Genomic DNA, 72,089 nt, shown 5'->3' with positions numbered 1-72,089 from the left:
TCTGAGGTCAATTTGGGTAGGATTTTGGTGATTATTATCTTCTTGTTCATCATCAGTGCACCTTGGACTAGGAATCGATCCCTGCTGTATGAGGTCTTCCACCATGGGGAGCATGGGGTCTCTGCTATTAGTTCCTCCCATTTTTTCTTTGGATTTTAAAACGATGTTTAGATCCCCAGCAAGGATGATATTACTTGGGGAGTGCTGCTCTAGGAATTCAAAAAGGGAGTTCCAATAGTTTCTCTTTTCAGAATATAGGACAGGTACATGAAGATTGAAGAGGGAGATGATTAACTTACTTGTACAATGCATTAGTTCCATGAAGATCCAGTGCTGGGTCTCATGGTATTTGTTCAGCTAGAAGAGATCTTTTGTCCAAAGAGTTGCAAGCCCTCCAGATGAGCCTCTTGAGCTAATTGCTCTTCCTATGCTTTTCTTCCATTTCTTCTTGTTGATGTCTAGGAGGGCTTTCCCCTCTATCTTAGTCTCTTGGAGCATGAGAATGTCTGAGGGTTCTATTTTGAGAAGATCCTTGACCGCTTCTACTTTTGAGGGGTTACCCAGACCTCTACAGTTCCAAGAGACGAGGCGCATTATTTACTAGGAGTGGGGTGGGAGCCTCCCTTAGGGGGCCTGTTCCTGGAGTTTCTCCCAATAGACATCTCTATTGTGGGCTAGCTTCCTTGGGTTTTGAGCCTTTCCACCTCCTCTTCCCTTGCTTCTCTGCGGGATTTCCTGCCAACCTTTCTTGTGGGCTGCTCATAGGTTTCCTCCTCTGAGGAGTCAGAGCTATTAGTTGGTTTTTTCCTTGCTACATCTGCATATGAGGGATTGGAAGGGCTTCCTTGGGAGGCTTCCAGATGAGACATTTCTTCATCTTCTTTGTTAGTGATAGGAGGAACAGTCTGATCCAAATTTTCTGGGACTATTGTGGCTGGCTTGCTCTGACTGTTTTCTTTGCCGTTTGAGTTCTTTTCTTGGGTGGGGTTGGAGCTGCTTGGTGTCTGGCTGTTCTTCCGCCTTTTTCTTGCAATGTTTGGCGAAGTGCCCGTAGCCATGGCAGTGTCTGCATTTAAATGGAAGTTGTTCATAATCCAACTCTTGGACATGTGTCCATCCTGCGACTATAAGTTTAATGGCTTCCGGTAAACCCTCCTCCAGGTCAACTTCGACACAGATGCGTGCACATGAATATTGATCTTTTCTTGCAGCTTGATCTATGTATTTTCCTAAGCCGTTGCCGATGATCTGAAGAGACTTCTGATTCCAGCAGTGGAGGGGGAGATGGGGAAGCCGCACCCACACCGGTACAGCAGATGGGACATCCTGAGCTGGATCGAAATCTGGCGACCATTTGTTGAGATATAGACCTTGGGGGCCCATAAAATAAGGTCCGTTTCTGAAGATTAAGCTTCTATCCTCTGCACTTTCAAAGACGAAGATGAAAAAACCTTTGCCTACGAAGTAGCTTTTTATTCCTTCTTTGATTAACGGCTTCCAATTCCTTTGTGTCCAGTCCTCTACCGACTTGGGAGAGGGCCAGAGGCCCGTGAACTGGCCTATGAGACCTCTCTCAGCAAGATTCAGAGCTGCTTTGCAGGTTTCTTCTTCGGGAAGGGCTACCGTGGGGATGGATTCCATCTTCTTGATGAACTTCTGTTGATTGGCTGAGGGCAGGCGCTTGTAGCTCGAGGCAATCATTGCTTTGAAAGCAATCACCTCCTAGGGGAGGGGGCAGGGGAGGGTCCAATGGATCCGGGCCCCCAGAGGGCGGCATGGCTGGGCGCAGCAGGTCTGGAGCCTGATCCAACGCTGGCACAAGCGCTCAGCAGGGAGATCGCTTCGCACAGCAAGAGAGGGATGCCGAGAGGGTGGAGGTGGCCCAGATCAAGGGGATCAAGAGCAAGCAGGCCCAGCAACAGGAGGCTGCCAGGTGAGGGGGCCGCAGGAGGCAGCACAGGGGAGCTGGTCGGGCCGGCTAGGTCAAGCCAGTGCTGAGACATGATAAAGGAGCATAGGATTGATGTGTTCACAGGGACTTTAAAGGATATCATAAAAAATGAGGTTCGCCTTTGGGAACCTAATTCATTGGAGAAGGCATTCAGGTTGGCAAGAAAAATTGAAAGAAAAATTATGGCAACAAGGAAGTCTACCAATTACAACTACAAAGATGGAAGTGTTGTTTCCCTTATCCTTCCAGAACCTACAAGGTTGACACCACAAAAATTGGAAGAAAAAAGAGCAAAAGGGATTCGTTACAGTTGTGATAGCAAATACACTAAAGGTCATAAGTGTGTTGAGAAGAAATTATTTTACATATATTGTGAAGAGGAAGAAGAAAAAGAACAAGAAACACCAAAAGAAGAGGATACACATCAGGAACAAACCCTAGAGAAAGAAGAAATGAATCTGACCATATCTTGTAATGCATTGGCTGGAATTACCACTCCTCAAACTATCAATATAGAAGGACATATCAAGAAGAAAAAGGTAATAATGTTGATTGATTCAGAGAATATCCATAATTTTATTCATTGTAAGATAGCGAAGGAATTGAATTGCTTCCTATATCCAACACCAGAGTTTCAAGTGATGGTTGCAAATGGAGGAACCATAAATTTCTCTGGAAAGTGCCATAATATCAAGCTATCCATGGGAGAATATGTGTTGAATAGTCCAATGCTTTCCATTCCAATGGGTGGTGATGGTGTTGTACTAGGAGTCCAATGGCTATAATCTTTGGGTATGATAGCTTTTAATTTTCAAGAACTTTTATTGAATTTTTTTTCAGAAGGAAAGGAAGTTGAATTAATGGGTATCGCAGGGAAACCGAGAAAGATAATCATCTCTAACGGCATGACAAAGCTTCTAAAGAAAGAACAATGTGGTGTAATTGCACAATTATGTTCGCTAGAGGCTCCCACATTGAAATCATCTATTTCTCCAGATCTCCAAAAAGTCTTAGACAATCATTCCAAGGTATTTGAGACTCCCAAACGCCTCCCGCCTATTTGTGATCATGATCATGCTATTCATTTGATTCTAGGAAGCGTTCCTCCAAACATTAGGCCTTACAGATATCCCTATGCCCAAAAGAGTGAAATTGAATGTATGGTTGTAGAAATGCTAGAGGTTGGTATAATTCAACCTAGTCAAAGTTCTTTCTTTGCTCCAGTAGTATTGGTGCACAAGAAGGATGGACCATGGCGCATGTGTCCATATTATAGGGAGCTCAACAAGTTCACTATTAAAGATAACTTTCCCATTCCTGTCATTGATGAATTATTGGATGAATTGCATGGAGAAATTTACTTCACCAAGTTGGACCTTCGTTCAGGATATCATCAAATCAGAATGAAGACTGAAGATATTCCAAAAACAACATTTAGAACTCATGAGGGTCATTATGAATTTTTGGTGATTCCTTTCGGCCTTACCAATGCACCTTCTACATTTCAAGGTTTGATGAATTCCATTTTCAAACCCTTCCTTAGAAAATTTGTGTTATTATTTTTTGATGATATACTAATCTACAACAAGTCTTGGAATGATCTGATTGTTGGGAAAACTTGTTAATGCTATGAAAGCTCCCTCATCAGTTGATCCAGGTGGATGTTGGTGGCCACCCACCTATCACACTTGGACCCGCACAACTGTCTCTTTCAGTTTTTCAGTTTCCTTAATTGTAGCACAATTTACTATTTTTAGTAGTTTTTCGAGTCCTAAACTTTCAGAGCCGTTTTGAGGCCCTAAACGACATTTTTTGGGAAAACTAGGAGCAACATGGATCTATGGATCTATGGACCATGTTTCTCATCCCAAAGTTGTAATCCTCAGATAGATCTTTCTAACGAGGTATTGTGTGCATCAAACGAAGATCGTATGCCAAAGTTACGACCCCGGGAAGTTGATGTACCAATTTACCCAAAACGGGGCCCATAGTTTGGCGCTTCATCTCCTAGGGTTAGGTTTTTGGATGTTTAGGGTTTTCCATTGTTTCTCAACAATAAATAGGCCTTCAAGCCTCATTATAACTGAGTTCAGAGGCATGTAGCTGCCACAACTCTTCTCAGGGATAAGCTACCATCGCCCTAGCTGGTTTATTTCCATTTCTATTTGTAAGCATATTTCAGTATTTTACATTATTGAAATGAAGTATTATTTCTGCTGCATCTTTGGATTTATGGTTATATCTATAATTTGTTGTGTTCCTGTTTAAATCTAGATCAGTGGTTTCAGAGCGGTCTGCTCTTTCTCTGTTTTTCTTTGCATGTCCCCAACGAGGTCAGTATATAAGGAGTTAGGGCTTGAACTTGTCGAACCCTTGCAAGACCAGCCTCACAAATCCCGACGGCCTCCCATGGCAGATGAAAAGAAAGACGAGGGGGCAGGTGATCCTATCAAAATCTTGCTTGAAGAAGCCCTCGAGCGACAAAGGAATGCGATGATAGACAACTTTGCCCAGATCCTTCAGCGACTACCCATGGGTGACACATCGACTTCCAACAACTAATCTGGAAACGCCACACCCTTTAAGGTACAAGTTAACTTTGAAATCCCTATATTTGAGGGTCAGATAGATGCAAATGTCGTAGATAAATGGTTAAATTTTCTAGATGGTTATTTTTATATTCATGATTTTTCCAGTCGGGAAAAGATCACTTTTGCACTTCTCAAAGCAGCCCCCCATGTCAGGGACTGGTGGGAAACCTATTATGAGCAGAAGGATGAAAGTACGAGCTCACTATTTTCAGCCGCACCCACTTGGAATTCATTTCGGGATGCCATCAAGGAGCAGTACTACCTTGTCAAAAGATACGAGGACAAATACATAAAGTGGACCACGTTGTGGTAGGGAAGGGACCAAGATGTGCTGAAGTTCACAAATATTTTTCATACCCTTCACACAAAGTTGGGTATCAAGGATTCTGAGCTACATTTGGTACTCAAATACTACCGTTGCCTACACAGGTACATCCAGGACGAGATGGAGTTCTTGGACATCTCCTCGCTTAGCAAGGCGTACTGATATGCTGTCAAGATCAAGTAGAAGTTTAAACAAAAGAAGAAAGACTTTGGATCTGCAAATTCGAAGAACAAAGGACAAAGCCAAGGTGGGGTGACCCAAGACAACTTGTCGAAGTTGCAAGAAAATAAAAACACCACGAAGTCAAAGAAGGACACAGGAAAGTGGTGTGAGTTCCATAAGAGCCCCACTCATAACACAAGTGAGTGTTAGACCGAGTAGTCATTGGTGGCTGAGTTGAAGGCTTCATAATCAGATGCATGTTCGGACCTGAGTCAGAACCCGACAAGGGGAATGACAAAGGGAAGAAAATCATTGATGTGGAGCCCAGCGCCACTATTGCTACCGCCAAGGTCTAGAAGAATGAGCCCGAAGATCGAGAGGAGGGGGAGCGTCTTTTCCACTCACAGATGTGCATGAAGGGTTCACCGCTGCAATTCATTGTTGACAGTGGGAGCCAAAAGAACCTCATTTCAGCAGAGGTTGTGAACTGGCTGGGACTATCAACCATACCACACCCGCAACTGTACAACATCGAGTGGCTTCACCAAGGATGAGATCTTCGAGTCTGCCAATAGTGTGCCTTCCCTACAACATCAAGCCCTTCACAAATGGGGTATTGTGTGATGTTGCACCGCTTGATGTTTGTGATGTATTATTAGGCCAACCATACTTGTGGAAATGACATGATGTGTATGAGTCAAGGCCTCACGTTGTTATTATTTCTTTGTATAATACATTATACAGGATATTGGAGGTAGCCCCACCTACTGCCACTTCTTTGATCTCTGCTAAGAAAGGCAGTAAGATCATCTCCCAGACTAGGAAATTTATTTTCTGTCTGGTTCATCCTCAAAGTAGGGGGAAGATCATAGCCACATCCATGGCCCCCAGGAAGGGTTCCTCCACGCAATAGAAGTAGGTGGATACGGTCATGGAAGAAGACAGGGACATCTTCTGCTCACCCAGAGGGGTACCGTTGCACTGTTAGGTCAAGCATTCATCCGATTTGACTTCCAAAGGGCCGATCTATTGCCACTCCATTCTGGAAAATGCCAAGTACAAGCAGTGACATGATCAACATCAGGTACCACACAAGTTTCAAGTGGGTGACAAAGTCTGGTTGCATCTACAGAAAGAACGCCTTACAAGAGCCCATCAGAAGCTCAGACCACTCCGATATGGTCCTTACACCATTACCAAGGTTGTGGGAAATAATTATTTGGAGCACAACATTCCCCCATTCCTTTGCTTGCACTAAGTGTTCAATGTGGACCGCCCTCGACCATGCTTCCCACCATTACTGGACACATCAGAGGTTGCAGAATAGCTCACTAGGGACCAAGTTCAGCAGAAGTTTCCTCATCTCATGGAGGAACTCAATGCAATGGGGACCATTGCTTCCTAAGGGGGGAGGAATGATCCACATGGATGTTGGTGGCCATCCACTTATCCCACTTGGACACCCACAATTGTCTCTTTCAGTTTTTTAGTTTTCTTAATTTTAGCACAATTTACTATTTTTAGCAGTTTTTCGGGTCCTAAACTTCCGGAGCCGTTTCGAGGCCCTAAATGACGTTTTTTGGGAAAAATGGGAGCAACACGAGTTTTTCAACCAATGTTTCCCATCCCAAAGTTGTAGTCCTCAGATACATCTTTCTAACGAGGTATTGTGCACGTCAAACGAAGATTGTATGCCAAAGTTACGACCCCAGGAAGGTGATGTACCAATTTGCCCAAAACGGGGCCATAGTTTGGCGTTTCATCTCCTAGGGTTAGGTTTTTAGATGTTTAGGGTTTTCCATTATTTTTGAACAATAAATAGGCCTTCGAGCCTTGTTGTAACTAAGTTCAGAGGCATGTAGCCGCCATATCTCTTCTCAGGGATAAGCTACCATCGCCCTAGCTAGTTTATTTCCATTTATGTTTGTAAGTATATTTTAGTATTTTACATTAATGAAATGAAGTATTATTTTTGATGCATCACTGTACTTATGGTTATATCTGTAATTTGTTGTGTTCCTGTTTAAATCCGGATCATCAGTATTAAAAAAATGCGTTTAGGATCGTCTCATATTAACCAAAATGTGAAGGGTTATGTGTCAAGTATTTAGTGTATTTTATGAGCAATTTATGAGATAAATTAATTGTTTAAAGAAAATATACAGTAATTAAATTTAAGAGAAGTAAAACACAGCAAACTCATAACACAAAGCTGATAAAGGAGTTCACCCTTCTCGGGATACATCTCCTTGGACTTGTTTCAATGGTTAGACCCTCATTGGATTAATGGTCAATTCTTTGATTACATTCACCTGCAGTGATACAATGGCTTTGAAACCTACTCCATTGGATTTAGAAGACCCAAAAACCCAAAAAATGATTGTCCAAGATCTACAATTGGACTTCAGCTGATCTAGGCTTGACCTCCTCCCCTGGTGGCCCTATGCTTCCTAAAACTTCAACGTTGCAAAATCACGTACATAAGTGCCTTTTTTCCTCTAAAACCTATTCCATTGTGTTCAAAGCATCCAAATCATCTAGGAATGACTATTTCTGATCCAAAATTGGTCGAATAATGAAGAAGTTATGGTCTCTTTAGTTTTCCCTAGGAAAGCTCCACCAAATCTGGAGAAACTCCAATTAACCCCACCAAAAATGGAGCAAATACTGAATTTATCGGACCCGTCAAACTTCTGCCAAGTTAAACCGCCATTAATTAATGGATAAATATGGATTAATTAATGTTAATCCCACTTAATTCACGTGGTTAAACTAAATGTTAGTGGTTAAGGGGTTAGCGTTCACATGCAGCGGTTAAGGTTAGCCTTACCTCCCAATCTGCCACATTTAATCAATTTAAATAAAAAGTGTGCCTTATGTTTATTAAGGAACATGTGTGTGGCATAGAGGTGGAGCATAGGGCTTGTGTGGGGGAGGTCATGGGTTCAATTCCCCGACCTACCAAAACATTTTACATGACCTTTGAGAGGGCACGTGGCAGCTTTCGGGCTTGCCAAGTGTCAACCTCTCATTGATCCACCCAAAATGCTCTAGACCAATAATATGCCAACATTTTTCAAATACTGACTGAGCCACATGTGGGAATATTCCTTGGAATATTATTTTTGTTGATTGCGCTATACGCATGCCTAGTCAGCATCCCAGTCAGCCCGTACCCAAAATTTTGCATGTTTGCCCAAACGGATGGAAGTCTCTATCTTTCTCATATGCAATCCATTTTGAGTGAAATGAGTTGCATTTGGATCGTATCGCTAAGACAGATGCATTTGTTTAAGTTTTGAGCGATTCTGAGCACTTTGATTTTTGAGTAAATTTTTGCCCCTATTCCAGATTCTGATCATGGAAGGATCATGTTCAACATGTTGATAGAGTGCTCAAACTATTGGAGGAGAAAAAATTATATGCAAAAACCTCCAAATGTTTCTTTGGAGTACAAGAGGTGGAATATTTGGGTCATATTTTATCTCAGGAAGGTGTTAAGGTAGACCTTAGCAAAATTAAAGCCATTAAGGAATGGAAAATCCCCACATCCATAAAGCTATCTGCGAGGATTTCTCGGGTTGACAAGGTATTATCACAAGTTTGTTAATAATTATGGGAGAATAACAACACCTCTAACAACATTACTGAAGAAAGACACATTTTCTTGGACTCTAGAAGCAACAAAAGCCTTTGAACATCTTAAAGAGGAAATGCGCCAAGCACCGGTCTTAGCTACGCCATACTTCACAAAAACCTTTGTTGTGGAATGTGATGCCTCATGAAATGGAATTGGTGTTGTTTTAATGCAAGAATAAAGACCCAATGCTTTTGAAAGTCGTCCAATCAAAGGAAAGTATTTACACAAAGATATTTATGAGAAGGAAATGTTGGCAATACTACATGCACTTAAGAAATGGTGACCTTACCTAATGGGAAGACACTTCAAGGTAAAAATGGATCATGATAGTCTTAAATAATTTTTAGAACAAAGAATATCTTAAAAAGTGCAGTAACAATGGGTCACAAAGATGTTGGGTTATGACTTTGAAATCATCTACAAAAAAGGGAAGCAAAATGTTGTTGCAGGTGCACTCTCAAGAAAGGATGAGGATGTGCAAGCATTGCTTTGTGCCATTTCTATTATCCAACCAAATTGGATAAACGAAGAAAGGGATGAATGGAAGAATGGAAAAGAAGTGTGGGAACTCATTCAAAAATTGCAGCAAGATCCCAGTACATATGACACATTTAGCTGGAAAAATGATTCATTATGGTACAAAGGTCGCTTATACCTATGTAAGAATTCCCAACTCAAACAAAAGATTGTTTTGGAATTGCACACCTGTCCCTTAGGAGGGCATTTAGGATTTTTAAAAACTTACCATGGGGTTAAGAAGGATTTTTTTTTGGATGGCCTTAAATATGATATTTAAAAGTTTGTGGTGGAATGTTTGGTTTGTCAACAAAATAAAGTTGAGACAATTAAGACCCCATGTCTATTACAACCTATATCCATTCCAAGTCAACTTTGGGAGGAGGTTTCAATGGATTTTATCACAGGTTTACCGAAGTCCAAAGGAAAGAGTGTCATCATGGTGGTAGTTGATAGACTTACCAAGTATGCACACTTCTGTGCATTATCTCCTCCATTTAAAGGCAATACAATTGCTATTGCATTTATGGAAACAATTCAACAACTACATGGAAACCCAAAGATTATTGTAAGTGACAAAGATCCTATTTTCACTGGAAATTTTTGGACATAATTATTTTCTTGTCTTGGTACTCAGTTAGCTTATATCTCATCTTATCATCCTCAATCTAATGGGAAAACTGAGATAGTGAACAAATGTTTGGAAGGATATCTTCGTTGCTTTGTATCTGATAAAAATACACAATGTGTCAAATGGTTTCCTTTGGCTGAATGGTGGTATAACACTTCCTTCCATACTGCAACAAAAATGACCCCATTTATGGCACTTTATGGATATCATCCAACGTCCATCACATCATATTTAAAAGAAAATTCTAAGGTTCAAGTAGTGGAAGATCACATCGAGCATCAACAAAAAGTTCTCCAACTCTTAAAGGATAACTTGACTTTGGCGCATAATAGAATGAAACAATAGGTATCACAACGAAAGAAGTTTTGATGTAGGTGACTGGGTATTTCTATGACTATAACCATACAAACAAATGTCCCTCAAGCAAGCTAAGAAGGATAATTAATTATCACCAAAGTATTATGGTCTGTACAAGGTGTTGAAAAAGATTGGTCCTATGGCATACAAATTGGAACTTCCTGCATTTTCCCGAGTGCACCCAGTTTTCCATGTTTCATGCTTAAAGAAGCTTATAGGTGACAAGCTCCCAGTTAAAACAATATTGCCAGAATTTGACGAGGAAGGAAAAATCATATTGGAACCTCGAGCAGTCACTGAAGCAAGAACTCAATAGCTACGAAATCGATCAATTTTAGAGTATCTCATCAAGTGGAAGAACTTACCTGCTGAAGGTTCCACATGGGAAGATGAGAATTTTATACAAAAGCATCTAGAACTACTCAAGTGTTGAGGACAACACTTTTTTTAAAGGAGAGGGGCATGTTAGGTCGCTATAATACTAGTGTATTCCCTTATTATTATTGTCATTGTAGCCCTTTATTGTTATTGTTGTGCCCATGTTGTCCCCATATTGTTATTATTGTGCCCAATAGAAGCCCACTATTGTTATTGTTGTGCCCTTACAATATTATTGATATGTCGGCTCTGATTATATTGTGACCCCTTAGACTCCTATATATAGAAAGGATGCCTTGTCATTTGTATCATCAAAGAATTGTTCATTTGTGTAACGTAAAGGAGGTCGCCCCCTCAAAGAGGCTAATTTTGAAGTCGTTGATCTATGTTTTCTTCTATTTTGTGAGATGGTTGCATAAAATTATTATGCATGAACACCAAATTATTATGAGCTTATGATGTGAACATGTTAGTTAGTTACTATTATGGATATCATGATTTATGTTTGAGTTGATATGTTTCGAAGTTGTATCGTGCTAACCTGGATTGATTGTGCAAACAAGATCACCTCCCCTGAGATACATTAAGGTATGGGTTTGCTTATGTCGTATATTTGGTACTTAAATATTTGATTGTGTTATCTAGTTGATTTATTTAACATGGTATGGTTGCAAGTTGGTTGAATGTTTGATGAATTGCATAATATGAGTATGTGTTCAAATGATCTTGTTTTAATATGGTTGTACTTATACATATGTGTTGAGACAATTGATATGTACTTGAGTGTAAGTTGGTGATAGTTGTAGCATTAGGTCTAATCACTATGATTTGACTATGGATTATGACATAATTGTTAGTCATGGTAAATGTTTATTTCTAATTGATAGATATTATTGTCTCGATATATGGAACATATGGTTGACATGTGTGAGCAGTTGCAGGAAACACGCTAGGTAATAGCGTGGTAAGGTAACACTTGATTTGTTTACATAACTAACAGTTGGGTGATGTGATAGCGCATAGTAAGCCTCAAGTGAAAAAAGGTAAAAAGGAAAAAGAAAGGAATTGGGAAAGAATTCATTTGGCTATGTTTAGAAACCCTAATTCCAAACGAATGAGTGCTTTGCATACAGGAAGTCTTCTTAACCTTGATTTTGTCTGACATTATGTGGATATGTGCTATATTCATGGACATGTAATTGACAGGTATATTAGCTAGTCTCTAATTACAGGTGGATTTGTCAAAGGAATTGGAATCCCTTGAGAGATGGCGTGGATGTGATCATATACAAGGTAGCGTGCTTGGCATAATAAGATAAGGTATCTGGTGCATTGTTATTTTTATTTATACACTAACAATGATGTGTTTATGGCAATATGGTGCAGGGGATTGCATGGTAAAGAGGTTGCCATGAAATCTTAAAGAAGGCTCAAGCTGATATTTCCATTGAAAGCACTGGGAACCAAGGGGATTGAGTCATGGTTTCTTTTGTTAGTCTTGTGATTTTGGTATTTTGCGATTGTTGCACTTGATTTGTTATTTTGCGTGTGTCTAGTGCATAACTATGCCACTTTGTTGCGGTGTTGGGTTGTTATTGGTTTTCATGGTTTTGCTTCTTGTTTATTTCTTGGCATTGCCTTTTATGTTTTGAGCCTTGGGAGTTGGTTGGGAATATAGGAAATTAATGGAGCTCGGGTAGAGTTGTGTGGTAACTGTTGAGTGATAAAAGGTGCCTTTTTAACTCCTAATTATCTTCACATTAATTATCAATCCAGGCAAGTCTTTCTATTTCAAGAGTGTACACAGTATGTGGCGGCTATTTAACTAAGAGAGTAGTGCTTCTAAATTGCAGTATAGTCTTTCAAATATAAGAGTAAATGGATGCAGTAAGTAAATTCTAATTGCAACTAAAAGAAAACTCAATCCTCTAATGAAACTAAATCAGACACTCATCAAAGTAACAACAAATATAGTCGAGAATACAATAGTAATAACTCATTCCTCTTTTAGCTGATTTATTCAATCAAACACAATTCTTAATATAAGCAGCAGATGATCTCAATCTGAGAGCTTCCACAACAGTAGTCAATACTCTTTACAGTAGATGATCTCAAAATAGAATGCTTAACTAAATAACTAGATCTGAAATAACAATAAACTGTATCAACGATATTACTGCAAAATATATGAACAGAACAATTCCGTTGAGATTGGAAAACAGGAAATAGCAAAGCGATACAATTGCAGAAAGTAGAAATTCAATCAAACCATCACACTGCAAGAATCATAAATGCATGATACAGGAACAACAAGTGAATCCACCAGGGTCGGGCCCTTAGCTGCTAGTGAACACCGTCGGATTACTTCAGGAGATGCGAAGGAACAACAACTGTTTTATATATTAATCATTTCATAAGCATTACAGTAAGTTCGTGCTCTGCTTCAACAACGAGAGTCAATGATAAATGTTACAATTTCTCAATAGTAATTCTCTCCCCTTTCTGCTTACAATCATTGCTTTTTATAATGGGAAAGAGGTAAAAGATAAATAGTAAAAGAGAGATCCTGAGGGATTCGCACAATTTTCTAATTTCAGACATTTTTCCCTCCTTGCGCTGATCCTGTTAATTTGCTTTTGGACGTATTTGTAACCACCGCGTCCTTTCTTATCTTGCTGCTTTCTTGTTGTTCCTTGGTTAGGGAACAACAATTGTCCCTTTTCGTATTTTCCCTGCATAAAGAAGGATACGATCAGCTAAATTGTAATTACAGATGATTTCCTCATTCTTATCATAATCCTTTGATATATTAACATTTTAGGATATAAAAGGGATATAACTAAAGGAAAAAGATGATGAAATAAATAACATATGCATACCTTTTCCATGACTCAACATACTCCCCTGCTTACCCTTTTTCATGTCATGAAAATCATGTAGTTCGTATGCAGAGCAGTCAAGGAATAAGCTAGAGAAGGGAGGTTGTAAAGTGGTTTGAAACCATGATTTTTGTCCAAGATTTCAAAAATGTGCCCTATTTGTCCTTCAGGTAGCTCATATATAGCCTTGTACCCCTCATCTGGATACGAAATAATAGGGTTGTGAAACTGACAACCTATCCAATAAGGGTCTTCCCTTAGGATGAGATTACTATAGATGACAAAGCGTTCAGTAGCCAATTTAAAGTTTTTGTAATTAAATGGCTCTCTACTCTGTACATGTTATTGGAAACTGTCCATCTGAACTTTGCTGCGGCCAAGGAACTTTCCTGAATGGAAATACTCGACTCCTTTTCGGATGGTTTCTTTCTGAATAGACCCTAGAGTTTGGATTACTCCTTCCTTCTTCATCAAACTCTTATGGTTGGCTAGCATTTATAAGGGGTGTTTTGGTTCACCTCTAACCCAAAGGTATAGTCCATTTTCCTGCCTCTGGAAAGTGTTATGGGTCTTGAACCATTTCAATTGATTAACAGTGAATGAAATGAAATCCTGGAACTGCACATCTCCTATAAAAGGACTGTGGTTCTTTTCAAGTTCTTCTTCTAACACAAAATTGTGTAAATAAAATTCACACAGCAGCCTCTGTGCTTTGACCCCATGATGTTTGCAACAGTTTATGAAATCCTGAACTGTTTTCAATTCTATGGGTTTTCCAGCTTTGACAGCTTTGATCTTCAACTGTAAGTATCTTTACATCAAAAATAGGGCATAGTTATTGGCAGAAGATCTGCATGCCAATATATCAGTGTATAAGGAGCAAATAGTATCCATTTAACTCCTGGCCTTTTCCAATTTGAGATTTATTTTCTCAGTCCTCTCTTCTGCCTCTTTGTATTTATCAAATGCCTCACTTCTTGACTCATTCATATCCCGTAATTGCCTCTGTAATTCCTGTTATTTCTGATGGGGGACAGTTTCTACCTCAAGCCGTTCTATGGTAAGCCAAGCCTGTGCCAAATTTTCTTGAAGATTTACTATACTAGGGTCGCTGCTTGTCATAATGTCCTTGGCTTGAATATCTGTCTGCGTTTTCTTGCTGTGAGAGTGGATTTTTATTGTCTGTGTGTTCTTATTATGGGACTAAATACTTATAGTATGTGTACTTTTATTATGGACAGTTCGTCCTTCTGTCTAGGTGGTTGTGTTGTCGGAGGGTACCACTTCCGTTTGAACAACTACGTTACGAAAATGTATACTCTCTGTTTGGGCAGCTACTTCTGCAACAATAACATGTTGTTCCTTAACAATTGGAGTGAATATGGGCTCAGTTTGAGTCCCAGTAACCTTTGTATCATGAAATTCGGTTTGAATGGTTGCGTTCATTGTTTCCAGGGTTCTGCCTGAAACTTTCCCCCTTGTTAATGTCCTTATCTTTTGTTTGAGTCTTTTCACTAATTTCTGCAGCCTTTGTTGTTCCTTTCTAAGCCTTTTAATTTTGTTTTTCTTCTTTTCGGAAGGAACAATTGTTCCACTAATAGTTTCTATTCTTAGCGAGCTTGGTTGCTCATATGGGTTTTGTTCTTCAAGAGTTGTGTCCTTACCCTGACTTGTTCCTATTTCTCCTGTTTGTCCCACATCCTGTGTATTTAAACCGACCCGACTGGGTTCTCCTGGAGGTGTATTACTAGTTTGGTCCGCCTCTTCCTGAGTGACTTTTGCCCCTGATTCTTCTCTACTGATTACATTTCTGATATGCTCCTATTATGGGCAGAGTTTTCTTCCGATTGCGTTGCTTCAACATTAAAGTTGAGTGGGCTTTCGGGCTGTATAAATTTATTCATATTGGCCAAAATTTGGGCCAATTCAATATCAAATAAATCTCGGGGGGGGGGGGGGGGGGGGAATTGTGTTGGGTGTTAAAGGGAGTTCTGTTTCATTCCTCTCCTCTTCACTAGAGTTCTTTGTTTCCTCCTCAAGTTCTGACTCCTGGTCATCCTGTCCTTCCAGCTGTAAATGTTGTTCATTTTCTGGACTAGATAGTTCTAAGGGTTGGCTGCTGCTACCTTGGGGATTTTCAGATGTTCCCAAGCTTGTCATGGTAGAGTGTCTACGTTTTTGTGGAATGTTTGTTGTGCTGGTAGTCCTCTTCCCTTTTGGAACAGGGTTAGGAGTAGGTAAAGCTAACCCCCCTTCTATGATAAATACTAATTCTTCCCAACTTGTTTGCTGCTGGGCAAGGTTGTAGCTTACTATCAGCCTAATTAAGCAATGATGACTCACGACAATTTCAATATGCGGGGATTTTTTTATGCTTCGAGCAGCGTCATGCAATAAGAAATTCAAATACGTAGGCAAGTTTACAGAACATTTTTGTTTCAGAACTGCTAATAATTTAAGGTGTTGTGGCCTTACCACATCTTTTCTTCCGTCACACGTGATATAGATCTGAACAATTCTGGCCAGTTCTATCCACGGTTCTCCAAGGGATGAAGGTTGAACTCCTTTGCCTTTGACAATTAGGTCTTGTCCCTCATCCCGAAAGACTGCAATAGCATCCTGCAACCTCAATTTTTTATGAGTCCATATGGGTCCGACTGCTGGTAATCCGGACACTTCAGCTATTACTACGTCTATCACTGTAATTTTCCTTCCTCTTATCGTAGAATGTTCATTCTGTAAGAATTTGATAGCAATGGCTTCATTGGGTTGCTGTAGTCGTTTGAAATATGCAACCCATCTGGCTCGGACTAGAATTTCTCTAGCGACATCGGAAACAGCTAATATAAGCGGTTCCCTGCGCACTATTCTTCCTCCCATTTTACCTGAATTCTGCACATTGTTAGCTTAACACAGGTAACACAACAATAGACAGAGCCAACAATGGAACAATAAGTTGTTAATATCGGATGATACTTTTTCATCATAGATACCGTTAAAGACTTGCTATTATGGAATGTTGTATAGTCCAGTATAATCAAATAAAGGACTCACACGCATGCATGAGTGCTTTAGGAGTCACCCTCTCCCCCATTACAATGATAGGTCCCCTTCGACCGGTTAAATGAAGGAATGACGCACTGGTGGCAACATACAAACGTGGTAAAAATGACAAGGTATACATATTTATGATAGGATCAAAAAAAATATTGGGGTACTGAAATCGATGCATAGAATGAGAATTATGAATAAATGTGGAGATGCCGTGGAATGATTCGAAAAGGGAGAAAGGACATATTACGTGGGCAAGATGCTTTGCAGTCATTATTCCACTTAAACCACTATGATTGACATTTTTTTTTTTTTAAAGATATCTCATGCATAAAGGTTCAAAAAAATAAATTAGGAATATAATCTCTCTGTAGTAAAGATAAAGAATAAGAAAAGGGAGTTATAATCACTATTGATGTTGAAAATTTGACTCCAATACCATTAGCAGAGCTTCTGTTTCCCACAGGTGTTTATAACCTTGACAGAGTTGCTTTTTCACCCTTTGGAACCATGATTCTTTATGTATAATTAGGAAAGTGCCTTATGATGTCAGAATGGAGGCCAGTATGCTGGTTTGGTGTCCAGATGAATCACAATGCCATTCACTAGGGAGGAGCGAAAAGTGGGCAGGCCGACTCGTGATGAGACCTCCTGTTCCAAGGACTTTATTTTTCTGATGCATCCATTGAATCATATCCCTGGTGCAGTGGCCATAGTGGGAATGCCACTTCACTGCTTCCTTATGATCATTGTAGGTTGGCTCATGATGAGACCCCCTATCCTCCATCTGACAAATCATAAAATTGTTAGTATATATATATATATATATCATTCCCACTTCACTGCTTCCTTATGATCATGGTAGGCTGGCTCATGATGAGACCCCCTATCCTCCATCTGACAAATCATAAAATTGTTAGTATATATATATATATATATATATATATATATATATATATATATATATTTTATATTTTTTTAGATAGCACTTCCTATTTATATATAGAGGGTGGCTCAACACTCCTTAAGAGTAGGGATGGTGGAAGAAGTCTGAACATACCAATAGAAAAAAATATGCCCTTACTCTTATTCAATGATAATGAGCAGAGAGAATTATAGGGGTTAGGGAAGAACCAGCATGGTACAAATAATCAATCAATTTGATTTATAGTGAAGATAAGGACAACAAAGTGATATAGATGGTTGTGTCCTTCCCTTTTTTAATCAATACAAAGCAATCTCATTAAAGATGATAATATTCGATTTGCTTGTTCCAGTAACCTTCAAATTTGTATCCTTATATATATGTTTGTATTCTTGCCCTATAGAGGATCATAGAGAGTGAAATAATATTCACAAGGTGCTTATTTTCTAAAGAAAACCTTTCACAAAAAGTGTTGTTCCTTGTAGGGAACAGCAAGAAAAACACACAAAAAGGTGTTGTTCCTTGAAGGGAACCGCAGCTGTTCCTTAGGAGGAATAGCAAAAAGAAACAAAATTGCACACCGAAACTGTTGTTCCTTAGAAGGAACAACAATTGTTTCTTATAAGGAACAACGAAAAGAAAGAAAAATAATTGGAAGCAAAATTGTTGTTCCTTAAAGGGAATAACAGTTGTACCTTAGATGGAACAGTGGAAAAACAGATGCAAACGAAATTGTTGTTCCTTAGAGGGAACAACATTAAAACAAACCCAAACAAAATTGTTGTTCCTTAGAGGGAACAACATTAAAACAAACCCAAACAAAATTGTTGTTCCTTAGAGGGAACAATAGCTATTCCTTAGAGGGAATATCAAAAAGCAAATACACACGGAACTGTTGTTCCTTAGAGGGAACGACTGTTGTTCCTTAGAGGGAACAACAACTGTTCCTTAAAGGGAACAACAAAAAGCAAATACACACGGAACTGTTGTTCCTTAGAGGGAACGACTACTGTTCCTTAGAGGGAACAACAACTGTTCCTTAAAGGGAACAACAAAAAGCAAATACACACGGAAATGTTGTTCCTTAGAGGGAACAACTGTTGTTCCTTAGAGGGAACAACAACTTTTCCTTAAAGGGAACAACAAAAAAGTAAACGCACATGGAACTGCTATTCCTTAAAGGGAATAGTAAAAAGAAAACACACGCGAAACTGATGTTCCTTTGAGGGAACAACAACTATTCCTTAAAGGGAACATCAAAAAGAAAATGCATACGACACTGCTGTTCCTTAGGGGGAGCGGCTGTTGTTCCTTAGAGGGAACAACAACTGTTCCTTAAAGGGAACAACAAAAAGCAAACACACACAAAACTGTTGTTCCTTAGAGGGAACAACAACTGTTCCTTAAATGGAACAACACGAAAATCGAATATACAGGGAACTGTTGTTCCTTAGATGGAACGATAGTTGTTCCTTAGAGGGAACAACAGTTGTTCCTTAAATGGAACAACAAAAACAAGTACACATGGAACTGTTGTTCCTTAAAGGGAACGACAGCTATTCCTTAGAGGGAACAACAACTGTTCCTTAAAGGGAACAACACGAAAATCAAATATACAGGAGACTGATGTTCCTTAAATGGAACGACAGCTGTTCCTTAGAGGGAACAACAGTTGTTCCTTAAATGGAACAGCAAAAACAAGTACACATGGAACTGTTGTTCCTTAAATGGAATGACAGCTGTTCCTTAGAGGGAACAACAACTGTTCCTTAAAGAGAACAACATGAAAATCAAATATACAGGAGACTACTGTTCCTTAAATGGAATGATAGTTGTTTCTTAAAGGGAACAATAGTTGTTCCTTTAAGGGAACAACACAAAAATTTGTACACAAAATTGCTGTTCCTTGGAGGGAACGATAACTGTTCTTTGGAGGGAACAATGACTGTTCCTTAGAGGGAACAACAAAGGAAAAAAAAATAGTTTATTTACAGTTTATACAAGAAAATTCAATCAAAATAGAAAGAAAAATTTATGTACAAAATTCAAAGACAAATGAATTATTCACTAGGTCAATGCTGAGGATGGGTTGTCCTCCTCAGCGAGAATTTGTATGGTGGAATCTTCCCATAACTGTTGGCGAAAGGACTCCCTGGTAAGCAGTTTGTGATAAAATCATACTCGATGTCCATTTGCTTTAAAATAATAACCAGACCCATCGATGGTGGCTAATGTGATGGTGCCATTATCATGCACCTTTTGTATCTCATAAGGTCCTAACCATCTGGTCTGGCGTTTTCCGGGGAAATCCTGGAACTTAGAATCATACAAGAGTGCCCAATCTCCTTCATGGAAGATCTTCTTTTTAATAAGGGCATCATGCCATTTCGCTCTTTGTTATTGGATCAGTGCAGTGTGTTGAAGAGATGATAGTCAGATTTCATCCAATTCATTGATTTGATGTAACCTATTAATCTGTGCCTCGTTTAAGTCCAAGCCTACCTCCTGAGCTATCCTCAATGTCTGGATTTCAAATTCAATTGGGAAGATAGGTTCTTTGCCAAACACTAATTGGTATGGGGAATATCCCGTGGTATTTCTCCATGTTGTACGATATGCCCATAGGGCTTCTGGCAATCGGGTAGCCCAATCACGTTTATGTGATGCAACTGTCTTTGTGAGTATTACCTCGATCACTTTATTGGTGCTTTCTACCTGGCCATTTGCCTGTGGGTGGTATGGAGTCGTGATTCTATGCATGATATGATAATTATTTAATGTTGCAGCGATCTTATGGCCTATGAATTGTGGCCCTCCATCCGTAATTACCTCTCTAGGCAAGCCATATTGTACGAATAGTTGGAAAAGAAAGTGGATTACTGAATCCTCTGTTGCCCTTGGTAGTGCCTCTGCCTCCACCCATTTAGTCACATACTCTGTTGCAACTAATATATATGTCTTTTGATTAGAGGATGGGTTTATTGGACCGATGAAGTCTAATGCCCATCGCTCAAAAGGTTCAATGACTATCTGCGGGTGCAGGGGCATCTCATCAAACTGCCCGGGGCATCCCATTCTCTGGCAACTGTCACATGCCTGGACAAACTTCTTGGCATCTTTAAAAATGGTGGGCCAATAATAGCCCATCTGTAAAACTTTGTGACCAGTCCTACGATCTGCAAAATGTCCGCCGCACAGCCCATCATGGCACGCATTTAGAATGTCAAAAACTTCATCTTCCTTGATGCATCTTCTAATGTGCATATCAACTCCTGTATGAAATAAATAGCCCCCGATCCAAGAGAATCGCGTGCTGCACTGTACTATTTGTTTTCTTTCATTAGGCGTCAGGTGCTTGGGTAATTTGCCCACTGCCAAATAATTTGCGACATCCACGTACCACGGTGTTTTCACTGTTACAGCAAATAAATGTTCATCTGGAAACTGGTCTTCTACTGCTGTCGAGTCATCTGTCTTTGGCATTCGTGAAAGGAAGTCTGCTACTGGATTTTCTTTTCCTGGTCGATCTTTAATTGTTATATCGAATTCCTGCAAAAGAATCAACCATCTTGTCACTCTTCCATTTGTAACTACTTTATTGGCTAGATATTTAATAGCAGAGTGATTAGTGTATAAAACCACAAGGTATCCTGTTATATAATGTCTGAATTTATTGATAGCATAGACTACAGCCAAAAATTCTTTTTTAGTAACAGTATAATTTAATTCAGCAGGAGATAGATTTTTGCTAATATAGTATATTGCATATGGCTTTTTATCTTCTTCCTGGCCGAGAACTGCTCCTATGGTTGTGTCTGAAGTGTTGGATGAAATCTGGAATGGAAAATCCCAGTTTGGGCCCCTTAATACTAGGGCTGTTGATACAAGCCGTTTTAAATCTTCAAAAGTGCTGTCACATTTATCTGTCCAAATGAAATCAATATTTCCTGTTAGTGCATATAACGGTGCAACAATCTGAGAAAAATTCTTTATAAACCTTCTATAATAACCAGAAAATCCCAAAAAATTGCGTACCTCTGTTTGTGTGGAAGGGGTAGGTATTAAAAGAATTATCTGAATTTTTGCTGGATCTACCTGGATTCTAGCAGCTGAGATATAGTGACCCAAGATGAGGCCCTCGGTCATCATCATGTGGCATTTTTCATTGCTTAAATAGAGTCTGGTGGCAATGCATCTTTGCAGAACTTTCTCTAATGTTTGTAATGCTGGCTCAAAGTCATCTTCGTAAGGTGTAAAGTCATCCATGTACACCTCAAGCCCTTCATTTATCAAATCTGAAAAAATGCTGAGTATAGCCCTCTGAAATGTGGCAGGTGCATTGCACACCCCAAAAGGTAGGACCTTGTAAGTGAATGTTCCCCAAGGGCAGGTAAAGGTAGTCTTATCCTGATCTTCAGGGGCAATCTGAATTTGATTGTATCTACTGAAGCCATCTAGGAAAGAAAAGAATTTTTTTCCTGCCAATATGTCCAAGACCTAGTTAATGAATGGAAGGGGAAAATGGTCTTTTTGGGTTGCTTTATTAAGCTCTCTATAGTCAACACATATACGCCACTTTCCATTCTTTTTCGGCACCACTACTAATAGAGAGACCCATTTACTGTCATATATTGGGTAGATAAAGTTTACATCTAACAATTTTTGTATTTCAGCTTTAACAATATCTTTAAGATGAGGATTTAACCTCCGTTGAGGTTGTCAAATGGGTCTGGTATCCTTCTCTGTATAAATGTGGTGCATGCATAATTGGGGATCAATCCCTTTCATGTCCGGGTAATCCCATGCAAAGGCCTCTTTATATTTTCTCAAGAGTTGAACAAGCTTCTGCTCCTGGTCAGCAATCAGGTTTTTGTTAATATTCAAAGTTTTTCCTGGCTCAATTTCTATGGTTTTGCTGTTATAAATAGAGGTAGTTGGTATTGATTAATCGTTAATATCTTTTAGGGGATCTTCTTCTATTTCGCTATCGAATGCTGCTTCGATCATGTGACATTTTAGATGGGATCCGGCATCTGGTTGGTTAATGTAGGTGTTAATGATGTCATCTTCTGTTTGATCTTTAAATTCGAGAGCATCTTCTATGGTTAGCGGTGATCTAATGTTTTCAGTTAGATATGATATAGGTTGTTTTCTAGTTTTGATTATTGTTAAACTTGGCTGAGCTGGAGGATATAAGGCTAAATTCTTTACATTGCTTCCTCTTGCTATAGTCATGCTGCCTGTTCAACAGCTTATGTAAGCATCCGCAGTTGCTAGCCAAGGTCTACCTAGAATTAAGGGGTGTCCATTGAGTCAGTTTCTAGGATTGATGATCAGAAAGTCTGCAGGGTATTCCTAAGAGTCTACAGACACCATTACATCCTGTAATGTGCTTTCTGGTTTGACTACTAATCGGTCAGCCAATTCCAACAAGGTCGTGGTTAGGTCCAAGGATGTAATGCCAAGCTTTTGACAAGTTGTGGTTGTAATAATATTGATTGCTGCTCCTAAATCAACTAAGGCATTGGGGAAGGAGCATCCATTTATTTGCACCGTGACTATAGGATTTCCTGGGTCCTCATATTTTACAGGTGTTTCTCTTCCTGATAGTAAATCAGATAAGGTACCAACTACATGGACAGTTGGATTTGTTTTTATTTTCCTCTTTGGCTTTTTCATACATAATTCCTTAATAGTTTTTGCATAAATTGGGATGTCTTGAATAGCCTGGAGGAGTGGTATTTTTATACACAAAATTTTCAATTCTCCCAGAAGATCGAAATCAGGATGTTCAATTGGGCGAGGTATGATTAATCTTTCTGGGAATGGTGGAGAAGAGGTGGTTGCTTGATCATGAGTTTTCTATCTAACCATGTTCTCTTCTTGTGGTGCTTGTTCTACAGGTAACAGATCTTCAATTTGAACATTTTTATCCCCCTCTGATTCTATTATCCGCCCAGATCTTAATTGAAGGTCATTGCACTCCCTTAACTCGGTTTCTAGCTCTGGTCCTTCAATAATTTGCACAGATTGAACCGGTCTGTTGTTGGGGTTCGGGTTGGGTTGGGCTGGGAGTTGTGGTCGTAAGTTGGTCTAAGGGTTCTGTTGCAATGTGTAGGGTGCTGGCAGTGTGGGTTGAGGTAGGGGGATTGTTCCTGCTGGCTGATTTGTAGGTCTCTGCCAGCTTCATTGCCAGTTTTGGTTCTATTAAGTTGAGGGTGGCCATTGGGATTGATATGCATTATTTTGCCAAACCGGTGGGAAGTAAGAGGAATTTGGCCAATTGTTATTTTGATTTGATTGGTTGGGCCAAGGTGGCATAGAGGATGGCTATTGTGACAAACTGGAAAAAGATGGCTGGTTTTGCCACATGGTTCCCAGGTATTGTTGTGAATTATATTGCAGCATTTGAAAGAAAGAGGATGGATCAGTCAGCGTACCTATTTGTCATGGTTGCCATTGGCGATGCTGATTTAGCAGGTAGACTGATTCTGTATCTTCTTCTGCCTCATTATAGACTGCTTTTAGCCTTGGGAGTGATGGGCAGCTTTCTATAGCATGATCTTTCGTACATATGGCGCAGGTTTGCACCATATCCAGTGGGCACTCTTTGTGACTATGCTTCTTTCTGCATCTAGGATAGAATATCACCAAGTTTTGTTCTGCTTCTGCCTACTTTTGTTTGGCTTGCATAATGTCCAATTGTGTTGTCAGAGTCCCTAAAATATCAGTTTTGAAATCCTCTAGTAGATTGCCAATTTCTGCGCGAGTTATACCTCCACCAGAGATTTTGTTGTCCCTTGTGGTCATGTCGCGTTCCGCTGGCTTCAATCTCGTGCTGCCTCTTGAACACCTGATACACAAATTAATGATGTCAGCATAATTCTCTTGATATATATCACCTTTACCCATAATATTTAATGTTTCTACCCATTGTTCTTTCATCCCTTTAATTAGTGTAGTTTTCAACACATTATCAGGTAAAGGTAGAGTTGCATAGGGAGACCGTTGGAGGTTATATTGAAATCGTTCCACATATTCTTCTAATGTTTCACTTGGTCTTGCTACCATTTGGAATATTTCGTCTTTCAATTCCCTAGATCTGCAATAGTCCTGATACTTTTTTAGGAAAGCGGTTTTCATTTGTTCCCAATCGTTTATTGTGCCTCCACCTAATCCCATAAACCATCGCAAGGCTGCTCCTTTCAATGTAGAGGGAAACAATTTTAATTTTTGGGGGTCGGTGGTATAATCATACCCCCGACACAATACATCAAACTCAAATAGGAATGCGTCTGGATCCTCTGATGTCAGCCCATGAAAGGTAGGAATATTTTGGAGAGGGATGGCTTTCATAGGTGCATTGACCATTGTGTCAACGATGGGATACTGCAAGGTGGAGGTCTGAGGTGTTTGTGGGTTGTTGGCCATTTGATCAAATATGTGCCAATACCCTTCTGGGATCTCTAGAGAGTTATTCCTAGGATGACTAGAAGGGGTGGGAATGAGCTTAACAACACTCCCCTGGTCTGGGATAATGAGCATTCCTTGCTGAACTACTACCTGAGGGGATCTTGGCTCCTCTGTTTCCCCTACTTCTTCTTGAATGAACTTAACGACACTCCCTCTATCTGGGATGTTGAGTGTTCCTGGTTGAATTATTACCTGAGGGGATCTTGGCTCCTCTGTTTCCCCTGTTTCTCCTCCTCCTTCACGAAGATTACTAGAATTCCCTTCTTGTAAAGAAATTGGGCGAGAATTTTCAATTTCTTGAAAACTCTGCTCAGTCTCTTTTGTTTTGCTGTGGACCTCAGCGAAGGCTACAGATGGTGAGCCTGTGGCCCGAAGGGAGCCAATAGGTTGTCTGGAAGCAACTTTTCTAGGACCTACTGATGGCTGAGATTCAGCTTTCTTTATAATGTCGTCTATGAAAGTTGATCGTCCAAGGGTCACTGGTCCCTTAGCTTTGTTGAGTTTGGGTAGTGGAATTGGATTATTTTCAATTTTTTTCTTCTTAGTCATACACACAATTCAAATATTTACCTCTACCCTAAGTTCTTAACAATTCTGCTGGAAAGCGGGCAGGGGAGCAGGCATTTTATGTGCTCCGTACGCAGGTTCTTACCTTTCGTTTTTAATACCCAATTCTCTCCCAACAGACAAGCAGCAAATACCTATTTCAGATTTTTGTAATTGTGCTGAAAAGCAGGCGGGGGAGCAAGCACTTTACGTGCTCGTTATGTAGGTTATTACCTTCCGTTTTCAAAACCCAATTCTTCTTCAACAACAATCATTAGATGTACACTACTCCTCAGAAATGGCTACACTCTCCCCGGAAACAACGCCAAATTGTTGAGTGATAAAAGGTGCCTTTTTAACTCCTAATTATCTTCACATTAATTATCAATCCAGGCAAGGCTTTCTATTTCAAGAGTGTACACAGTATGTGGCAATTGTTTAACTCAGAGAGTAGTGCTTCTAAATTGCAGTATAGTTCTTTCAAATACAAGAGTAAATGAATGCGGCAAGTAAATTCTAATTGCAACTAAAAGAAAACTCAATCCTTTAATTAAACTAAATCAGACACTCATCAAAGTAACAACAAATATCAGTCGAGAATACAGTAGTAATAACTCATTCCTCTTTTAACTAATTTATTCAATCAAACACAATTCTTAATATAAGTAGCAGATGATCTCAATCTGAGAGCTTCGACAACAATAGTCAATACTCTTTACAGTAGATGATCTCAAAACATAATGCTTAACTAAATAACTAGATCTGAAATAACAATAAACTGTATCAACGATATTACTGCAAAATATATGAACATAACAATTCCGTTGAGACTGGAAAACAGGAAATAGCAAAGCGATACAATTGCAGAAAGTAGAAATTCAATCAAACCATCACATTGCAAGAATCATAAATGCATGATACAGGAACAACAAGTGAATCCACCAGGGCCAGGCCCTTAGCCACTAGTGAACACCGCCGGATTACTTTAGGAGATGTGAAGGAACAACAACTGTTTTATATATTAATCATTGCATAAGCATTACAGTAAGTTCGTGCTCTGCTTCAACAGCGAGAGTCAGTGAGAAATGTTACTATTTCTCAATAGTAATTCTCTCCCCTTTCTACTTACAATGGTTGCCTTTCACAATGGGAAAGAGGTAAAAAGATAAATAATAAAAGCGATCCCTCAAGATCTCTCGATCTTGAGGGATTCGCACAATTTTCTAAGTTCAGACATTTTTCCCTCCTTGCGTTGATCCTGTTGTTTTGCTTTTGGATGTATCTGTAACTGCCACGTCCTTTCTTATCTTGATGCTTTCTCTCTGTTCCTTGGTTAGGGAACAACAATTGTCCCTTTTCGTATTTTTCTTGCATAAAGAAGGATACGATTAGCTAAATTGTAATTATAGAGGATTTCCTCATTCTTACCATAATCCTTTGATATATTAACATTTTAGGATATAAAAGGGATATAACTAAAGGAAAAGGATAAATAACATATGCATACCTTTTCCATGACTCAACAGTAACCAACAGTGAATGTAAGACTCAGATGAAGCTTTGTGCATGAGTAAGTGCAACAAAAGGTAAGACTATGACAATCAGTTGGACTGGTTGGTCCATTGTGGTAAATGGATGGTGGCAGTACATACATGAGAAAGGTAACAAAAAAAAGAAGGTAAGGTAAATGGTTTTGAGTTGTCGGATGCCTTGGCTATGTTGGGAATGATTGTTCTCAATGATGTGCATGTTGTGCACAAATAGGGAAGTTCTCTTCACCTAGACCTTATGTTATCTGGTAATTATGTTATGATCATGAATATGTTGATGTTTATATATGTATACATGTATGTATGAATGTCATTGTCTGACAGGATTGTCAAGGATCATTCTTGCATAGGAATGATTTCCTATGCAGGAGAATCGCATGAAGAGGTTCATGGTCTTATGAGGAATCAAGTGGGAAGAGTAGTCATGACAAATATATGAGGCCAATATCATGTGAATATGAATTTATATTGTATGCTTGTATTATGTCTATGTTATGTTATGACATGTAATGCTGAGAGATACATCAGTGAAATGAAGCAGTGTGGTTTGTGACATGTTGGGACAAGCATGGATAAGACACTGGAAGCAAGGCTCCTTGGTAGAGAAAATTTGCTTTTGGATGTGAGGTACTATTGTTGTGCATATTTTGTATATGTTTTACATTTTGCATCTATGATATTGCACACATGCGGTGTTGTGTATACATAGCGTGTGTACATGTTGTTTATGCAATATTATGTACATGATGGTACATATAGTGTTGTGTGAATATTTCATATGCAGCGTTGGGCATAGATGGTGCTATGTACATGATGAATATGCCGTGTTGTGTGCATATGGTGTTGTGCACATGTTGGATATGCAGTGTTGTGTACAGATGATGCTATGCACATGTTGGATATGTAGTGTTGTGTACAAATGATGCTATGTACATGTTGGATATGCAGTGCTATGTACAAATGGTGCTCTATGCATGTTGTACATATGGTGTTATGTACATATGGTGGTGTGTGCATGATTGTACAAGGGGTGATGTGAGCATGTGGTGTTGTGTACATGTTGTACAAGTGGCGCTGTGTGCAGGTGGTGCTGTGTACATTTCGTGCATGTGGTGTTGTGTACATGTTGTTTCACGTACATGTAGTGCATGTGGTATTGTGTACACATTGTACAGTGGTGCAGTGTACATGTGGCGTTGTGTACACATTGTGCAGGTGGTGTCGTGTACATGTGATGTTGTGCACACGTTTTGTAGGTGGTTGCAGTGTACAGGTGGTACTGTGTACATGTGGTACGTATGGTATTGGTGTAGATGCATGTATTACATGGTGTGGTATGGCATGCGTAGTTGTATGTGTGTGATTCACACTGTGTATGTGAAAATGGTTGAGGAGAAGGCACTTGGTGTTTGTATGGTGTGGAAACCGATTCAGAGTATGTACGAAATAAAGACAAAGGTAGAAGTTAAGGATTGATTAAAGGTTAAGTATCAACATTTTGTTTTAGTTTTATTATGGATGTGATTTATGACTATGGTATATGATGATTATATGTGATCTATGATTATAGTTTATGATGTTTACATGTGATTTATGATGTTTATCTATGATGGTTGTGCTTTGAGCTAACCAGATGTGATATGTTTACACATGATGTTTTGATCAAACAATTAGTTTGACTTTTTGTGACAAGAAGCGAATAGGATTGCACGTGTAAATTATGGACGAACTACCAATGATGTATGATTTGCAGTTATTTCAATTTATTTTGAATCTAATGGAAATTATGTGCTTGCAACAAGAATGCATGAACATGTCTAATTGAGCGGCCAAAATTGACTACAACAATTGGCAGCAACAGTGAAATAAATTGGAACATGCAACACTATGTTGGTAGATTACTTCAGGAACAGGGCCATTATTGGACACTAGTACCCAATAGTGCCCATTGATTGCCATTAGCATGCTCTGACCAATATGATATTTTTAAGGCAGGTATATGCCTTGGTAGTTTGATCTTCCGATGCGAGGAAGCCTTTTCAAGGGATGGATCACCTGGGATAGGGGATTCCAGGGAACTTGGAAGGTGAATGAATGCACAGAAGGGGCGTGACTGGATTTCTCGAGGGACTATGTAGCAGATTAGGGAAGGTCACGGATATATTTGTTTTTGGTCATTAGCATTGCCAGATTGAATTAGATGCACATTGGGAGTGCGCCCCGGAACAATGAGCCAGTAACTGTTCATTGAAGGGACAAGTGGCACAGGATTGTAGCCTTGGACATTGGATGAAACTTTGACTGTGACAGTGGATTCTAGACTTCCTGGGAAGGAGGTGAATCCTGACATTACTTTGAGGGTGGATGTGTGATCCTCTAGATTCCCTCATTGATTGATACATGAATAATATCCTTTTATTTATTGGTTTAGAAAATATACATATGTGTATATGTGGTTATTGTAAATATCGTAATGAGTTGTGTTATAAAGCTCCAATATGTGGTATGGTTGTTATTTGGTCATGTTGTTATGATGTTTTTCTTTTGAGCAGGTCATTCATTGTAAATACTGCAACGAGCTAAGTTATAAAGCTCCACAGGCAGTATGTTTGGTTTTTATTTGTTTTACTAAGGTCATGGTGTGGTTTAATACTGAGGACAGTGTTCCCCAAGGGGGAGGGTTCTGTAACAACCCTGGTGAAAAATTCATGTAATAAAAGTTAATAAAGGAAAAATAAGACCATGGGTAAGGGATACTTATTCCAAGCTGAATGTTTGGCAAAGGTATCCTAGTGGGGATCACTGGATGTGTGTTTTGGCTAAGGAAAATTGGCAAAGTCCAAGGCATTAAAAGGAAAAATGGAATTTTTGGCACATTTATTTATGAAAATAATGGAAATTAGGAGAAAAAGGAGGTGAAATGTCACAGTTGCATGTGAGGAGGAATTGAAGGAAAATAATGGAAAATGAAGAAAATAGAGGGCTCATTCATAAAAAGGCTTCTGAGGATCATTTGGTAACCTTTTGTCAGTTTAGCTTTGGAGCTCTCTCATTATTCTCTCTCCCTCTCACTCTTGGTCACTTAGAGTTTTCTTGGAGCACTCTAGTTTGAAGAAAAGGAAAGGAAAAGCAATCAAGGATCAAGGATCAAGGAAAGGAGAGTAGGAGAAAACAACTTCAGCAGGAATACTTGCAGGTAACCTTTTGCATGTGTGATTTCCTAGCTGGTTTGGACATGCATGGATTTTCATGATGGTGTATAGCTCTCTTGCTGTTAGTGGCATGGTTTTTCCAGGTTATTACAATGGATTTCAGCCTAACCTTTCTTTTTTCTGGATGCCATGGTGTTGGGATGTTTAATTTTGTTCTTGAGCTTTGGTTTACCAGATGGATTTCAGAATCTGGGGCGGAGGTGGTCTCAAGTTCCATTCCCAAAGGCTTAGGAATCCCTTGACCATTTTTGGCGGGATTCATGTTAAAGCTCGAGGGAGAAGTCTTGGTTTAGGGCCTAGTGATCCAGGTTTGGATTGCGGTAAAGCCTGAAAGACTGGTCTCAGTTTAGGGCCTAGTGATTTAGTTTGGATTGTGGTAAAGTCTGAGAGACAAGGAGCCAGAAAATTCCTCAAGGATAGTGATGTATTCCGGATGGCATTCCAAGTTCGATTCGGTGGTGATCAGAACATCGGTTTTGGTGAGATCACAGTTTTATGAGGGTGGAGGTGGTTTAACCTCTCGATTCCCTTGGTTGTTCTTGGATTGGTTGATCTATGAGATCCCACATTCATGCTTGGAATATGACACGGGGGTGACTGGCTGAAAGAGAGATTTGGTTCAGCCATGTCTATGGTCGGGTGGTACGTGGAAGTCCCAAACTTGGTTAGATTTTCCTATGATTAATAAAAGCTAAGTTCTCTTACTATTCCATTGGTTTATATGTGGATTTAATGGCTCTCATATCTCTGAAATTTATATGGTTTTATGTTGGTTATAAGCATGGTTGAATGATTGGTTTATGTCATGGTTATTTCATGTATTTACTTGTAACTTTTAAATGGATGGATGCAAGACCAAATTAATGATATAATAGTTCATTGGAGAAGGAGGGGATCTTTCTGGTTATGTTTCATAAGTTATTTTAGTCATTTATGCTATGTCTTGTATCCTAGACTTATAGGTTGCATTGATGCCAAGTGCTTGACAGAATGTCAGTCCCGGTTGGGGATGCTCAGGCCTAGTCCTGAGGTTGAGTTTTAATTTATCATCATTGTTATCATGTCTTTAATGGATTTTGAAGGTTCCAACAAGTTCTAGGCAAAGGTTGAGGTTTTGGGCTAGAAAAGTGGCTCAAACCCCAGGATTTCTGACAAATCAGAGCGTTACCCTAGGAACTAATGCATCTAGCTAAGGGTTGGAGAGTGTTATAACTTGCCTGGGCTGTGGCTAGGGAGCGTTACTCTGGCCTAAGTTGGCCAAAACTTTAGTAGGACCCAAGGACAAGTTGTCTAAAGTGCTTGTTTGGTTCCTGTGGGTCCTGAGGATGATGTTGGATGACTGTGTATTATGATTTCATCAGTTCCACTTCCTTAAGGTCACATAGGAGTTCGAATCCCATCATAGTAGTCTCTCGTCTCATGTTTACCCTGGTTGGCATGCTTACTTTGGGTAGACCTAGGAGGGGGTGTTACATAGACCTGGATGTGTCCACGCTAGAACTGCCCAAATTGGGCTGCACCTAGGTGGAGGAACGCCCTAAGCGAGGAACAAGGCTGATGGTTGGCTTCCCGACACCACTGGAATGAACAAAGGACCACTCACCTGGCATTGCCCGAAATTCCCGCACAGAAGGAGACACCACCAGCCTCGACGGAACCTCCACTACCCATGGTGGCGAGAACACACAATACACAAAACAACCACCCACCAGGAGCTAGAAATGTGCACTTCCCTTGAAGTGTCCACCCGCAATCACCACTAACTAGAGACTGAGATTTTTGCTCAATGGCTCCACCCAACAACATAGAAGCCTATAAATGGGCCAAAGAGGACCACTACTACTCGCTCATTCCAGAAGAAAAAAAAAAAAAATATATATATATATATATATATATATATATAAAATAAAAAATAAAAATAAAATAAAAATAAATTAATAAATTAAAAAAAATAAAAAAATAAAAAATAAAAAATAAAATAAAATAAAAATAAAAATAAAATAAAATAAAATAAAATAAATAAATAAATAAATAAAAAATAAAAAGAATAGTTCCCACCCGACCCGGACTGCAACTGCGCAAGAAAAAATAGAAACAATTAAATACCACCCAAAATAGACAACCATACCGTGTTTTCCTTGCACACTCATAGTGACGAAGCCCAATTCGACAATTAACAACGATGCACATCTGAAAGCAAGGGAGGAAACACTGATGGTGATGCCGTCCCCTCCCCCGGACAGGGAAACTTCTGCAACTCCCGCTTCTTCCCACAATTCCCACACCACAAACGCCAATGCTCACGCATACACAAAATGCCCAACAAACACCCTTGCCACCCTCCATAACGTTCTAACGCTTGCCACCACCCTCGAGACGCAAGGCGACATGAATCCGCACACCCCAGAATTTACTCTCGCTCATACTCAAGGTGTGATGGGAGGGCATGGAGGCTAGCCCACCCACTTGAGGCCACATGCTTAACATGAACGCACACGCATTCCCTCGGAAACACCATCCTCTCTGCTTCTCAACCCCATCGGGGAATGTTAAGAGAAACGTCTTACACTTAATCTTAATTGAATAGACCTTTTTTTTCATGTTCAACATATATGTTATTTAAAAGAAAACTACTAATAATAAAAATATTGTAATACCATTCATAAATAAAATATTTCAATTTGATTATCTATTTAACATAAGATATTCATGTGTGTATGTGAGAGAGAAGTAACTAGAAGTATCAGATTAATTATGGTGAAAACATTTTAAAGGTGTGCTTTTCAAGATGGAGGAGGTGTAATTTATTTTATTGTTAACATAGAGTTTGTTTTATATATAGAAAGAGAGAAAGAGAGAGATTCATCTTAATTCCCTTTTTTTTAATAGTGGAAAAACCTATCATAACTCAGTTATCAAACTAACAGTGGGGACACCAGCTGCTAGCCACCATTGAAAGTTCACTCATCACTGTTATTCAAGGAAAACCACCCCACTTATCATTACTCATTAGTGGTAAGAGGCAAACTTTCAATGCTACTAGATACTTTTAAGTCTTTAGATGTTAAGTTATTTCCTTACATCATAAACATTTAGCCAAACAAAAACAATTTTATCTTAATCCCAAATTTGTTAGGACTCAAAATCAAATTTCTTTAAATACCTATTTTTTTTATTATTTATAATAAATCTTTAGTAAAAATAAATTTACTCGAAAAAATAATCCCTCTCACTCAATAAGTTTCATTAATATGCTAAGGACATATTCAATTACTATGAATTTGATCAAGAAATCAATCCCTCACTAAATACCTTTCAACAATGATGCTAAGCACATATTCAATTAATATTCGTTCTAGTCACTAATAACACGAAGCACATATTCAACTATCATTTTATTTAATTAACAAGCAGATGTTTATACAATATAAGAAGTTCAATTTTCTAGTTTGTAAGTTTATCCCTTAATGGTGAAGTCTTTGCTAAATTTGCTAAATAAACAATTAGCACTGCTATGTTGTTAAAACGAAAACGAGATTATTAAAGGTGATGTTGATTTCGAGAATAAAGATTAAAAGTGACAAAATAAAAAGCTATATGCCATATTTTAAATAAATCAAGAAAGATTATAACTGCAATCTCTAAATTTAATATATCTTTAGTATTATGTCTTATCATTTGGACTGGGTAAATATGCCATATTTTAAATAAATCTAGAAAGATTATAACTGCAATATTTTTTTGATTATATAGTATTATGTCTTATCATTTGGACTTGGTATTGGTACATCTTTAGTATTATGTCTTTATCTTTATGCCTTACATTCATGCTCATCCGTATATGTTAGATTGTTATTTGGATGGGAATTTGGAATTTTTAAAGATATTAATTTTATTATTATTATAATTAGTGAAAAAGAAGGGTTTGGTATATATTAAAAAAATATAAAATATAAATAGAATATTGGTTTTGGTGTGATTATAGTTTTATGATGGTAGAGGTGGTTTAACTTCTGGATTTCTTTGGTTGTTCTAGGATTGGTTGATCTATGAGATCTCACATTCATGTTTGGAATATGACATGGGGAGACTGGCTGAAAGAGAGATTTGGTTTAGCCATGTCTATGGTCGGGTGGTACGTGGAAGTCCCAAACTTGGTCAGATTTTCCTATAATTAATAAAAGCTAAGTTCTCTTACTTTTGCACTGGTTTATATGTGGATTTAATGGCTTTCATATCTCTGATATTTATATGGTTTTATGCTGGTTATAAGCATGGTTGAATGATTGGTTTATGTCATGGTTATTTCGTGTATTTACTTGTAACTATTAAATGGATGGATGCAAGACCAAATTGATGATATAATAGTTCATTGGAGAAGGAGGTGATCTTTTTGGTTATGTTTCATAAGTTATTTTAGTCATTTATGCTCTGTCTTGTATCCTAGACTTATAGGTTGCATTGATGCCAAGTGTTTGACAGAATGTCAGTCCCGGTTGGGGATGCTCAGGCCTAGTCCTGAGGTTGAGTTTTAATTTATCATCATCGTTATCATGTCTTTAATGGATTTTGAAGGTTCCGACAAGTTCTGGGCAAAGGTCGGGGTTCTGAGCTAGAAAAATGGCTCAAACCCCAGGATTTCTAGCAAATCAAAGCGTTACCCTAGGGACTAACACATCTGGCTAAGGGTTGGAGAGCATTATAACTTGCCTGGGCTATGGCTAGGGAGTGTTACTCTGGCCTAAGTTGGCCAAAACTTTAGTAGGACCCAAGGACAAGTTGTCTAAAGTGCTTGTTTGGTTCCTCTGGGTCCTGAGGATGATGTTGGATGACTGTGTATTATGATTTCATCAGTTCCACTTCCTTAATGTCATATAGGAGTTCAAATCCCATCATAGTAGTCTCTTTTCTCATGTTTACCCTGATTGGCATGCTTACTTTGAGTAGACCTGGGAGGGGGTGTTACATAGACCTGGATGTGTTCGCGCCAGAACTGCCCAAATTGGGCTACACCTAGGTGGAGGAACGCCCTGAGCGAGGAACATGGCTGATGGTTGGCCTCCCGACACCACTGGAATGAACGAAGGACCACTCACTTGATATTGCCAGAAATTCTCGCACAAAAGGAGACACCACCAACCTCAACTGAACTTCCACTCCCCACGGCGCCAAGAACACGCAATACACAAAACAACCACCCACCACGAGCTAGGAATATGCACTTCCCCTAAAGCGACCACCCGCAAGCCCCACTAACTAGAGCTTGATATTTTCGCTCCAATGGCTCTACTCAACAACACAAAAGCCTATAAATGGATCGAAGAGGACCACTACTACTCGCTCATTCTAGAAAAAAATAGTTCCCACCTGACCTAGACTGAAACTGTGCAAGAAGAAATAGAAACAACAGAATACCACCCAAAATAGATAACCATACCGTGCTTTTCTTGCACACTCACACTGATGAAGCCCAATTCGATAATTAACAACAATGCACACCTGAAAGGAAGGGAGGAAACATTGATGGCGATGCTATCCCCTCCCCTGGACAGGGGAACCTATGCAACTCCCGCTTCTTCCCACAATGCCCACACCACAAACACCAATACTCATGCATACGCAAAATGCCCAACAAACATCCCTGCCACCCTCCATAACGTTCAAACGCTCACCACCACCCTCGAGACCCAAGGTGACATGAAACCTCACACACCAGAATTTACTCTCTCCCGTACTCAAGATGTGATGGGAGGGCAGGGAGGCTAGCCTACCCACCTGAGGCCACGTGCCTAACATGAACGCACACACGTTCCCTCGGAAACACCATCCTCTCTGCTTCTCAGCTCCACCGGGGAATGTTAAGAGAAATGTCTTTTAATCTTAATTGAAGAGACCTTTTTTTCATGTTCAACATATATGTTATTTAAAAAAAAAACTAGTAAAAATAAAATTATTGTAATACCATTCATAAATAAAATATTTCAATTTGATTATCTATTTAACATAGGATATTCATGTGTGTGCGAGAGAGAAGTAACTAGAAGTATCAGATTAATTATGGTGAAAACATTTTAAAGGTGTGCTTTTCAAGATGGAGGAGGTGTAATTTATTTTATTGTTAACATAGAGTTTGTTTTATATATAGAAAGAGAGAAAGAGAGAGATTCATCTTAATTCCATTTTTTTAATAGTGGAAAAACCTATCATAACTCAGTTGTCAAACTAACAATGAGGACATCAGCTGCTAGCCACTATTGAAAGTTCACTCATCACTATTATTCAAAGAAAACCACCCCACTTATCATTACCCACTGGTGGTAAGGGGCAAACTTTCAGTCTTACTAGATACTTTTGGGTCTATGGACATTAACTGTTTCCTTATATCATGAACCTTTAACCAAACAAAAACAATTTTATTTTAATCCCAAATTTATTATAACTCAAAATCAAATTTCTTTAAATACAATATTTTTTTTTTAATAAATCTATAATAAAAATAAATTTAGTCCACAAAACAATCCCTCTCACTAAATACCTTTCATTAAGGATGCTAAGGACATATTCAATTATAATAAATTTAATCAAGAAATCAATCCCTCACTAAATACCTTTCAACAATGATGCTAAGCACATATTCAATTAATATTCGTTCTAGTCACTAATAACACGAAGCACATATTCGACTATCATTTCATTTAATTAACAAGCATATGTTTATACAATATAAGAAGTTCAATCTTCTAGTTTGTAAGTGTATCCCTTATGGTGAAGACTGCTAAATTTGCAAAATAAACAATTAGCACTTCTATGTTGTTAAAACGAAAACGAGATTATTAAAGGTGCTTTTGATTTTGAGAATAAAGATTAAAAGTCACAAAATAAAATGCTATATGCCATATTTTAAAGATTATAACTGCAATATTTATATTTTATATATCTTTAGTATTATGTCTTATCATTTGGACTTGGTAAATATGCCATATTTTAAATAAATCTAGAAAGATTATAACTGCAATATGTTATTGATTATATAGTATTATGTCTTATCATTTGGACTTGGTTTTGGTATATCTTTACTCTTTCTCTTTATCTTTATGCCTTACATTCATGCTTATCCGCATATGTTATATTGTTATTTGGATTGCACTTTGAAATTTTTAAAGATATTAATCTTATTATAATTATAATGAGGGAAAAATATGAGTTTTTTTTGTTTTTTTTATTAAGAATAGAAAATAAAAAATTAAAATATTAAATTTTATTTCTATTAAAAATGTATAAATCGATATTTAAAATTAGAATAATTTATATAATAAAATTTATTTAATATTTTTATAATGTAATTATAAAATATTAATGTATTATTTAAAGTAATATTTAATATTAATTTTGAAGAGTGAGTTATATCAATATATTATTTAAAGTTGGCATATTATCTAGTAATTATAAGAGTGAGTTACATTGATATGAAAATTATATTTGATAAGGTTTATTAATAAATTTGTTTGGGTTTTGATAATTATAGTTTTGTAAATTGAGGAGTGAGTAACATCAATATATCATTTAAAGTTTGAACTTTCTATAATAATTACAAGGGTAAGTTACATCAATATGTTATGTCATTTATAATTGATATGTGTTACTTTTAAAAAATGTAATAAATTTGTTTGGGTTTTGACAAGTCATTGTTTTTAGGATCATCTATACTAATAGAATTTGTTTGTATCTAAGTTAATATCCTATATTTAACATGATATTCTTTAACCAATATAAACTATACTAATAGAATCTGTTTGTATCTAAGTTAATGTCCCCATATTTAACATGATATTCTTTAACCAATATGAATTTATTTTTATTTATTTATTATTATTTAATTTAATGTATAATATAATTTAATGATTTGAAATTATTATAAAAAACAATTATTATAAATTTAATGTATCACATATAAAATTTGATTTTTGATGATTTTGATTTTTTTATTTTATTTTACCAATTATCTAAATTAAATATAATCAACATTATACATTAATTTATTTAAAAAAATAATATATTTTTGTAAAGGCTTCTTTAAATTTTAAGAATAAATTTCTTTTAATACGGTTTAAACTTTTTTTCAGATAAACTATATGTGAGAAAACATGTTCCGCCCATCATTGACTACTCTACTCCATCGGGGTCTTTATTTCTACAATGTTATCTTTTTTCTATTTAAGGAAATAAGTTAAGGGTCCAAAACCACTTAGTGAGAAAATACGTTAAAAGTGAAATCCTACTTCCTCACAGGTCACTATTGAGTAATACAAATAGTATAATTTTCCTTAAATAACAGTAATAAGTCAATGTACTTTACTAAATAACCATTATTAATACTTATCTACTAAAATAACCACTCTTAATAACTATTTCATTATTGATTTTCTCCCTGTTAAAAAAATATAAGAAACATTAATTTAAACAAAATCCCAAAGATACCACATCGCATAAGTTAAAAACACAGCCCACAAAGTATGGGAGGAAAGGGCGGAGAAACAGTAATGGAATATAGAAATAGTAACGGGATTTGAAATTATTGAAAGAACTAGTGAATGGAAAGCCATAGAGAATATAATATATGGAATCTCTGATCTCTCTGTTTCTGCTGACAGGTCCCTCTTGAGCGAAACGCCAAAAGTGCACGGAGATTCGAAGAGCACTTTGAATCTGTCAGAAAAATGATTCGCCGTCGGCCATTGAAAAGAGCACGAAAGATAAATGGGACGACACGTAGTGACGAAGACCATGAAATATGGAATGCGAGTGAATGGGGGAAATTATCTGAACTCTGGTCCAGGTCGCGGAAATTTTCGGACATTCTCTGCAGCATTCACTAAAAGATGGGGCAAAATATGGGCAGAAGTGTTAACAGAAACGAGCAGGAAGCTGCCTGGTCATCCAGCTATGACAGGGGCAGGCGGCTTAACACGGTTTCTCACATGCATTTTCTTAATTACTAATCCGCCATTTTTTTCCTTTTTTCTTGTGGTTGATTGAAATTTGGTGTGATATGAGATTCTGAATCGACTGTCTTCCTTATTGCTTGGGATTTCATTGAATTTGTGTCTGGGTATTCTGCTTATTGCAGGAAACGCCCACACGGCCATTTGATCCATGGGAGCTGTTTGACGAGAGGATTCGAACTGGGCCCTTTAGTCTGGAGAGGTATGTTTGAAATATATTTTTATCTTTCTTACCCTCATTGTGACAAACCCTCTATGTCATGAACCCTAACTTTTTTCTCAACTACAGAGAACCAGAGTTAGAATAAATATGGCATTGAAGTGGCCCCTTAATTCTGTTTACAGATTACCAGTGCACCCATTTTCTCCGATCCCGTGGGCCAATCTAGAGGACGATTCGATATATAGGCGACAGGGAGATCCCAGGATGAGCCCCGCGCTGCGAACATTCGTGATGGCCTCCCCCATTCATAGATTCCAGAATAGCGGTCGACGATTAACGCCTGCCGAAGTCGATACGGCCATGAGAAAACTTAAAAGAGAGATCTACTGGCCTTCCAGAAAAACCAACGAAAAGGGCTCCTGCGACGACAAAGATTGCGATCACACCAGCTGCCCCATTTGCCTGGACGAGTTTGTGGCCAAGCAGCAGCTCCTCCGTCTGCCTTGCAATCACAGATTTCATTCGGATTGCTTGATGTCGTGGATCAAATCTCATGCCCTCTGCCCTATCTGCAGATTTGATCTCTCAGGAAGACCCCCTGAAAACTCATATGTTTCTGCTGCTGCTGCTGTAACGCCCACAGATGACATGCTTATCAAAGCAATGGAAGAGGCCTTTGATTGGATCAACTCACATCGGCGTTAACTCTGCACGGGATGCTTCCATGGAGTTCAGAGATATAAATCTAAAATATTATGGACCATCTTCCTATTTCTGTCTCAATAACTAACTATAGCATTGTATATTTGATATCATCATCTCAGATGAAGAGGGCTTGTGCCTTACATGAATGCCAAAGATACATCCATGAGAATAGAACACAACTTGGACTTGTAACTTGGATTTGCCCTTGGCTGCTTGAAGGAAAAGGAATTAAGTACAAATGGGGAACAGTGGCAATAGAAAGCGATCACAGAGATATTATCACTAACTTGTACATATTGTCACCATGAACATTCACAGGTACTTTCTTGCAATAGCCAACATGGGGCAAAATGAGGCCATTGAAATTAACAGAACCTTTTCCTTTTTTCTGTAGCAGAGGAAGAAGACACTGAAATCAAGAATTTCTCGGACAAAGGTTTAAAATACCATCTTGCAAATTGCATCATTTCTGTCGCATCTTTATTGCTCTTTTTGGTTAAAAAACCCATCTCGCAAATTGCATCATTTCTGTCACATCTTTATTGCTCTTTGTTGTTTTCAACCTTTTCAACAGATTCAACTAAACTTATCCACTAAATTTCCTGCAAATAAACTTATTTACCAAATTTACTGCAATTTTTATAGATATATGTGTGTGTTGGGGGATGGCAAAAATGGGAACCTTAAAGTGGCTTTGTGGACAATTTGTGCAGAACGAGCTAGTGTTAAAATGATTTTTCTTTCTTTTCTTTTAACATGGTGTTAAAATGATTTTTCATTCCCTGCAAATCCACAAGATGATTGAACAAATTCTGAAAGAGAACTACTTAGGTTCACAGAAGGTAAGGAATGAAAGCCAACTACATGATGAGTTAAATCTAGAAGTGAGGATAAAAATTAGTTAAGCTTTTAGTTATACTATTTTGAACTCGTATGACTAACTTGTATGACAATGTGGCTGTCCATATCATTGATGCCAAAACTTCCCATGAGAGTTGGGTAGATTCTTGAGTACATATCATTTACAGTAACTCCTATACAAGATTTACTTTTATAGGAGGACACAGATCTTTTGTAGGAGGACACAAGAGTCATGTTGACTCTCTCCTTATTAATGTAATGTGTAGTTATTTTTGAGGACATTCTTTAGTTATTTTGGAGTTTAGGTTCAAAACAATAATCATGAAGGAAGTTTATCAAATTTATGATCACATTTCGGAGGACTTTTTAAAAAGTTTGAGAATCTTTCATAAGAATTTGGAAAAGTATAAGATTCAAAGTGATCATCAATTTCAAAAAGATAAAGTTTAGGTAAGATCATTATATCATGAATTTGAGGTAGAAGATAAAGTTGAGGTATACTCTCAGAATTAGCGCTTTGAGGAGGACAAGAAGACCAAATTGCTCAGAGATGGATATTACATGTTAACTGCTCATAGTGCAGAGGATGAGTTCAAGTTGGGCTAACTAGCATGTGTGTGCATTTATCGAGTCTCAGCCATCAATCTTGGATGGTGATAGAGAAATATCTGTTATGTTGATTCCTAAAGAATGCATTCATCTAGTCCCAGCCATCAATCTTGGATGTCTTGGATGGTGAGAAAGTAGTATCTAAATAATGCATTCATCTAGTCTCAGCCATCAATCTTGGATGGTGAGAAAGTAGTATCTGTTTTTTAATTTATAAAGAATTGATGGTTGAAGTTGGAAAAGATATCACTCATCAATTTTGGAGGGTGATAAAGAAGTATTTGCAGGTTGATTTATCAAAATTGTTGAAAAATAAATAAATGGTTGAAGTTTTGCAAGAAAACTCCTTAGCAAGGAAGTTTGATCTTGATTTGTTTGATCCTAAATGAAATCAAAAGTTAAGTAAAACCTTATTATTAGAAAAATAGTATTAATTAATGATCCATTAGTGTTAATTAAGGACCATTTCAAAATAATTATGCGAATATAATTAATGCAAATTTCATCATTATATAAGTGCAAAGCTGCAAATAATCATTAATGTGGCATACATATTTTAGTGATCAATTAAAGTTTTAAGTGCAAAGCTGCAAATAATCATTAATGTGGCATACATGTTTTAGTGATCAATTAAAGTTTTGTTATGCATCATAGTGGCAGCTTGGTGAGTCCACCAAATTCAATAACACCTCTTGATAAGAGATTGTATGCGGTTACCCCGTGTTTCACTTACACTTTTTTTTATTAGAGATTGTTTGTGATTACCTCGTGTTAACACCTTTTGATAAGAGATTGTGAGTGGTTACCAAGTGTTTCACCAACACTTTTATTTATTAGAGATGGTTTGTGATTACCCAGTGTTGTTTAAGTGTTAAGAGAAATATATTTTATAATTTATTTTTTCTTAAATAGACAACATTTTACCATCATTTATTTAGTCAAAACTAAATAAATAACTAATAATAAAACTACATTTCTCATTACCAAACAAGTGTAAGTCTAATGCATGGATTTTAAAGTAAGTGTACCAAATAAAGTAAGGCTAGTACATGGATTTTAAAGTAAGTGTGCTCATATCTGGATCAAATCATTTAAAGAAAAAGTACATTTTCTCTCTTTCAAAAAGTAAAGTGTTACTCTCGTTCATGGATCTCAAGATAAGCGTGCTCATATCTAGATCAATCATTTATGGCATCACAATCTAGACATATCACACTAAAGTTCAATGGCATTTTAACTCCTACTTTCTCAGGTACCTTTGGTCACACACAAACAAAACTTAATGTGCTGTAGCCAACTTACTGTAATGTAAGCAAATTGGAATGGATAGGCAACTCAAGAAAGTGTGTATGCAAAATTATCATTAAAAATCTATCATATATATTTTTTATTTATAGTAAATTATATTATTATTATTATTAATCACTTGTTCATGATAGGTATATTATTTTATATATAATTTTATTATATAAAAAATTAAATATTTTTCTTTTCTTTAGTTATATTATTTAGATTTATATATAAAAAAATAATTTACAATTTGCAAATTTATATATAGTTTTCCCATGAGGAAAATATAGATAACAAAAAACATTTTTTTTAACTATATTATTTAGATTTAAATAGATTTTTTAATTTTATATGTAGTTTTATTATATAAATATATTAAAAATAAAATTTATTTTCTCTTTAAGAATATTATTTATGTGTTAACATAGATTTTTAAGAATATTATTTATATGTTAACATAGATTTTTTTCACCATTTGCAAATTTATATATAATTTTTTTATAGGAAAATGTAAAAAAAAAAAAAACAAAATACATTTTCTTTTCTTAATTATATTATTTAAATTTAAGGAGATTTTTCTAGATGAAAGTTAGTTGATGGTGGCATTGACATTTTCTTTAAGATTTTTGTTGTTACGATCACAATCTAAAATAATAAAAGTTGGTGATAAAAATAAATTCAAATTCTAAAAATGGGTAAAGAATATTTTTATTAGTCCTTGCTTTGCCGGAGACTAACATTCGCCTCGCGTTGACGTGCATTGATTCTAAACATTTTTCCCAAGTTTATTGCAATTTTAACCAAAGTTTTGAGAAAATGCTTAATATTCCTATTTTCTCGTATATTCAAAAATAATTTGCTAATTTTCTAGTAATCTTCTTTCTAATTTTTTATTGCCTTAGAGAGCCCTGATGGGACATAATTCCCTTGGTGGAGGGCGTTTTATTTTCGATATTTATCAGTTCTTGACAATTCATTAAAAAAAAAAAAACTAATTTCCTGAGTGGTCATTCCATTGGTGAGTGTTATGATCACTGACACTATTATGTTACTGTTCTTCCCAATAATGTTAGAACTGACACGGTTGCAGGTCCTCATCCAAAAGGATCAATACCTTGCTATGGGAGCTCATATAAGAGGTAGTAGGATGGACTAGGTCAGTTGATGCAGAAGAATGTCGGAGTGGCATTTGCACTGGCTAGGAGCGCTAGAGTCTGAATAGCGCAGAGCTAGTGTTGGCAACAATGCAATTGGCACATAGCAGAGTCAACAACATTGCAGCAGCTTCTGTTAGAGTCGGTCTTTACATCCCTCCATCAGAGATCATTTCTCTTGTTGCATTTCATTTTTAGGTGTCTCGCTCAATTCACCCAGTTGCATTTCGCTAGCGGCATGCCATAATCTGACGGAAGGGTCTTGTCATTCATTACCCCTCATGCCTTATCCATGCTGGCTCAGGTCTGTTCATCAAAATCAAGTTTTAAAGTCACTTACAGTCATGTTTCAGTTTCTAGATCAGCAAGAGTCATTTCAGTCATTAGGTCTAGGGTTAGTCAATTTGGTCTTCAACAATGTCTAATAATGCTAGCAGACTCATGAGGGAGGTCCTTAATAAGTTTTCATTTTTAATATTTTCATCATCATATGCTCGACTATGACTTTTCTTCAAAACTCTGTTTTGAAGAAAATTCGTCATTTCGTTTTGTAATAAATTGTCATGTAATTTTCAAAAAGTTTTTCAGTTGTTGAAATCTCCAGGCGCAGCCCTGGTCTTCCTTTGTCAAGACATGCCACTATCCCTGCAAAAAATTGACAAAAGATTCATCACTCAAGCCAAAAAATCAAAAGGGAAACAAAAAGACAGAGTTTTATTAATTGTGGAAAAAGTGCCAAGTCAAAACATTACAAAGTGGGTTTGTGAGAAACAAAAATCAAATCCATCACTATAAGATGTTCACATGGTTTTAAAACATTCATTTGCCTCCAAGAGATCAAAGAGGGTCGAAGTCTAGTGGTGAGAGGGCGAAATTGTCAAGTTTCAAGCCAAAGTTGTGTTCAAAACCGGGCGCGGCGCATAGAGCAGGTGGCGCGGCGCACTGGGGAGGCGCGGCGCATTGGGCGTGATCATCCAGTGTAAATTAACACAGGCACGACGCACCGGGAAGGCGCGGTGCGTTGGGCAAGCTGCGCGGCGCACACAGCCGACTGGCCCGAAAAGTTCCAGAACAACCTCCAAATGCCAAAAACATGCAAATTTCTCTTGATTTCAAGTAGGTTGAGCTCCTCCTTCGTTGTTCATCCATCCAAGTTTATGGTGTATATTATGTTTGATGTGGTGAATGCCAAAACAAAAACTCAAACCCTACCATGTCAAAATCTTCACATGAAAATTGTTGTTTAGGGTTTCAAAAATTGTTTGCCACCAAGCTTACTCTTTTCCATCATTTTCTTTTCTCCTTGACTCCATTTTTTCCCCTGATTTCATTGTTCCCTATCCCCTAAAATTACTAAACCCCTATCCCAAATTCCCTTTCCCAAACTTTTAAATGTGAAACCCTAAACCCTATTCCCACACATAAATCCCAAACCCTCTCCCATATTTCCCTAAAAAATCTATCCCAATAGTTCCTAATCCCTTACTATTACTTCCCCTTCCTAACAGTCCCTGTTTCATTTGTTTTCCCCTTGGTGGCAGAGTTTAGGCACATCACTAAAAGAGCAGTTCAACACAGTTTTCATACACCAGCATCTATTTCTCCAAGGCAGTTTGAATAACAACAATCATGGCATCTGAGCATTCATTTGATTATGAAATAGAAACCCAAAGTGACTCACCCATGGAGGAACATGCACCCCGGAGGCCTCATAGAGGTGGTAGACATATCAGAGAAGAACCAATCACCCTCACTGAATTACAGGCCTGCACTCTTGCCATGTTTTGTTTTCAGCATCAGTCATGTTATGATTTTTGTCAGAAAGTTGCTAATGTTCAATTTCATCATGAGTTGGCTCGTCTATTTGTGTTGCATTTACATGGAGATCATGCTACCTTAGCTGGTGTCACCTTCACACTTACACCAGAATCTGTCTCACTGGCAACCGACATGCCAAACATTGGGGAATCATGGACCAAGAGGAAGAATATTGACCGGCAGCATTATGAGCCATATATTAAAACCAGTTTCTTGAGGTAGCTCAAGAGAGTGTTTCCATTCTGATATCTTAAAGATGAATATGCTCCACTAATGAAATTAATCATGAAATATTTCAGCTGTGAGGGACGGTTCTCTCGTTTATATGCTTATCACATCAAGTTGCTCATGCATTTCACCAGGGTACGGATGATGAACACTTCGTATTTCATTTGTCGGAACATAGAGAGGATGACCACCCTTGTGCAGCACAAAACCCCTCAGCAGCAACTTAACAGTGTTTATCATTTTTCTCTTATTAAGATTTTGGTGGTTCATCAGCTTGGATTACAGGGCATCACTTGGGATGATTTCATCTCTTGTGACTTCTTCAGAGCTTCACAGGGATTATCAGAGGTTAAGCATGAGACAGGTGGACCTTCTCATCAGTATGAGTGCCATGAGACCGCTAGTGTGTTGGTATTCATCACATATCAGAGGGGCACTAGACATTTGTTTGCAGCAGCGAAGCGAGTGTTATCTCCACCCGATGTGGAAGGGGCCTCGCTTCCGACATCAGCACCACAGGTACAGGACAAAGGCAAGAGGCCAATGCAGGATGAGGGGCCTTCAGGTGAACAAGAGACCGACTTCATTCTCATTCATGATGATGATACAGATACGGGCCCACAAAGTGCACATCTTAGAGAGATCATTCAAGAGAAACAAACAGAGATCAAAGCCTTATCCCTTGACTTGGAGAGGGCTAAGTGGACTATGAAATACTTGGAGCAGAGGAACAAACAGCTTGAATATCAGCAAGCAATCATGGAGTTACAAAACATCCGCGAGAATCGCCAAGCTGCACAAAGGAGAAGAATTGAGCTCACTTCATTGGAGCAAGAGATTAATGATGATCGGGAGTCTAATCTCGAGAGAGTTAACATCCACTTAGAGAGACTGTTGGACAAGGCCGATAAGGACCATGCATTGCTGAGACACATGGCTTTCCACTACATGGCACGGAACAAGGTTTGCAAGGCACGAATCAGGAATTTAAAGGCAAAATTAAAGAAAGCAATAAGGAAGCAAAAGAGGCAAAAGGAGCATGATCGTCTTCGGATATTGGCCGAAGCCTCTTTAGCTCAACATGACATTTGATGAGAAGGTCTAGCCCAAATTTCAAGAAATTTGGGGCATTTTTGGCATTTTGACAAATTTTGGCACAAAAAACAGGGTTTTTCTCCCTATGCGCCGCGCCACTTGGCGCACGCTTTTGCTAGGGAGCTCCAAATCACAAAAAGCTTACATTTCTGGATTTTTCATGAAAAATCATGGTTGCTGGTGCATGGCCAAGAAATTTGGGCAAGTTTTGAGTCCGCATGAGGTCAAAAACACTCAAAAAATGACCTCACTGCCCCTATTTTGAAACACAAGAAGCAGTCTTGGGAGATTGAAGTTTTGGAGGGGCAAATGACATCCAAATTCAGAAATTCCACTTGGGTTGGAAAGTAGACAGGTAGGGCTTTCCAACAAGCACACTTGGGCTCAATTTGGACTTCAGGAAGTGCCTTAAAATCAGCTCCAAAGTGGTGCGATGCATAGAGAATCAGGCGTGGCGCATAGAGGAATTTTGCCCATTTTTCACTGTTCAGCTCAGAAATTCGCCCAGTTTTGCTTCTTGATGTTATTCTTGACTTTTCATGATGTAATTTGATAACCATGATGTAATATTGGCACATTTTTACTTGTTCTAGAGGATTCAATCACTAAAAGGTGAAAATTAAATGAATGAATCGGTTTCCTAGCATATAGGGGTAAGTTGTTTGACTACCTAGATTTCAGTTCCTTGTTTAGAATTGGTTCAAACAGCTCCTAGAATGATGAGCTTGACCCCTAGAGGCAAGGGAATGAGTTAAGCTTGTCTATATTATGTAATTTCTCAGTCATTTTCAGGGTTGGACACTTGGGATTGCTTGGCACTCTATTGTACATTTCATTTCTGAAATTTTGGCAAAGGAAAGACCAGGGTTTTGCAGCACTTGTTGGGATCCTTGTGGCTCTGTGTTTGGATGGTGTTTTTCTCCATGTATTTGTAAGTTCATTAATGTTTATGTATGCCATTTCCCTTCTCTTTGCTTCAGAAATTAAACAAATGAGTACCTAAGGTGGAATTCATAAATTGTTATGCTCTGCCTTTGACTTTTGTTTAGTTTGATATGTTTTCTTCAGTTTGTAGAGGATCCTTAATATAATGTTTCCCTCTTCAGCTTCTCAGCAATCCTTTCTATCCATTCATTCAATTTAAGGCATCCTAACCATTGCTTTCCTCGCCCCAACTTGAACTCTGCAAGAACTAGCCTTCATCCCCGGACCCAAAATTTGCTTGTCCCTTTTTCCAACAAAACCCCAAAAAACTCAAATTAAATCCTTGCACTTAATACCTAGCCTAAAATCAGTTGTTAAATCAATCATCTCAAGCCCCATCGATTATCTTTTGCTGAGATTGACCCGGAGAGAGCCCTCTCCTGTCCTCGTAGGGCTAGCTACGAGGTTGAGCATGGTTTGATGTGGACCTAGAACCTTGTCTTTTCAGCCTGAGGCAAATCTAGGCTCTAACAGCTTCAATGACAGTGTAGAGACTAGAAGCAGTCAGAATTCCAACAACAAATGCATCACACTAAACACCTTTGGTTCAGTGTTTTGGATGCTTTTCCATTATTGTTGCGGCAACAACAACAATTGGAGAGGGTTGCAATGCAGATGCAGACTTGAGAGTGGCAAGGCTAGCAACAACACGGATGCAACATTTGCGCAGTAGTTCGTTGGCAGTGATGACAAACATTAGCAGCATAGAGGAAGATGTTACATAATTTGGGTGATGCTTCAGCAGGTTGCATTACTAGAGCACATTCCTCGCTAAGAGGGAGTGTTGATTTATGATAGCATCGGATGTGCTCTAAGCCTCAAAATTTGCAGGGAGGCTAGGACACATGTATTCCAGAATACTCAGAAATTGTTTTTGGAAATTCCAATTGGAGAAGGTTTTATTAAAATAATTAATTTTTTTTAATGGATGCCTAAGTCTAAACTTAGGAAATTAAAATAATTAAAGGGAATTAATTAAAATAGGGGTGAAACTTCTAGAAGAAGGCAAGGATCAAGCCAAAATGATCTGAGCCATTGATTAGAATCTAATATGGATCGTTGGTTCTCAATGAGAATATTATAAGAAGAGGCTTGATGAGCATTTGGAAGATACATCGAGTAAGAGATCAAGAGATCAATTTCTGAAGAGAGCAGCACAACAGTTGCTGGAGAAGTGATCGAAGTGATTTCTTGCAGTGAGGGGCAGTTATAGTTTCCAGTTGGAGAGTTTCCTGGTCTGAGGATACATCACAGAGAAGGCATAGAAAGATCCAGAAGAGGCAGCGTAGAGCCACACTGGGCAGCGTAGAGCCACATAGAGGTAGCGCAGAGCCTGAGAGGAGATCCAAAATTTGCTGGATAATCGAGTTCCAGAGCCAGAAGTCGGGGTGTGAGACTGGGAGGACAAAAAGTCAAAGTTCCAGAGGCAAATTGATCAACCAAGTAGTGACGCAATCCCTAGAAGCTATGACACATAGCAGTGTAGTGATTGCGCAGAAGCTGCATAGAGGCAGCTAGGGGCTAGTCATTCAGTGGTTGGGTCAGTGCTGGATTGCCAATTATAGTGTGAGGTATATCTCACTCATCTCTCTGTCAGTCAAATTCTCTGTATTAGATAGCCAACAAAGCATCCAAAGTTTGCATTCAGAAATTACTACTTAATAATACAAACCCTCAGCTACTGCACCAGTTTTACCACATTGGGTTTTTCCAAGGACATTGGTCAAAAAACAACGGTGTCACTTGTGTGTGTTATTTCTTTCTTTCTTAGGTACTTGTTTCCGCATATTATTTAAAATTGTGAAGGCTGCAATTGGATTTACTTCGATATTTACACTAGAACACAGTAAATAACTTGCATGGATTAATAAGCAAGAGAAGTAATATCAGTTTGCTGCAGAAGTAATTCGATAATTCTCAAATTTTCACATGGTATCAGAGTGCAGGTGAAGCAAGGGAACAAACCAGAAGAGCCAACGTTGAAGAGAAGAAGTGAGATTGAAGTGTTGCGTAGGCAACAGATCGAATCCCAAGAGGGATTGCACAATCTAAGCCAGGAGGGCAATATTTTTGTGGAATATCTCTCTATGAGTGAGTCAACAGAGAGGTAAGATTGCCATATCGAGATTTGTTAGTGACAGAGGGAGCAACACAGTAGAAGCTTAAGCACATAGTAGTTTTTGGTGAGACGTGATTTTATACAGCAGTTGTTGGGGCATAAAAACGTCAGAAGAGAGAAGGAGATACTATTTTGAGAGAATTCTTCCTCAGAAGACTTCTGCTAGGAAGTCTGAATTCTCATTTCCTGAGCAACAATAGAGAGGAGCAGATCTACTAACTCCATCAAGGAGTGTGTACACCAGCCCAATAGCAACGCAAAGGAGAGAGGAGGTAGTTCGACATTTTGTTGGCAGAGATGGAAGCTAACGGGCTGAGAGATCAAGGTCAGTTGGATGGAGCATCCAACTATGTGATTTGGAAGGCTAGGATTTCATGCCTTCTGGATGAGCATGATCTCAAAATGTACGTTGATAGTGTGTAGCTGAACCCAATGATGTAGATCCATTCAAAAATTACAAAGACGAGATGTCAAAGGCCAAGTGGTTGATCCTTGATGGAGTGAGGGTTCATGTTGTATGTCACATTGATGGCAAAGGGACAGCCAAAGAGATGTGGGATTCCTTGGCTATGCTATATCAAGGATCTTCCGAGTAGCGAAAGATGTAGTTGGAGGAGAAGATAAGATCAGCTAGGATGGAGAAAGGGGAACACATTGATCTGTTTCTATCAAAGCTTCAAAAAGTCCGAGATCAATTTGCAGTTGTAGGATCCATGCCTTAGCCTACATAAATGGTGAGGTTGGCCTTGAATTCAGTTTCAGAAGAATGGCAAGTGTTTGTCCAGAGTATCCTGGGCAGAGAGAAATCGTTGGATTGGGAAGGAATGTGGGCCACTCTTCAACATGAAGAGATGAGGCGAGACTTAGTCAAGTGAAAACTTGATTTCAATAGCAATAATGGGATGAAGCCCAAGGAGGAGGACGATAATGAAACCATTGCATCTAAGGGGCAACAAGAGTAATGGAAGAAGAAGAAAGATGTTTCAAAGATAAAATGTTTCCGGTGTGGTGAATTTCGTCACTACGCTACATAGTTCCTCTTAAGAAGAAGGATAAGGACGAGAAACACGATCCACAGGCTGCAGCCGCAAAGATCAAGTAAGAGGAGTTTGCCATGATTACCCAGATACCTATAGTGGAGAGGTGGGGTGATCTAGTACTGTAGTTCGAAAGAATTGAAAATGCGCAAGATCCATTGAGGAGTCCACCTCGGTTAGTTGATGCAGAGGAATGTGGGAGTGACATTTGCAGTGGCTAGGAGTGCCAGAGTCTAAACAACGCCGAGCTATTGTTGGCAACAGTGCATTTGGCACAAAGTAGAGTCAACACCAATGCAGTAGCTTCAGTGACAACGTAGAGACTAGCAGTAGTCAGAACTCCAACATCAAATGCATCATGTTGAACACCTTTGGTTCAGTGCTTTGGATGCTTTTCTGTTGTTGTTGCAGCAAAAACAATAGTTGGAGAGGGTTGCAGTGCAAATGCAGAGTTGGCAGTGGCAAGGTCAACAGTAGCATAGATGCAACATTTGCGCAGTAGTTGGTTGGCAGTGATGTTATACATCAGTGATGCAGAGGAAGATGTTAAAGAATCTCGGTGATGCTTCAGCAGGTTGCATTACTAGAGCACATTCCTTGCTAAGAGAGAGTGATGATTCCTGGTAGCATCGGATGTGCTCTAAGCCTTAAAATTTGCAGGGAGGCTAGGACACATGTATTCCAAAATACCCATAAATTGTTTTGGGAAATTCCACCCAGAGAAGGTTTTATTAAAATAATTAATTATTTTTAATGGATGCCTAAGTCTAAACTTAGGAAATTAAAATAATTAAAAAGTATTAATTAAACTGGAGGTGAAACTTCTAGAAGAAGATGAGGATCAAGCCAAAATGATCTAAGCCATTGATTAGAATCTAATATGGGTTGTTGGTTCTCAACGAGAAGATTATAAGAAGAGGCTTGATGGGCATTTGGAAGATACATCGAGTAAGAGACCAATAGATCAATTTTTGAAGAGAGAAATACAGTAGTTGCCCGAGAAGTGATCGAAGTGATTTCTTTCAGTGAGGGGTAGAGATAGTTTCCGGTTGGAGAGTTTCCTGATCTGGGGATACATCGCAGAGAAGGCATAGAGAGATTCAGAAGAGGCAATGCAGAGCCATGCTGGGCAATGTAGGGCCACGCAGAAGCAGTGCAAAGCCTGAGAGGAGATCTAAAATTTGTTGGAGAATCGAGTTCCAAAGCCAGAAGCCGATGTGTGAGACCGAGAGGGTAGAAAGTCAAAGTTTTCAAGGCAAATAAATTAGCTAAAGGAGTGACGCGGTCCCCAGAAGCTGTGATGTAGAGCAATGCAATGATTGCACAGAAACTGCATAGAGGCAGCTAGGGGTAGCCATTTAGTGGCTGAATCAGTGTTGAATCGCCAGTGATAGTGTGAGGTATATCACACTCATCTCTCTGTCAGTCATACTCTCTGTATTGGATAGCTAATAAGGCATCCAAAGATTGTATTCAGAAATTACTGCTTAATAATACAAACCCTCAACCGCTGCACCGATTTTCCCACATTGGGTTTTTCTGGGGACATTGGTCCAAAAAAAACGGTGTCACTTGTGCGTGTTATTTCTTTCTTGCTCAGATTCTTGTTTCCGAATATTATTTAAAATTGTGAATTTTGCAGTTGTATTTACTTCGATATTTATAGTAGAAAACAGTAAATAACTTGCATGGATTAACAAGTAGGAGAAGTAATATCAGTGTGTTGCAGTAGTAATTCGGGGATTCTCGAATTTTCACAAAGCCATGACCCCCGCAATGGATGATAGTTGACTTGTCTAAGAGCTCAGAGCCACTGCATGTCCATAAATCTCTAATGCATGCTGCATAGGGGCATAACTTCCTCCACACGAGAAAATTCAATTTCGGCATCCAACGGGTTGTCGTAGGTTTAAGATATAATCAAATCGTTGTTGGAAGTAATGCTTCCATGTGTTGTTGTGAGTTGTCATTATGAATTCCCAAAAGTCAATCTAGAATTTGTTGTTTCCTATGTATGAGTTGTAGTCATGATCTAATTGTGTCGAAGTCAATGTTTTATGTCCTATATATGTGTAACTGTTGTGATCAATAAATATATACATTAGGGGAATTTTGAGGTCTAAAATGGGTCTCCTAAGGAAATTATAAAATAATATTGGAAATGATAAAATAAGATTAGATTACACCATTATATTTTAGAGGGAAAAAATAAAAAAGAGTTTTTTCAACTCGTATTTTCAACTTATCTCTCCATGGGTTTACTCAAATTTCTAGCGGAAACACTCATTGGATGCAAAATTTGATTCCTCATCCAAGGAGTACCCATGTTGCATACTTTCGATAGAACCTACTACACAAAAAATGAGAAATACATGAAAAAACATGATAATAATCACATTTTTTTCATATATTTCTCATTTTTCGTGTAACAGGGTCCATCGAAAATATGCAACATTGGTATTCTTGGCTGAGGAATTAAATTTTGCATCTAACAAGTACTCTCGCTCGAAATTTGAGTAAAACCTTAGGGATATAAGTTGAAAATACGAGTTGAAAAAATAGTTTTATTATTTTTTAATCTTTTTACATTTTTACTCCAAAAATGGTGAATCATCCCCCATGGTTGACATCATTATCTTGAATCCTATTGGTTCTTATAAATTTTATTTTGGTTGTAAATTTTTCTTAGGAGGCCCATTTTAGATCTCAAAATTCCCCTAATGACAGTGTGTTTGGTGTTGTGCATAATCACTCTTTGATCTCTCTATTTTATAACTTGGTATTAGAGCTGGTTCAACCCTAACTCTCTCATGAGAGGGGCTGAGATCGTGCAATTTTAGCCATGATAGTCCTTTGTAAATAGATTAGTTTAATAGAGTGTCACTATTTAATGTTTGTGTGAATATTTGATTTATGTGTGGATTGTGGATAGTTGCATGCAAAAGAGAACTACGAAGATCCAATGTTGTTGTTGTTGTGTGAAGTTCCATTGTGGACAAATATTTGTAAAAGAAAAGGAGATCTGTTTGTGAAGAAGCTAGATCAACATAGATTTGGTTTGATCTAGTGTGGATCTACAATTGAGAGCAATGTCTACATGTTTTAAATGGTGGTTCTTGAGATTATTAGATGGTGCAAGATGTACAACTACAACATGCAGGTGGAATGTTGGCATTTCTCATTCTAGATATGAACTAATAAAATATCATTGTATTTCTTATCCAAAGATCAAGATCGAAACGCTGCAAATCTGATGGAAAATACCAATATGCAAAGTTATTATTATTATATTTGATCTGATCTTCACAGATCAATAAAGAGCAGTCATTGATGTTGTCTCTATACATTTTGGCAATTGGTGTTTGTGTTTTTATTAGTTATAAAAAGGGTTGGTGATTCTTAAACTGGAAGCCCCAATGTCTGAAACATCAATTCTTGTGTGTTTTTATTGGTTATAAAAAGGGTTAGTGGTTCTTAAACTGGAAGCCATGATGTCTGAAACATCAATTCTTGTGTGTTAGGAAGGTCAAATTGTTTGAACAACCTTTGAACACATTCAATATATAGAGCTCCATCCTAGCAACTAATGGGAAGCAAAAAGAGAAATATCCGACATATAGTGGTTGGTCCACTTCTTGACGACTCTTTTTGTGGAAGCCTCGACGAGCCGAGGTGTCAATATTATTGATCTTGCAAATTTCATCAATGATGGTCAGAGGCAGTTACATTTTAAATGGAGGTCAAGTGACAGCTCGAAGTGTGGTGGTGAAAAAAAGGTGTTTGCGAGATTCTAGAGTGGATGTGAGTGCTGATGAAGACTAGTTAGACAAAGAGTATTTTTGTTGTTGTAATATACATTTTCAATGTTTTCCATGTAAGCATTGAGGGAGGGTGTTGGAAGTAATGCTTCCCCGTGTTGTTGTGAGTTGTCATTGTGAGTCTCTAGGTGTGATTCTAGAAGTAGTTATTTCCCAATGTGTGTGAGTTGTGTATGAGTCATAGATCCACCTTCTTTGGATCTTATCATCTAGAAGTCAGTGATCTAATTCTTATATATGTAACTACTTTATGTGATCAATCAACAATGAGTGTGATTTGTGTTGTGTGTAATCACTCTTTGATCTCTCTCTATTTTCTAACAATTGCTAACATGTAGTCTTGCTTAGCTTGTGTTATTCTAGAGACTTAATTGTTGACCACTAACAAAGTGTGTGATGCACAAGTTAAGTACTCGACATAGTTTAGCTTGATTGGAACTAAAAAAGTATGCCATATTATTAACTAATAATGGGTATTACTATGCTTGTAACTAACCAGAGTGCATGGATTGGCAAAGTAATTATGAGTAATTTTCCCCAAATTACATATAGCTCGTCCATTTGTAATTTACCGCCCTATTTGTACTATGTTCAGTTACTATGTTTAGTTAATTACGGGTTAATAATTTATTTGTGGAACCAGCTACATTCATTATAAACTCGAAAAATCAATATGATATCAATCCAAGCTTGACACTGTATATATGCCTTGAAGAAGATGCCTTCTCCATACCTATTTGTTTGAACAATTACATTTATCAAAAACTACAATAATAAGATTTTAATGGTATCATATGCTAAATGAATTATATATATATATATTTCAGACGAAAAAAACAAAACCTTCATTCCATGGAGAAAGTTTTACAATGACGTGAGGCAATCTCTGCCAGAGAAGAAAAAGGAGAGCCAAAATATGACTGTGCTCCAATTACATAGGCAATCTTTGTCTGAAGGTCAGAAAAACCAAAATATCTGCTATCCAAATGTAAATAAGAGTCAAAACCAATAAAAACATTTCCCAGCTTGAATAAAAGATAAGGGGACAACGCACACGCAATGGGAACAAAGATCTCAAAGAACCATCATTGAGACCATCCATCCACAACATAAAAGAGGAGCTAAAAATCAAAGAAACCAACCCCATGACTCCACCCAAAGGAGAATTTTTCAAAGAACAGGAAGCCAGGGCAGAGGGTGAGGCCACACTTGGATAGAGCGCCAACCTCCATATTTTGTTCCCGAAAAACATGCTGAAAAGAAACCGCCGAAAAAGAGGGGATGAGTTTCCTGATCTGTAGCATCCAGTTACAGAGGATAGGGACATCAAGGGAGCATTGTCCCAACACCCACTTAATCATGGAAAGAGAGTCACCAATGATCAATAGATTGTCTAGCCCAAGCCAAGAAGAACACTGGAGTGCACCCCACATTGCCAGCAACTCAGCCCTGCAATTATCTCCCCTGCCTCTAGACTAGAAAAAATGAAAGAATTTATCTAGATCAATGTGGATGGCGACACCACAACCACAATAATTATTTGAGGAAGCCCCATTGAAGGAGAAAATGGGGAAGATCCCATTCAAATCCACTAAAGAGATGGATTGAGAAGAGGGTTTCAGCACCTAGGGGCCAATTTCTTGGAAGTAGGCCACAATATTCAGGGCAACATCCTTGATCACAAGGGTCCTGCTCTAGAAAATAAGAGTGTTCTGGCCCTCCAAATCCCCCATAGAACATAGAGAGGGACTGATCTATAAGCTTTCGCTCTGCCATACCAAAGATTAATGCATTCATGTATAGAGTCTGCATCGCTGAAATAGGGAACACCCAGAAGAGAGGAGACCTTGGCCCAAATCTCAACAACCACAGGACAATTGAGGAAGAGGTGAGTGTTGCTCTCAGAGTTCTACCAACAAAGAGAGCAAATGCTAGGGACCAAAAATCCCCTCCTAAGCAAGTTATCCCAAGTCAAGATGCGATTGTGTATAGCTAGCTAGGAGAAGCACTTGATTTTCAAGGGCATGTTCCACCGCCAAAACTAGGAGGTATAGTCAGAGAAGGGCAGCTCTAGAGTGGACGACGTTATGTGGGCATAGACTTCCTTGACCGGTATTTTGTTGTTACCAATGTGACCGCCCCACACCAAGTTGTCCAGCCCTCGTGTAATCCTAATGCCAACCAAGCAAAGGAGGGAATGATAACATTCCCAATCTATAGTCATCTCCTCCGACAATCCAATCTGCCACGCATGGGGCCAAGTATCAACATCGCCAATGGTTCGAGACCATTCCCACAAGCTGGCAAGGGAGACCAACCCCCGAGTATTAAGAGATGAAATTATCGAAAAAGGAAGGAGGTGACAACCATTTAGACCTTTAATAGCGTCTAAGCCAATTTTTATTTGTATCCCATCGCCTACCATCCAACAGAGGTTGCTACAAAGCCACGGGGTGGCAGTTCTAAGGCTACTCCAAATTTTTGAAGATCTGCCAACCGATGGGGCCGCTGCCGCAATCCAATCTTCCAGGCAAGCTTTATGGATATATTTGTCGAACAAGATGTCCTGCCACAACCCCTTATCAAAGAAGAGTCTCCACATGTTCGCAACCAACATCACCAAGTTGAAGCTTTTGCGATCAATGATGTCCCATCCCCCATTCTTAACAGATTTGGCAATCAACTTCAGGCCTATGAGGTGAATCTTCTTGTCAAGTCCAGAGCTAGACCAAAGGAATTTGGCAATCAAAGAGTCAATTTTATTGATGACAAATTGCGGGATATGGAAGAGATGCATCCAATAGACCGGGATACTCAGCAGAACAACCTTAATCATAATGAGCCTACCACCCATCGAAAGCCATCTCTGATCCTAACTATACAATTTATTTTTGAACTTGGAGATTAACCATTCCCAATCCGATGGAGAGTATTTGCAAGGCTTTAATGTACATCCTAGATATTTGAATCCAGATGACATCTCTCTAATTTTGACACCAAACAACCCTACAATTTCAAGAGTAACAAAGTCATTCACTTGGTTTGTGATCAACTCAGTTTTATCTTTATTAATCCACAGTCCAGAAGCTTTGCCGAAGACCTCCCATTCTGATAGTTTACTTCCCCCAAGACAAACAATGCCATCCATAAACAATGCCATCCCTCTACTGAAAGTGCCCATAATCCAAATAAAGAGGAGTGGGGACAAAGCAAAACCTTGTCTAAGGCCCATGAAAATTTTGAAGAATTGTGTAGGTTGTCCGTTGATGAGAAAAACTATAGAAGTTGTAGATAAACAAGCCATTATCCATTTAACATGCCTGTGCAGAAAGCCTATTTTGTATAAAATCATCGAAAGGAACTCCCAGTCCACACAGTCAAAAGCCCTGTAGAGATTGATCTTCATTAGGCATACTTTAAGCTTCTTTGATTTAACCGAGTGGATGCACTCTTGTGCGATTGCAATGGCATCTTGAATTCTCCTGTTTGACAAAAACCCAAACTACTCCAGAGAAATGTGAGATGAAAAAATCTTTTTGATTCGATTGGATAGTAGCTTAGAAATCATTTTATATATGGAATTACATAAGGAAATAGGCCTGAAATCAGAGAAAGAGATCGACTTTTTCTTTGGAATTAAAGTAAGAAAAGTAGAATTAATAACACTTGGAATGTGCCTAGAAACTCTGATCTCTTCCTCCATACTTACCAAATCCTCCTCCATCAACTCGAAGAAGAAAGAGAAAAGTTCAATGGGCCAACCGTTAGGCCCAGGGATTTTATCCTTAGCCATCTCCTTGATCGACTGCAAGAGTTCCTCCTTAGTAATTGGATTATCCATCATTGAAATGTCTTCCTCATTTACCATAACATGAAACATATTAGCGAAGTTCATTTTTTCAGAAACATATTCACCCTCGTCTTCCTTATATAGTTTACTGAAAAAACTGAAAGCCTCTCTTCTAATCTCTAGAGTCGAGGTATGGGAGTTGCCATCATCATCTTTAATAGCCCAGATGGAGTTTGATTGGTACCTTTTAGAAGCAGCCTGGTGAAAAAAATTAGTGTTCCAGTCCCCACCTTTAACACATGCTACACGACTCTTCCCTCTCCATTCATGTTCCTGTAATTTAAGGATTTTTTCCTTCCTCCTCACAAGGTTCAACAACTTCCCCTATTGTAGGTCAGAAAATAAACCTGGGGCAATCGGTCCCCACAGAAAAGCAATATCTTCATCTATTAGAGCCAGATCTTTGCAAAGGGAAATTCTCGTCATATATCCAGACTCTCGATTCCTTTTCCAGCGAATAGAGCTTATTCGATAGCCTCATTATTGCGTTATCTGTTGTAGGGATTACAGGAGAAGTCCATGACTGTTTGACCAAATTCTGAAATTCCACCTCCTCTAACCACATCGAATTAAATTTGAAGGGTATCTTGAGAAAGTCCAGTTCCTCAGTCCATTCCAGAATGATTACATCATGGTCCGAGATATTATAGAAAAACGCCCAGGAGTGAAACTGATTAAGTCTCTGACAGAGGGTAGAATCAACAAGGAATCTGTCAATTCTTTTGGGAATTCCATCTTTTCCCAAATGGTAGCAAGACCTCCGGAATTTCCAAGGGCATTTGTAGCACATCAACTCCACTGAGGGAAGATCTTGAAAAGAATTACCAGGGATTTTTCCTTAGGCATCATTGTCTCTTGAAGTAATAGAATGGAGGGACATTTAGACTTAATATTGTGTTTTAGAGATCTTCTGGTATAGGCAGATCCCAAGCCTCTAACGTTTAGAGACATAATATTCATTAGGGAACCTTTGCATCAGGGAAACATGCTCTAAGGTCCTGGGGAAGAGTATCCACTGAATCATCAAAAGGGGTGTTAGATGGGCCAGGATCGAAGGAAGGGAGGAGTACCTCCTCCATAACTTCAGAGAAGCGAGAGTTTAAGTCCTCCCCCATACCGCCGCATAGAGAAAGACTTTTGAATTTAGTCTCTCTTCTCTTCTTTCTGCTGGATGTGCCTGTCAACGGTCCTCCATCACTCGAGTCCAAGATGTGAATGGATTTTTTCCTAACAGAAATTGCATCAAGTCCAATTCCCACCTTACCAACCAGGGCCTGTAGATCCTCATCAACTAGAGATGAAAATATTTCTTCCTCATGTTCATTCTTGTTACGGATGGGGGATAGTAAGGAAAGTATGCTCATTTTAAGTGTAATGACCTATCTATAATATAGAGAACACAGGAATAATAGCATGCATACAATGCATGCGTATGATAGCTACATATGCATGTCGCATGCACCGCACTAGTATTTATATACTAAATTAACTATAAATATTAAATATGATGACACTTCGTCAAATAAAAGTTATATTCACCTATCAACACCCATATTGCTTAATGCATCATGATTAATGGGCAAATACTAAATTTAAAATGTATAATATAAAAATAATTATAAAAGATAGATGTTAAAAATTAAGCTAATCTTAAAACATGGTTATATAATTATATATCTTAGATTATTATAAATTAATAAAATGATTAGAAAAAAATAAATAAATTAAAGATAAGGTATCAAGTATAAACCTAAGACCTTTATATTAAAAACAAACAAAAAAGGATATTAAACCAAAATTCATAATATAGTCAATATACCTTTTAAATATATATATATATATATATATATATATATATTACGTGACATGGGAAGGGTGTCACGAGGAGGAGAAGTTGTGGGTAGCTGGTGGAAGGGTGGCCACCGCCAAGAAACAGTTTATAAACACGAGAGAACAGATTTGGGGGTCATCGGGAAGAAGGAGAAATAACGAAGGAAAGAGATACTGAAGAGGGGCAGAAATTTATAAACTTGAGTTACCAATAGAAGGAGCGCTGGTTGTTCTGAGGTTTCTGGGAACGGGGGAACAGTCTGCTTCAATTGAAAAACTCACTGGACTGAGTAGCGAGGTTATGTTCAGTTTGGTTGGGTGGTTTCGGTCTTTTGGTAACCGAAGCAGGAGCAGCATGAGGCATCATCAACCCCAGGAATACAAGGTACTCTCATCAATCTGTTAGTTAAATTTGTAAAATTTCAGGAAATTTATCACAAGCTCATGATAACTTTTTTTTTTTTAAAACCCTTCACTGTTTTTACAATGGCTATACAGTGTTTACATTAGGACCCTCCATATTAATGCTCTTTCCTTTTCTCTTCGATGGATACCCAACTAAACTTCTCTAAGGCCAAGTGTGACAACCATTCTCGGTTGTAAAATTGCCAGGAACAAATCCTAAGGGGGCTCCGGTGCATGAATTGTGCCCAACTTTTCTGATTTTAAGTAGAGTTCTGATTTGTTCAAGGGTTGTTCCGCTAATACGGGGGGAGGCAAATCCTCATTTCCCCATAATCCATATACTCAATATCCCTCTTGGGCAGTTTATAGTCTGTAGCGCAACTATTCTTATTTTTTAGCGATTTGGATAGTTGATAGCAGGTGTCCTGTGTTATAGCATTCTAAACACTGAAACAAAATGCCCCAATAATCAACCTTTTGTCTTTTAATGAAAGTGGCCCAGAATGGATCAATCTCTGCAGGTAAACCCCCCAAATCCACTTCAACGAGGAACCAAGTGATTTTTTTATAAAGTAGGCCCATGCATCCTTCGTCCACATAATACAGCTTGTCAATTTTATCAACGATTTCTCGAATGACCCTTTCGTCCATAATTCTATGGGGAATTTGGGTAGCTTAGCCCAGATTTTTCCAGAAGAAAAAAACAGATATATATTCAAATATTGAGAAGTTCTTACAGGTCTACATATTCTCAAAGATTGTCTATAGGATTTCAGACATCAAATGGATAGAATCTTCAATATTAATACAAAAAAAATGTTGAAGTAGTCATCTGAGATATTGAGCAATGCCAACAGAAATCAACCAAAAAACACTGTATGCAATTTGGAAAGAGGGAAAAAAAAAGTTTTGGAATAGATAAATTCAAGCATAGCAAGGAATTGGAAAGTTCCCAGCATTGAGCCAAGTCTCCTGCAATCTCCTGCAATTTAATGGTCACATGTAAACCATCAAGATCCGAATCCAGAGCATTCTTTGATAATCTTTGTGCCTCAGAATTTAAATTTCTGCTAACATGCTTAGCCCAGATTATTTTCCATTTTGGCACTTCCGTAACTAAGTCAAAACGCACCTTCCAGTTTCCCAGAACCAAGAACCCCCGACCTTTAACCCATGAGAATGTTAAAATCTTACTCACATCCTCTACCTGTAAGAAGTGGAATCCAAACCACCCATTAACCAACAGGCTTACTTTGGGTCCGTAACCCAGAAGTGTGGACCAACAGGCTTACTCACATCCTCTACCTGGAAGAAGTGGAATCCAAACCACCCATTAACCAACAGGCTTACTTTGGGTCCGTAACCCAGAAGTGTGGACCAACTTTTCTGTACCCAATCCTTTAACTATCTGCCATTCATCCTTAAGAACTCCCATCTTCCAACTAGGATTCTTTTTCAAGTCTAATGATGTTCTCCCAATATAAGTCGACCCCAGAATCATTTTTTGCACTGCTCCCTATGCTTTAATAAGCTTATTGCACTTTTGGTTGTTCTTACTCCGCTGGGAGACCGAGTGCAACATTGTAATCTCCAACCTACTCGCTCCAGGCTTGGATACGTGTGTACTCGAACACATGCCAGGCCTATCCTTTGATGAAGCCCTGTTTTTCATACTATTTTGCATGACAACTACCTTTGCGCAGACTTTGTTTTGGTGGAATATGATTTTTCTTGCGGAACCCATCTTCACTTTCATTCTCAACAACGATTGACATCAATGAGCTCTTCTATGTCCAAATACAGATCGATGGGAAGTGTATGACCCTCCATTATATTAGAACACATTCCTTTGTTCTATCTGCTGCTGACGAAACAGGGATTGAAGATACGCCGTAGTGTGATAGGGATATGGGAGACTGTGAATCACGAATATCATATGTGATTTAATAATTAATTAAATTAATAACACTTTGACTTCCATGAATGGTGAATTCGTAAAATGTTGTTTAAACAAGGGAGCCACTGCTGTAGCAGTAGTCCCTGTCGGGGTCTTGCTTTTAAGAATTCCAGTAATTGAGAGAGACCCCATTAGAATTTTCAGTTATTGCTGAAAGTCTGAACTTCAAAAACTAACCAAAGTGCATTTCAACTTCAAAAAATATATAATGTCAAGGAAAACACAACTAGTTCATAGGCATCTTAAGCTTGATGTGGCAATCGTAGGGGGGGAGGAATGTAGCATCCCTCTTGTAACCAAAAGTTGGGTTATACATTCTTTTAGTTGCATTTTAGCACTTAATTGCCTCTGATAAAATAGTTGACATATCGATGTAACCAACTAAACATGAAATTATAAGAAACTTTATATTCACTGTAATATCTGAAAATCGAAAATTGCATGCAACATAAATGGACAAGCCATTGTGGGCAGAATGATTAAGCAGTCTCATATATGAAGATTTCGAAACCAGAGCTTTAGCCTCGGCTCGTCTCCTAGGTCAAAAGTAGCCGTTAATCCAGATAGCCGTTGGAGACTCTGCTCATACTATTTAACATGCTAAGCTAGATCTGTCTCTTCAACTTGTCGTGACGATGAACCACACTCGCTGGTTTGAAACGCGTCGACAAATGATTTATCTTGTGATTTTCACCGAAGATCTTCTCTTAAACTCAAATATACTCCATAATCATTGCGCAAAACCATATCCAGAAGAAGGAAAAGAATTGAACCCAAAAGCCACTTATTTCTATTCCGTGGCATGGATGTTGTAGAGGCAGAAGCAGTAGATGGATAGTGTAATAGCCAAGTACTTTTTGTAGATTCGTATGCTCCTCTGGATAGTCTAATAGCCGAGTACTTGCCGTAGATTCCTATGCTCCTTGTTCGAGATGTTATTGTTAGTGGCTGTTTCTTGGTTTCTTTTTGCTTTGTGCTTCTACTTTTAGGATGTCCATAATCAGAAGAGTCATGAGAACAAGTGCTAAGAGAAACAATGCTGCCAGCTGAGTAAGTTGGCTTATGCTAATGGATTCCATGTTATGTGAAGCAAAGAGATGTATGTCAATATGTAGGTGCAGAAGGAAGTTATGTTTTGCAGGCGAGAAATTAGGCATTGCTTTTGCCAATTTATAAAAGAGTTCAACGTGTTTGCAAGCTGGTTTTAAGTGTGAATGGAACTGAGTTTTTGGGAATATTTTACTGCAAGCAAGAGGTAATCATTTGAAAAGATTGAAAGACAGTGGGTAATGGATGTTTGTATAGGCTTGTTCAACCTCGTGGAACGAGCGTTTTTGGAGCCTATGCGCTAAAAGAGATGCAACCGAAAAGTCCTGTACAACCAAATAGGGAAACCTGTGCAAGATCGCAACACTTCAATGCGGGATAAATTTCTGACAGGTGCAGAAATAAATACATATATGGACTGATTTGAAATGGAGTTGAAATACTTCAAGATCAGATCGGAGAGGATATAATCCAATATGAAGAGCATTTATTGGAGCAAACCGGTGTTTAATGATCGCCATAAAACAAAAAACTTACCATTTCAATGTTGCAAGATGCATAATGTTTACCACTGACAATCTATAAAGAGAAAGAGAGGAAGTAATGAGGATATATATATATATATAAAGTCTAATACTACAGTGCATGCAGTACTAATTACTGTAAAGTACTGTAGTGACAATAGATAAAGACAAGGGTTACAGGCTGTGAAACTCCACAAATATTTTTGACAAAAATTATAAAGATACATACCCATAGTTCCATAGTTCCACTTTGCATAAGCATAGGGTGCTATTCGAAGATGAGCATAAAGGCCTGTTTCTTGTACTGTCTTCAAAAACCTCACCAGGTCAAATTTTTGTTCTGAATTATACTGCAATTAAATTGTATGCTACAATAAGTTCATCAACAATTTAGAGTTCAATTTGAAGTCATACAGACATTTCAAGATTGTTAAAATATTTTAAATGCTTATTACCTGACGTTGTTGTGGTATCTTATGTGCTAAGAGAGATGCGATCGAGAAGTCCTGGTTTTTCAATTTGATTTCTGGTATGGCATGCAACTAAACAGGGAAACCCCTGCAAGATTGCAACACTTCAATGAGAGATAAATTTTTGACAAGGGCAGGAATAAATACATATACTGTCCGATTTGAAATGGAACTGAAATACTTCACCTAGAGCTGTCAAATCGATGGTGATGTGTGGAATTTGATATGCAATCGGTGTAGTTAAGTGAGCAATCGGTGCAATTAAGTGATCTATCTGACATCGAAGGCAAATGGCATATAAAATGATGTATGTGAGAGCAAAAGCAAATCGGAAATTAAGTGATGTATCTGACATCAGAGGCAAATGTCAAATAAAATCTTGGTGTTAGATTGCAAGTGAGGTTTTGGCAGTTGAGTGCGATAGGCTCCAACTTACACACAAAAAATGACATTTTATGACAAAAATTATAAAGTTACATACCCATAACTCCACTCTGCACAAGCATAGGGTTCTATTCGAAGATGAGGATAAAGGGCTGCCACTTCTACTATCTTCAAAAACCTCAGCAAGTCAAATTTTTCTTCAAAATTATACTGCAATTAAATTGTGTGCCACAATAAATTCATCAACAATTCAGAGTTTAATTTGGAGTCATACATACATTTCAAAATTGTTAAAATATTTTAAAAGCTTATTACCTGACGTTGCTCTAGGAGCTTATGTGCTAAGAGAGATGTAATCGAGACAGTAACTTGTAATGTTGCGTTGTCATAAACAACTTATACTGTCACTACTGCCAACAAATTGTTGCAATTTCATTGCTTCTGTTTGTGTCAAATAGTCAATAATCAATATGATATGAGATATATCTACTGTATTTGGTATAAAATAGACGACTTGATTCATCTGGTTACTAAGAAATTCTATGCTTTTAAAACCTTCTTGATTTAGTAGTTTTGATTCTGTTCAGTTCCTCTTCTGTTGTTATCTTATTTCACGATATCACAGCATGTTTTCCCCTTGAATTCTCGTCTGGTCCGGTTCAAATTTGAACTATATGTGCTTCATCCCACTCAGAAGTTGGTGATTTTAACAATTCGTTCAAATCCACTCTTGTTCTGTTTTCATTTGAGGATTTCGTGTCAATTTTGCTAGTTCCCTGCGTTTCTTGTTTAACTTTGATATGCTTTTGTTCAATCAATGTCTATCTTCCATTGACAAATTTGTTTAATTCCCTATTTCTTTCGAAAGTTTATGACAATGTTGCTTCTTTGGTGGATGTCCATCTGTTAAATTTTGAAATTTAGGATTTTATTTTCGGATTGAACTATCATTTTCAATTATCTTGCTAATTTGGAGTTTTAGCTTAAGTAATTTTAATATTTTTATTCAAATATTAGTGTTTTATAATCTTTGTGTTAATTATTTTATGTCAATTCAATTTTCCAACTCAAGTTTAATGCTTTTTTTTAAGTCCCTACTTCACTGTTGAAATTCCGCCAAATTTAGCCGTCTTTTTCTTTATATTTCACATCTTCCCTTCTTCAATCGCTTATCTTCTCTCCGTTTTACGTTTAAAATGTTCATTTCCCTACAGGCAAAGCTCAATCATGACAATAGTGTTTTAGCAGAGGCAAAGGTGAGGTTTCATTCATTTCACACAAAACAGTGAGGCTATCTTTTCTGAAACTGTAGATTATAGTAGCTTTCCTGAAGTAGATTTTTTAAGAATCCACAATCCAAAATAAAAAAGCGGAATAGGATTTTCGGTTCACTCTGTTAAGTAGCGTAACTTTTTTTACTGTTATAGTTAAGTTATCCATATCCTAGTGTACCTTAAAACCCACTTTAGGCATCTTAACATAAATATTTTCATGAAAATTTATACGATTGATCTGAAGTAATAGAAGACGTGAAAGAACCATCATATGTTGTTTCTTTCAGAATTAAGCTTGCTTCTTGTTATTACCAGGAAATAACTTGAATAAAAGATCCATTGATCGGATATCTTAAGGGAAAGTGCCAATATCACCTCACACATCCCACACTTTGGGTTAGTGCTTTGCTAATCTCATGGGGTTCTCTCTAAGCGATTCAAAGCTTCAATTATGAACACTGGGGGACATTTAACACCTCAAATTTGCAATAAAAGCTACGCATTGGTATCAGTTAAATTCACTACGGAAAGATGGCCCAAGTTCTGAGGAAGAAGATGGAAAATAATATATAATAATATTAATATTCAACCATTAATTCTGAATTACTCCGCACGACATTGGAATAAACAAACGACAGATCCAGAAACTTTTGCATGCACTCCACGTGGTTGTGGTTGTCATGAAAGGCTCCCAGTAATTCCAAATGTTCATGTACAAACAACAAAAAGGATGCCATTATTTCAATGGAGCCACCTTCATCATGGGCTTTGTCTTGGATGTAATGCTAGATCAGGATTAGATGTTGATATCCTCATGAATCAATCCTCAGAGGTCATGGGGCCGACAGAAGCTAGTCTATTCTCCCTTCCATCTACGCATGGAAAACTAGTACCAAAAAAAACCCTCTTCTCCTCGTTCTGCAATGAAGACATAAATGCTCTCAGCTGGTTGAGACTCGGCCACTGCTATTCTGCAGCCAAGACATAAATGCTCTCAGCTATTGGAGACTCGGCCTCTGTTGTAGAACGTAGCTGTTGGAGACTCAGCAGAAGACTGCCTTTGTTGTAGAATGTAGATGTTGGAGGCTCAACCTCTGCTGTAGAAAGTAGTTGTGCAAACCCTCTTCTCCTCGTTCTGCAACCAAGACATAAATGCTCTCAACTGTTGGGAGACTCGGTCTCTGCTGTTTTGCAACCAAGACATAAATGCTCTCATCTGTTGGAGACTCGGCCTCTACTGTAGAACGTAGTTGTTCGAGACTCGGCCTCTGGTGTAGAACATAGTTGTGCAAATAAAACTCCAGATGAGATTTATTCTTTCTGTGGCAATATAAAAATATTGCTCACATAAATTGGGTTCTGGAAATCGATTTTCATCTGCAATACTTGGGTACGATAAATTGAGGTATGAAATTGAAGAAAATACATGATTATATGAATGACATTAAAGCGGTTTGGGTAAAATAATGGATCGCTTGGACATTGCCCACCATCATTCAAAAGTTCATTACTTGTGAAGGCCGTTTTGGGGCAATGTATATGTATCATACTCGGTTATTGATGAACTTTTTAGAAAACCAAACCCTCAATCTTCCTTACTTTTTATTGCTGAGCTTGAAAAATATGTGCACAATAGTCCAAAAGAATATAGAAGACATATAACCTCATTTGTATCATCATGGGCTTGTGAGAATTCTAATTGAGGACCAATTGAAGAAAAATAGGGACACCTGGGAACGGTTTTTAGTGAGAAAATACTTTCAAGAGCCACTCGAGGTGCCTGAGAGAAGTAAAGCAAGAAGGAGTAGGAGGAAGGAGACAAGTGCAAGAATTCAAGACCCTCCTATTAGTAAAACCAAAGAAGTTTATCAAAAAGAGAGGGAGGAAAGAACCAAGGATAGAAAACAGAGAAAATTGAAAGGGAAAAGAAGCATAGAGAATGTCTACCAATCACTAGAACCTTCTTTAGAAGAAGACCATCAAGTATTGTCTGAAAGACTAGTGCATCTTCAAAAACAAGTGGCTATAGCCAAGAAGAAAGAAAAAGGAAAACAGAGTATGGAAGAAGAGAGTACTAGCCCACAACATTTAAGAAAAAGCAACAGGCTTAGAGGAAAGTGGAGGAAAGCACAAATAAAAGGACCCCACTCTATTGACTTGGGTGGGGAAACACCAGAGAAACCTCCAGCTGGCCGTAGCCCACCTCATCTTCAGCCAAATATTGAAACCAGTCCTCTAGATGTTGATATGAGTCCTTCTCGGCTAGAGTTAGAAATCAGTCCTCCTCAACAGGACTTTGGGGTTAGCCCAAGGAAAACACCCGAAATAGACCCAAATCAGCAAGAGGTGTATGATTATCTAGAATCCTTAGAGAAGACAGCTGCAGGCCCGAGCACGTCATCCACTCTGCCTCACACAGCACAAGAAGCACAAGTCCAATCATTGAAACAAGAAGTGTTTGAATTGGAGGTCTTAAACAGACACATTAAACAAGAAAATGAAGCATTAAAGGAGAAAAGCAGATTGGAAAAGATCATTCATGACAACACTATGTTACATCTGGGACTGTGGCAGAAAAAGAACAGGAAATTAAAGAAAAAGTGCAGGAAGTTGAGTAGGGAATTGATCAGTCTCAAATTCAGATGTTTGATGAGGAAGCCCAGGATGGTAGTAGTACCAAGGAAGAGGAGAAGAGGACTGGATGTAATGGCAGAAGCTTCAGAGCACATGGACTAAAGGGAGGATGATCAAAATTCTGGTTGCATGAGGACATGCAACACCTTCACAGTGGGGGTATGTTGAATCCCAAACTTACATCTTTCCTATACACCTTTATAGACTTTTTCCACTTACCTGGACCTCCTAAACTGTCAATATCATTGCATATTAGTTTAAAAGGGCATATAAAATGGTTTTCTAACTATGTTTTGTGTCTGCTGTTTGAATTAGATTTTTGCTCATTCAGCTACGGAATCTTGTCACTTTCTGCAGCCAGTTCAACTTTCCGCAGCCTTTTTGTTAAAGTCTATGTTACAGGTGTCTTCAAGCAAATCCAACCGCATGGGTAAGTTGCAAATGACGTGGACATGGACCGAGTCCTATTGCCTCAGTCGAATTCACCAAAGAAGGCCGTGGTCAAAGGTAGTCAAGCGGTGGTCAACGTAAGAGTCCTACGGTGACAGAACTCTGTTTTTCACCACGTGAAGACTTGCGTGGCTATTCCTAGATTTCTGGGGACATATCAACACCTGTGGACTGCTCCATGAACCGAATCCAACAGCCACCCTCCATAGATTTAATCTTCACGGCAGCCATAATGCTAGATTCCTGGACGTGGTTGTTCACGTGTCTTTTATCAGCGCAGATTTTAGGAAAGTAGTTATGTCATCCTCTGTTATAAATAAAGCGTTCTCATACGCATAGTAGCTAGCTTTTGTAATGTAATTTTGACTGTTAACGAGCCCACTGTGTCGTGACTTTATTTTTGTGTTATGACTGCATTTTAATACATGAGAAGACTCTGTTTATAAGCTCAATTCGTGGTTGATTACTGATTGCCCGAGGTTGTGTAGAGGGCCCTTGTACACACCGAGGTTTTGTTAATTGTTGTATAGTTTCATGCTTTATTTCTTTACGTTCCTTATGCCATAATCATTCACTTGTATATATTGCACTTCTTATGGTATTAACATTGCTTGCTGTTCATAGTTTTTATGCTTTATAATGCTGTTAACTGATCAGTGTCTTTGTTTCAGATTACAGTAGGCAGCCCAGGCATTTGCACATAGTTTTACAATGACTAATGACATGGAATTATTCTTGTCCTTCTGTTGATTTATTTTTCTTAGTTCTTAGTTCCAGCACTGTTTTATTTATTTCAGTTTTGCTCATTTACTTTTCTGCAAGATAGACATTGAATTGCTCATGTCATTTTCAGTTACCTCCGAAAGCCATAGCGAGACTAATGGTGAGGGATTGAAGTATGAGTGTGTAGTTTGATATTAGTTTATTTTCTGCAAGTTAGTTATTGAATTGCTCATGTCATTTTCAGTTACCTCCGAAAGCCATAGCGAGACTAATGGTGAGGGATTGAAGTATGAGTGTGTAGTTTGATATTAGTTTATTTTTCTGCAAGTTAGTTATTGAATTGCTCATGTCATTTTCAGTTACCTCCGAAAGCCATAGCGAGACTAATGATGAAGGATTGAAGTATGAGTGTGTAGTTTGATATTAGTTTATTTTTCTGCAAGTTAGTTATTGAATTGCTCATGTCATTTTCAGTTACCTCCGAAAGCCATAGCAAGACTAATGGTGAGGGATTGAAATATGAGTGTGTAGTTTAATATTAGTTTTATTTTCTGCAAATTAGATATCAGGTTTCTCAAGTTGTTTATGATTACCTCCGAAAGCCAGAGCGAGACGAATGGTGAGGGGTCAGAATATGAGTTGATGTAATTTGATCTTAGCTTTACTTTGCTTGCAATTTTTGGATTTCTTTGAGTTCAGTTTCTTTCATATTTAAACAGCAGCAAGGATACTGGGTTTCATGGTCAATAGCTCACTGTTTGTTTAATTAGAATAGTGGCACATTTTCATTCTCTTTTAGGAATTAATTTCATCATTGCATGTTTTAAAACCTTTTTGCAAGTTTGAAGTTTTGGAAATCATTTTAAAGGACATCATTGCCTTAAACATTTTTATCCATACTTGACTTTTAGAATTGCCATCTCACATTAGGGAATCAACAAAGATAAACCCAAAAACAAACTAAAAACCAAAAACGACAAAAAGTAAGAAATCAATTATTTTGCATATATAGTGCGCCTCACTTCAACAGTTTACGACTCTCAGATTGACAATTAATATAGCAATTTAGGACAGTCTAAATTGACCAAACAATAGTTTTCAAATTCATTTGATGTGTATTCTTTTCCATTATCAGTGCGAATAGACCCAATATGAGTTTGTGCATCATTTTCAATCCATTTATGAAAGTTCTTGAATGTTTGAAAAGCATCAAATTTGTTCTTCAATAAATAAACCCAACACATTCTAGTGTAGTCATCAATAAATATCATCATATATTTATTTCCATTTGCAGAAGGAACATGCATTGGACCACATAAATCTGAATGAATGAGTTCAAGTTTTTTATGTGCTCTTGAATGTGAATCATGAAAATACTGTTTGCTATGCTTTCCTAGAATGCAAGTATCACATTGCTTAAATTTCCTAGGATTTGTAGGCAAACTAGAAACACCATTTTTCTTCAACAAGC

At 38.1% G+C, this 72,089-nt stretch overlaps 1 protein-coding gene across 1 annotated transcript; it reads left to right on the top strand.

The window, feature by feature from the left end:
* The first annotated feature begins 38,958 nt into the window (after positions 1-38,958).
* On the top strand, positions 38,959-40,155 carry LOC149143990 (uncharacterized). The gene is made up of 3 exons (XM_089447264.1): positions 38,959-39,156; positions 39,315-39,391; positions 39,535-40,155. The coding sequence occupies exons 1-3, from the start codon at positions 39,067-39,069 to the stop codon at positions 40,055-40,057; spliced, it is 690 nt and encodes a 229-aa protein (XP_089303390.1). The 5' UTR covers positions 38,959-39,066; the 3' UTR covers positions 40,058-40,155.
* The last annotated feature ends 31,934 nt before the right edge of the window (positions 40,156-72,089 follow it).

Source organism: Pinus tabuliformis, chromosome X (assembly GCF_031772625.1).
Source record: "Pinus tabuliformis cultivar Carrire ecotype Pingquan chromosome X, CPIR1, whole genome shotgun sequence".
Classification (NCBI taxonomy): Eukaryota; Viridiplantae; Streptophyta; class Pinopsida; order Pinales; family Pinaceae; genus Pinus; species Pinus tabuliformis.
The sequence above is the reverse complement of the archived record's forward strand: the minus strand, read 5'-3'. Positions and strand labels throughout refer to the sequence as shown.

Excerpts from the sequence above, each read along its gene's own strand:
- LOC149143990 (XM_089447264.1), top strand. The coding sequence starts at position 39,067 with ATGGGGCAAAATATGGGCAGAAGTGTTAACAGAAACGAGCAGGAAGCT. Across the intron at positions 39,157-39,314 it reads GGGGCAGGCGGCTTAACACG|GAAACGCCCACACGGCCATT; the intron begins GTTTCTCACATG and ends TGCTTATTGCAG. Across the intron at positions 39,392-39,534 it reads GGGCCCTTTAGTCTGGAGAG|ATTACCAGTGCACCCATTTT; the intron begins GTATGTTTGAAA and ends TTCTGTTTACAG.